Below are 72089 nucleotides of genomic sequence, written 5' to 3' on the forward strand. Positions count from 1 at the left end.
CATTTACATGTACATCAAACTGTACATGCTTATATCTGATTAAGACTGGGGGTTCAATTTTGTTTGCCACCTGTTCAAATATAGTTATTTTGACAGAAATGTTGTCAAGGTACCTTTATAATTAAAGAATAGAAATGACTATAATAATATGTGGTAGCTGACCAAATGAACCTATACATATTCTTTGCTCAAATATAGGAAAAATAGTTTAATCTATAGACTATTAATTGCTTGGCACTTAAAAACAAAACTATCTTCAGAAGATGGAATAAACAATATCGCTTAAATTGATGAAAAATAAAAATACAGAAAACAGATAAAATTCAGCAAAATAGAACAAATGAAGTAATATACCTACAGTGCTCTACATATGTACTTGACGGAAACCATTCAAATTTACATATGCGTTGTACAATAATTCTTGAAATTGTTACCATGTATTTAAACTCATTGTGAATGCAAATATTTTATTATCATAAATAAAGACAAAAACTCCTGTTTTCATCATCTCATGTTTATTGACATTGGAGCAGTTGACCAATATTCAAGCCTTTCAAACTTTTAGGTATGAATAATGTTACTCAAGAAAGCAGTCATTATTTTTTTTCCTTTTGAAGAATCCATTGGTGATCTTTTAATAATTTGCCTTAAGAAATGTAATTCCCAAAGTCATCTGTAGATTGGATGTACAATTTGAGTTAGAGAAAAGTTGAAGATAACGAAGCTGGGATATAACACTCTCCTGAAGAACTGATTATCTAATTGACACCAGGGCTCAGAAATCCATATTCACAGTTTGTTCTATGAAGTGCCACCAGGAACAAAGAGAAAAAGAAAGTAATGTATTTCATTGTGAATTTTAAACTAAAAAACCAGTCCCTTAAGTTTGGTGATTTCTAAATGAAAATATAGTGGGCTAGTAATTAGTAATACATAATGCACTAGACAAATAAATGAGATGAATCGTCATATTCTTAACAAAAATTATGTCTTAATTTACTACTATGCAAAAAGACCCTATTTTAAACTAATATATTGCTGACATTTTCTACTTCCTCTAAAGTAGTGGTAAAATTAAAATATGAAATAAAATAATTATCAGTGGAGAAAACATTTTTTTTTTCTTCATGGAAGTCTTTTGTATATATTATACTATTAGACAAAATTATTACACATTAGAATAGAGTATAAACCAATATATTGTGATCTATTACTTTAATTGAATTGGATTCCATAAGCATACATTTGAATTTAAAATAATAGAGAAGATAGAAAATCAATTTAATACAACATTAAATCCTTACCATGAAGATTTTTGACTAAAATAGGTTTTAATACCCTTTGTCAAAGCATGAAGCAGCATCACCCAGTGAGATTAGAAGCTTCCAAGGAATAGGATATGTTTCCATAATTCATCAGAAGGTTGGAGAAAGGCAGGTAAGACAAAATCTAATTTTTTAAATAATTATTTCAAATAGTGAGTCCTATAGGCTATTTGTCTATGTACCATTGCTAAATTTCTAATATGAGTTTAAGAAAAACAGAATTGTTATCTTCCTCAAAATTTATTTCTCCTGTGACAACCCCATTATTTAAGAAAAGAATGATTTGCTCCTTTTTTCTAAACTTACTTAGAAGTTTTAGCAATATGAAAAATTTCCTGCAAATTACAAAGTTATATGCAAAAACATATATTTCTATGTTTCTTAGAGCATATTTTACTCTTTGATTGTACGTTAATTTCTAGGTAAGATTAACATTTCTCCATTTTTTTCTAATATAGTTATACTGCCTCATAACACTCTTCCTTTTCATGCGAAATGAATCTCTGCTCAACTGGCCGAACTTTTTTACCTGGTCTCTTGAAAGAGATCACTAGGGTTTCAGTAATTGTTTTCGAGCGGTTTCATAAACTTCTGCTAACACGCTAAATCTCTAAGGAATGAGATTTGCTTTAAAAGCGTATCTAAAGCACGATGGGCTTCATGTGTCTAATTTAGAGTAACATCACCATGGTTGCTGAAAATTGAGCTTTCCAGAGTATCAATCCTGTGTTTTGATAAGTAAATTAAAAATAATTTGAATCATTTTAAAGAATCATTCTCAAATACAATATACTCTTTAAAGCAATATTAAACACAGTGTATGAATAAACATTAAACAGTGTTTTAGGTGAGTCAGTAACATCAAAAAGATTGCTTATGATCTTGTGCTAAAATTCTGTCTGCTTTACTGGCTCCAGACTGATCTGGTGGTTTACCACTTGTTAATTCTCTGAATTCCCCCATACTTCAGTTATTATTTCTTTGTGCGGTTGTTTCCCTCATAATCAGTCACTGTTGCTTTTAATTATCAATTTTAATTTAGAGAAATGGCAAGTTGTTAGGGGCCATGTGCTATCCACACTTTACAAATGAGTAATATCCTTCACTTGCTAATTCCTCAGTTCTTTGGAAGAATAAAATTTATGGTCCTTATTACTGTTGTTTTTTCCTTGCTTAGAGACTTCTTTTGCTTCTTTTTTCTGAAACAGCCCTAAATGACTAAAATATGTAATTAAAAATCCATGCACTGAAGTAATCTGTATAAATTAATTGAAGTTATAACCACACTGTGATGTGATGGACTGAAGTTCAAACTTTGAGGGGATATGCAGACCAGTTCCTTAAAAGTTTAATTGTTAAGGAGTGTGAAGAACTTCACTGAAGCATCTTTCATGTTGCTGTGACCTTTCACCCAAGGAAGTCGCATCTGCAAAAATGAATGTTGAAATTATTAAAGCTAACGAGAATTCCACAGATGGGGGAAATCCATCAACTTCATCTGAAAGGAGCTAAAATTCTAATTGCATGATAGTTTCTTATAGCCTTTATTTTTGTGGTTTGTTTTTACTGTGTGGATAATAATGCAAAATAACAATTTCAGAAACAAAATTTTTTAAGGAGAGCATTTTTAATGTATAAGTTAAGTAGGTACCTGTCCTCAAACCACACTTCCTTTCTTTGGGTACCTGTTATATTCTGATTTTATTTTAAATTTGCAATTTTGGTTCTAGGGATGCTGAAATGATTAAGATAAAGAAAAGCTGAGTAGTACTTTGTTCATTATTATGGTAATATTGATAATATATAATATGGTAATAATGATTATAATATTGATAATAAATACAAAAATTTTGGTCATGTTTGGAGCTTCCAATCAAACTGGCATTTAAACAAGCTATTTCTGCTATTTAAGAATTACATTCTGACCAGCAGGTATTTGAATGACTGTGTGTCAATATGTACCTTACCTTATCAAATGTCTTAATACATGTGCAGCAAAAGGTAGCACAATTAATAGTCCTACTTCTATCAGATTTCATGAAGTAGGCTTTCTGATTTCAAAAGCAAAGACCTACTACTTGCTCACGACATCTAGAGAATCTGTGAAACCTTAGACAAAAATGCCTTTCTGAATTTGATAGTTTAGAACTGAGGGTAACACAAACTCAAAACTTTGGCCTAATATGTTAAATACCTGAGGAAGACATGGTGTAAATATCAGATTATATTCCTTTCCAAAACACATATTAGGGAAACACTTTTACTCTGGAAACTAGGTAACACAGGACCAGCTGTATCTAGATTTGACCACAAACCAAGCAAAACTTCCACAATTAGGTACCAGTTTCATTTTTGTTGTGAGGACTTATATTGAAACCCAGAATATAAAAACCCATAAATAAACCTGCTCCAAAAAAGCATCAACTCCTACAGAAGCGAAACAAAGTTTTCATAAAGATTGAGATATTGTTCCTGTTTTTTTTTTTCTTTAAATGTATAGCCAGTGAAATTATCATCCAGCAATGACAAGTTAGTAGCAAAGATACTTTATGGGTCATGAAGAGCATGTGAGTCTAGAAGTTCAGAGACCTGGGTACTACATCTTGGCTCTGAGCGTCTGGAAGATTTAGGGAAAATCAAACTTTCTCGCATAGCACTCATGTCATTTTTTAAGAAACAAAAATACAAAAGGATTGGATTAAATGACATGTTCAGTTCTTGAATCTCTTACAACTTAGCTGCATGACTGTGTGAACATTAATAACTCTTAAATTGTTATCTATAAGATACATGTATAATAATTCCTTTTAAATCCCAAGGTATATTGTGACAATAAGAAATAAGATACCAAAGAATAATTTTGAAAATTTGAATAGAAATATATTTGTAATATATATTAAGCCTTTTATTACCCATAAACTGTAAAACAGGAAACTTCATATGAGGAAGTCAAAAAATATCTGAAAAATATTGGTATACAGTGGCAGGAAATAATGAATAGAAATTATGGTTGAGCAGGTGTCAGTTGGTAATTGACAAAAGGGAAAGAAAAAAATATGACATGAAGTTCTTTTCTAAACCAATTCTTTTGTGATATAATTTTCTTGCCATGTCAATAATAAAGGGAGTGATTGTCATAATTTTAAGCAAAGTCTTTGAGTGAAGGTCATAATAAATTAATTTGGATTTCACCCAACAGTGAGTCAGGAAGCATATATTAATTCAAATTCCTTTTCATGGGTGAGTAGCTATTCACAGTTTTCATGGTCTAAAACCACATATGATGATTTATATGAAAAATGAATTTCATATATTACAGAATTTCATTATTTTAATCTCAATGTTTTAATATTCTTAAGATATCAAGAAGCCAGAGGATTGTGACCCTGATTTCAAGGAGTTACTTGATTTTTAATTTTTAGTTCATACACAAAAATAATGTGATTTTTAGCCACCAGGAAGAGTGACCATACTTTGCATCTTTTTAGATATAAGGAAAGTGAAATCTGACATTTGAAAACGGTGCTGCTCAAAAGACAGTGTTCTTGGCAGTATCCACTAAGTTTCCTATATTTATAAATGCTTGGTAGCTGCAAACTTCATTAATTAGCCACTCCATGCACAACAAAATTCCTTTACTAAGTCACTCTGAGAATGAGAAAGTTGAGGGAAAATACTGACTTCTCATTGTATTTTAGAACATTGGGTTGAGAGGATGACATGATTTAAATTAAAATAGGGTCAAGGCTAATATGTTTCTTCAGCCTTCACATCTGTGGATCGAATTCAACTTGAGAATAATAGAAAACAAAGTTCTCCCTTCTGTAGCCTGAAGTTATCAAGACAGACAATAGTCTTAGGTTATCTTATTTATTTGAGAGAGAGAGAATGTACCCACTGTAAGTCATATTGGGAGAATATATAATGCCTAGATTTTATATTCAACATTTAGTGCTTATGTATGCAGGATTAAATTTTAAAGAAATAAAAACACAGGATTTAAGTTTTCTAGTTTTGAATTCTACCTGCATCATTCACTACCTAGTGCTTTTGTAAATTAACATGCTTAAGCTTTCACTTTGCTGTATAATATTAATCATGATATTGACTATTTAACATACACCAGCCACTATACTAAGTATTTGCTATGTGTCAATTCATTTCATCCTTAGGACAATCCTTTGTGCTAAAAATGATTGTTATCTCATTTTATGGAGGAGAACTTCAGAATTTCAGCAGGGTCTCTAGTTAATAGATAGATGGCCTAGGTTTTGACCCAGGAAGACAGACCTCCCCAGCTCCCCACCTTTACTCCTTATATAATATTGCTTCTCAAGATACTGGAGTAGTAATAGTACCTACTTTATGAAACAGGATGTTTAAATGAAGCAATATATGAAAATCATGAAGTAAGGACCAGCAGAGGAGTACTCAGAACTGTAATACAAGCTATTATTATTTGCATGTATTATGTGTTCAAAACATTCTAGAATTGCAAGCATCTAATTTAATCTTCACAACACCACTATATTATTGCCTAATGTATGAAGAATATAGAGAAAAATAAGATATCTTGATGGAAACAAGATAATGAATGAGTGACAGGACCAGCATTTGGATTAGGTGTCTTTAATTCCACGGCTAATAATTTCTATAGCATTCTCTTTCTATGTTCCATGTTATAATTCTAGTAATGTAATTATTATCAACAAAATGATACTGTGTCACTGTACTGTGTTTTCTTAACAGAGGGATTGTTACACACTTATGTATATTCATCAAGGTGATTTGTTATGTTCATTAGAATTTTAATCCTTACTTGCATATTAATATTCAATCATTACAGTCTGTGAGAGTAACAAAATCACTTTTTGGGGTGAAACAGATCTAGGATACTTCTTGTTTCTTTCATGTCATTTAATTATTTAGCATCAATATACTAGTATAAAAATGTTTGAAAAAGTGAATTTATAAGCTAGAAAATCAAAAGGGGGATTCATAAGATGGATCAACTAGCCTATTATGAAATGTTAGTCAAAAGCCCGCACGTATTATTATTTATTTTTACTTATTCAAATAGTACTCACGATTGGGATCAATTAACCTCTGGAATTTGAAAGTCGGTTTCCACCGATCCGATCAATGGGGATACCAAATCGCCTTTTTGGATGATTTACTACTTTCCTAAAACAAATCAGGAGAACACATGTAAGCTAAGGTTCAAGTTATCATTACTTCTGCTCTTTTATTTCATGTAGATTCGGAGGCTTTGTTTAAGAATTGAATTGAACATGACAGTCATCATTCATTAGCACCCACTACGTATCAGTCACTATTTCTTATTTCAATATCTGTCGGAAGCAGGTATTACTACCTCTATTTTGCATCTGAGGAAACTGAGGTTTAGCAAAATTAACACCTTATTTGAAAACATGCAGCCCAGAAACAAAGCCAAATCTTATTAACACACCGATCTGCTAAATGTTTCTTTTGGGTAAATCCCTTTGCTTCTTCAGAATTTGGTGCATTCCCCTGTTAATTGAGGAAGATTGAACTAGGTCAGTGGTTTTCCCCTATATCTGTCACAGAGTGGTTTTTCTGTGTAAGGGTGGTGGTGAGAGAGAAAGGGTGTTGATGCTGAGATTGAAAGTGAGATAAACCATGTGTTCATATCTTCACTCAAAATTTTTTTTTAAATTTTTTAAAAGATTTATTTATTTATTTATACAAGCTCTGGGTACAGTCAGAAGCGCGGGAGGGCGAGAGAATTCACCAGAGCCAGAGCGGGGAGCAGAGCGGGCAGAAGGACCTAAGTACACTGCTGAGGGGAGCAGCGGGCAGCAGGAGAGGTCTGCGCGCCACGCGGGACACTCCTCAGGTGGCAGGGGAGCAGCCGGGGATCGAACCGGCGCTGCAGAGGCTGCAGAGGCTGCTGGCAGCTTTTCAACCCAGCGCTCAACCGCTACGCCACCGGGGAGGCCCTCTTCACTCAAATTTTAAATAGAGAAGCTTTGTGTGTAATGGACTATGTATCTGTATTCTGTGTCAAGTATTATTTAGGGGAAAAAAGTCAATATGAAATTTAAAAAAAAAATCATACTAGAGGCCTTTCAGTTTGTGTTCTGTAAATTATCCATTAAAAAGAAGAAACATTTTAATTTGACTTCATATGGTCATCACATAGTCCTATCACATCTGTGGGACAAATTGTGGACAAATTACCCCGTAAGACAACTTAATCAATTTTAATGGCTTAAAGAGTTGAAAAAGATTTGTTTCAGAATATTTTCAATAATTTCTTTAGTTCTTTTCTAATTTCTTGCATTATATTGTCAATTCATATTATAAAATTTAAACACTAAAGGTAAATGAGGGGGGAGGGCAAAAAATAAAGGTAAATGAAAGCCACAAAATCTATGAATTTTTCTTTATTATCATTATGTGGCTCTCGGGATTTGTAAGATAGAAATAGCATTTGATTTCAAAAACCTACTCTCAGATTAGCAGTGATTTAATGTAAATATTAGAGAAAAAAATCTCTCATTTTTATCAATGCGTAGTTTTTACCTTAACTGCCTTGTCATATGACTGTTAGGTAAATAATTAAACAATTAATTTAAATTATTAGATAATTTAAATTGTATTAATACAATTAAATTGAAGGTGCTTTATATTTATCTAGTGCTTTCTATGTGTCAGGCACTGTGCTTAGTACTGTGCATACAAGAGTGATAAAAATAGGCATTGGATCTGATAATGGAGTTTACCATCAAATAATACTGTAGGAATAGGGCCACACTTTGTTTTTAACTTTTTTTTTCTTAAAGATTTATTTATTTATGCACACAAGAGCTGGGGTACAGGCCAGAGATGCCTGTAAGAGGATTCACCAGAGACAGAGTGGGGAACAGAACAGGCAGACTGACTGAAATACACTGCTGAGGGGAGCAGTGGGTGAGACAGGAGAGATCCGCCTTGCCATGTGGATTGCTCCCTGGCCAGCCAGGGATCGAACTTGTGCTACAGAGGCTGCGGATTGCTTTGTAGTGCGGTGCTTAACCCCTTGTGCCACCAGGGAGGCCCTGTTTTTAACTTATTACCGTTTTTCCCTCTGGATTCACATCTATTTCCCTTTTTGGTTTGCCCTTAGTTTGCTAGTCACTGCTACATGCTTTGATTATATGTATAAGTGCATTGGTGAAGGAATTTCTATGGGGACTACACCTGAGGGGGGGAGCAAATATTGTTTAAAAATGAACAATGATGTAAAAAAAAGTAAAATAAAATAAAATAATTATTTATTTATGCATATAAGAACTGGGGTACAGGCCAGAGGTGCAGGGGGTGAGAAGATTCACCAGAGACAGAGTGGGGAGCAGAACAGTCAGATTGACTGAAATACAATGCTGAGGGGTGCAGTAGTTGAGAATGGAGAGGTCTGCTGTGCCATGTGGGTAGCTCCCTGGCTGGGGATCGAACTCATGCTGTTGTGGCTGCTGATAGCTTCATAGTGCTGAGAGTTAACCCCTTGTGCCTCCAGAGAGGTCCTACATGTATAATTTTATAAAACTGTCTCTGAAACAATAGTTTGATCACTGAAGAAAAATGTGGTGAAGAAATATTTATTACCTGTCTGTAACCTAGCTATATCTCTACCTCTATTTTTAGATTTCTGAGAAATATGTACTTTAAATTGTTTTCTATTGTTTGTACTTCTGGATTTCTTGATATTCAATTTACTACATATCTTTCAACTTGATAAATGCAAAATTTATTGTAAGTGAAATTGGCATAAAGTTAATGGTTAAAAGTAAGTCATAGGAGAATATGCATATCAACTGTATGCTAGGTCTTCAGATATAATATAAATAATGACTATAAAATAAAAAAAAATTTTTCTTGATATTTTCTGTATTTTTAGTCACATAGTAAATCTATAGATTCTTAATTTAAGTAATTATTTCCCTCATGGTAGTCAGAATAATGGTTGTCCAAGGACATTATATCTGTAATCTACAGACTATGTAATTATGTCACCTTACATAGCATGAGACTGAAGATAAGGTTAAAGTTGAGGACCTTGAGATGAGATTATTGTGGGTTATCTGGGTGAGCACAATCTAGGATTCTTTAGAAGTGATATGAATAAACAAGAGTGGGTCATAGAGCTGCAGTCTGAGGAGGACACAACCCGCCATTATTGGCCTGGAAAATGGAGGAAAGCATCATGGATCAAGGAACATGGTGGAATTTCGAAGTTCTTGAGAGAACATGGTGACTTGGCTCTACAACAAAATGGAACTGAATTTTGTCAACAACCTGAATGAACAGGAAATTAACCCTCCCCTGGAGCCTACACTAAGGAGCACAGCCTGCTAATCTCTTGACTACTTCTAGAGCTAGGCTGCAGATCAGACAAAAGAATAAACACAGCAAAGCATGCAGGAGGAAATTTAGAGGCCTCCTATTGTCTAACAATCAATCACATGACTGCATCTATCTAAAAAGGAGATGAGGGCCTCCCCGGTGGTGCAGCAGTTGATCACTGGGTTGTGAAGCTGCCCACAGCCTCTGCAGCGCCGGTTCGATCCCCGGCTGCTCCCCGGCCACTGGAGGAGGGTCCCACATGGCGCGCAGACCTCTCCTGCTGCCCGCTGCTCCCCTCAGCAGTGTACTTCGGTCCTTCTGCCTGCTCTGCTCCCCGCTCTGGCTCTGGTGAATTCGCTCACCCTCCTGCGCTTCTCACTGTACCCAGTGCTTGTATAAATAAATAAAAATAAATCTTAAAAAAAAAGTATTAAAAAAAATAAAAAGATGAGAAACATTGTCTAAAGTGAAACTGATGAGGAAATATTAGATCTTGGACTCACAAATTATGAGATAATAAATTTTTATTAAGTCCAGAAATTTATGATATTTAACATGGTAACAATAAAACATGAATACATTTGTTTTTAAGATTTGGGGATAATGCATAAATGTAATGTAAATATATTAAAAAAAGATGGAATTTTTATTAATTGAACCCTTAAATTCCTTCACTTACTACCACCACTATAACTCCAGGGAAGGAGGAAGGAGGAAGCCATGTCAGCATGGTGCTCAGGGGAAGTCCCAGGCAGATGGGAAGAGGAAGTGAGAAACCAACCTTTTACAGGTGTACAAAGGACTGGTGAGAAGGGAAGGAAATAACAGCTGGAAGAAAGAGTAGTGTTACACTTGCATTAAACTCCCAGGAAAAATACTTTTACTTTTAAAAAGAGAAGAAAGCAGGTCTTGTGTGTTATTATCAATTAGAACAGAACATTTGGATCAATATCCATACTAACAATTATATTTTCAAAAGTGGAATTTTTTTTTCTCACTACATTTGTTGTATGTTTCTTACTAAATAAAGCAAATGAGAGGTAACTATGGCAGAAAGCAAAATAAACTGTTCCCCCCTCTTCCTACATTCCTCATTCCCTGATGCTTCCTTCCCTTCTTTTCCCCAGATTTGATCCAAAAGTGTTATGAACTAGAAGTTGGAAGAGTTGGATTATTCTGTTTGATTCTTTTACTTACTGATAGTGTAAATGTTTGTCTCTAATGATTCTGAGCTTCTCTTTCATTTTGTATACAATCCAAATGATATCTGCTCAGATTATCTAGTGAGGCTGTTTATTCATTTACTTATTAAGCAACAAATTTGTTAAGCAACTTATTTGTTAAGCAAAATTTGATTATTTTATGCACAACCATATTATGTTTGTTCTCTGAACAGGGGATGAGACAGACATTAATTGTTAGAGCTCATGCTTTACTTGAAAAAATATACAGCATTTTATGCATTTTAATTGATGCTGCTGTTCTTTCCTATCTGTTTAGTTCAGTGATTTTCAAACATTACCTTACTATTTATGAAAATGAAGTTTTATAAAGGTGAGCAATATCTAAAGCATTTTAGTGAAGAATTGTCTTAGCAATGGAGTGCACCTCTTAGTATATGATTGCCACCAAAATATCTTCCTGAAACACTTAGGGTCTTTAGAGCAAAGCTTGGAAACCACTGATAAGGCGGATAAAGTAGGTAATACATATTTTTCTTTTAGCAATATATCTTTAATTACTTTGATTTATCATATCAAATTTGGGATTGGTTGTAAATGCTCACAGGTATCTTGAAATCAAGAGAAATTAACAAAATATATGAAATATTCATTCAGCATTTAAAAAAATTAGCATAATATATAAAGAAACAATAATTTCTATAAAGTAGGTAAACCAAAAATTATAATAAATCAGTAAATTTAAACAAGTCCTCTAGCTCTCTGTTCAGAAAAAATTGGCAAGTAGTACTTATCTTAACATTTTTGCTGATAGGAAATATTTGTGAAACATAAACATTGTATAACATGTACATGGACAAGAATACGTATGGGTGAAGCAAATGCTAACATAAAAAAAATATTAAGACCAAAAGGGAAAACTGTATTTTCTGACTGTATAGTCCCTCTTGTGACAAAATAATGGTATGACATGGCTTATATTATATATCCATTTAAAACTATACTCTTTTTCCATTCTAAAATGTTTTGATAGTAATTTAAGGGTACAAAATAAATGTAAAGAGAATATATTATTTATTTTAAATATAACTTTAAAGTCACAATAAAATATAGACTTCTTATGCAAAATAGACTTATTTTACATTTATATTGTTTTTCTAATAGAGGTTTTCAATTTCTAAAGACATTTTACATTCTAAAACAACAGTTAGAAAAACTGTATTAAAACTTTTTAGAATCACTTTCCACAAAGAAAGTGTCTGATAAACAGACACTTTCCAATGTCTGTTTAATTTAAAGAAAAATTAAACCAGCATCCCTACTGACAGCACTACTGTAAGAAATAGAATATTACCAGTAATTTAGAATTCCAGTGTTTTCACTTTAAAATTATATCTCTCTGATGACTCAGTCCTACTGGCAATCTGTAGACTGATTTTTTTCCCTTACAATCTATACGTATTCTTTAAAACTCTCTAGTTTAGATGGCTCTACAATTTTATTTAAAAGGAATTATGTGTGAATTCTTGGCTTCTTTAGGAAATATTTGTGAACGTTGACCTGTGCAGCTGCAATCCCTCTATTTTCCGTCATGTAATTTTTAATTATAGGCATCTACAAAAACATATTTATATATTCCACTATGGATGTAAATTCATAATTCCTTTTTTGTTTTTATTATATATTGTTAAACTGATTTTTTTTTTACATATTCCACTAGTGCAATTTAAGGATTTCTCTACGTTTATTTTCAGAAGTAGAACTGCCAACTATGCCGGCACTTAATTTTATAATAAAGCGTTAGAATGTTTTCCAAATTTGTTGAACCAATTTACACACCCAAGAGCAGTGTACGACTTGCCTATAGTTTCAGATTTATGCTTGTGGTTGATGATGGGCTTTAAATTTTGGCAGTCCAATTCATTAGTAAGCATATCTCATGGTTTCAATTTGCTTTCTCTGAATATTAATGAAATTTTCACCTTTTCATTTGTTTGGATTTTCTGTTTTTCAAGTGCCTATTCAAGTCTTTTGTCTGTTTTACTTTTGGCTTGTTTTTCTATTAAATATTGATTTATATGAGCATTTCATATAATCAATGTTAGACTTTGTCAGTTATATGCAAATATTATTTCTTATTTTGGTTAATGTTGATTGAAAATAATTTATGTCTTTTATGAAAATATTAAATATTTTAAGGAAATGTTTAATATTGTTTTAAAATTTATCGGAATTTTTAATTTATTAAATCATCTTTATTCTAATGTTGTGAAAATATTCTCCATGGTAATCCTAAATTTTTCGTGTAGTTTTGTCTTTTGCATGTATATTTTTAGTTCTTTTGAAATTATATTTTTATTTATAGGGTGAGAGAGGGTCATGTTTCTCTTTTTAAATATATCCATATGCAGTTATTTATAAACTTTAAATTCAGCTTGTCAAGTTTCAGAAATTTCTTCTGTAGTTTTACCTGGAATTATATCAAATCCAAGGTATAAATCATTTTGGATGTTACTGAAATATTTGTAATACTGAATTTACTAGAATAATTTATTTAGATAATCTTTAAAGCCTTCTCATAATTTTTATAATGTTCTCCATAAAGGCTTATCATAATTTAGTGCATTTTTTTTAGTTATGATATTATTCATATGTGTTGTAGGTTTTTAAAGTAAGTGTCTCTAACTCAATTGAAACAAGTTACCCTTCTTTTTTTTTTTAAGATTTATTTATTTATTTTATACAAGAACCGGGGTATAGGCCAGATGCGCAGGAGGGTGAGAGGATTCACCAGAGACAGAGTGGGGAACAGAACAGGCCGACTGATGAAATACACTGCTGAGGGGAGCAGCGGGAGAGACAGGAGAGGTCTGCGGCGCCAGTGGGACACTTGCCGGCTGGCAGTGCTCAACCACCTGCGCCACCAGGGGAGACCCTATTCCCTTCTATTGTTAGTTTTCTGGTGATTTCAATCATGAGTAGAGGTTTAATTGTATTACATACTTTTTCTGCGTCTATTGAGATGATATGATTTTATTTCTTCAATTTGTTAATTCTAGTATTTAGCTTCTTACTAAAGCAAATTAACCTTATACTATATTTTTTATGATAAACCCAACATAAGATGGTATGCTATATTTTAAATACATTATTTGAATTGCCTTTGTAAATTTTTGTAGTAATTTATATCTAGTCTTTTTCCATATATGACTATGATGTACAGATGCAGCTATTTTTGTAGCTTGTGCTTTCCATTACGGATATCCCTTTGTTATTCACTAAATTAAGGTTTGAGAACATGTTCTGTATAACAAGCAAGACTTAAAAACAACCTAAGGCTTACTTTTAAAGTTGATTTTGTGGACCGTGAATTTCCAGAGTTGTTTTATGTGAGATTAAACTATTTTTTTCCCAATTGCTGGATACAAAAATTTTCCTGGAATCTCTTATGGCTGAGTTCCAAACAAAGAAGCCTTGAAATTAGTGTATGCAACGTGTTACTTAGAACCAACAGAAGCTGAAAGATTGCAAACTCTAGACTCCCTCCATCACTCCCCAAGAAATGTGGAAAGGAGCTCTCAAATCTAAACCATAGCGAAGAATATACACAAAGAACTGAAGAAGAAACAGACTGAACCACAAAATTAAGGGCAAAATGGCAGCAATAGGGGCCTCCCTGATGGTGCAAGGGGTTAAGCACCGCACTATGAAGCAATCCGAAGCCTCTGCAGCCAAGAGTTCAATCCCCAGCTAGCCAGGGAGCAACCCACATGGTGAAGCAGACATCTCCTGTCTCACCCACTGCTCACCTCAGCAGTGTATTTCAGTCTGCCTGTTCTGGTCCCCATTCTGTGTCTTTGGTAAATCTTCTCACCCCCACATCTCTGGCCTATACCCAGCTCTTTTATGCATAAATAAATAAATCTTTTAAAAAATGGCAGCAATAGAGATTTATATATAAATCACTATGAAAATAAATGTAAATAGAGTGAACCCTTTAATTAAAAGGCACAGAGTGACTGGTTGGATTAGGAAACAAAATCCAATATTTTGCTGTTTCCTGGAAATGTGCCTGAGCTTCAAAGATAAATATAGGCTCAGAGAAAGGGTAGAAAAACAACTCTATAATTGAATGAGACTCTAAGGAAAGGAAGGACAGCCATACTTATATCAGTGAAAATAGATTTCTTGCTAAAAAAAGTAATGGGGCAGGGATGGACACTATGTAATGATTAAGGGGACATTACATAACACTCATCAATGTATACTCACCAAGCGATAAGAATCAAAATATATAAAGCTAGTTACTATCATGTGAAAATAGAGATTGGGAATACCCCATTTGTGGCAAGGAATTTAATACATTGCTTTTATCAGTGGACAGATCAGCAAGACAGAAAATAAGGATAACATAGCCTTAAACAAAGAATTAGACCACCGAGGCTTAATAGACTTTTGTAAGTCACTACACTTCCCAAAAGCTGAATAAACATTTTTCTTAAGGATTGACCAAGTGTTGGGTCACAAATTCATGAAGATTGAAATCATACCAAGCTTCATCTCTGACCATTAAGGTATCAAACCAGAAATAAACCACAAAAAAAAAAAGCAGGAAAAACCTCTAATTTGTGGATACTGAATAACACAGTACTGAATGATTATTGGATTAGTGAGGAAATCAAACAAGAAATAATAAACATCTCAAGACAAATGACAATGAGGACACAATCTTCCAGAATTTATGGGGCACAATGAAATCAGTACTAAGAGGAAAGTCTATAGCAATACAGGCACATGCTAAGAAACAAAAGCTCAAATAAATAACTTTATCTCTCACCTCAAGGAACTACAGGAAGAACAAAGCCAAAAGCCAGTAAAAGGGAAAAATCAAAATCATAGCAGAAATAAAATAGAAATTAAAAAAAATAGTTAAAAAGGTTAAGGAAACCAAAACTTGGTTCTTTGAAAAAAGAAAAGATACATTTTTGTAGGGTAATTAAGAAAAAAGGGAGAAAACTCAAATAAATAGGGTCACACATGAAAGAGAAGTTACAACAGACATTACAGAAATTCAGAGGATAATAAGATATTACCATGGACATTTATATGCAATAAGTTCAATGACCTAAAAGAGATGGATAAATTCTTAGAGTGAATAGATAAATCGAAAATCTGCATAGACTAATTAGAAATAAGGAAACAGAAACAGTAATCAAAATTCCCCAAAACCAAAGGTCCAGGTCAGACAGATTTACAGGTTCTATCATAACTTTAAAGATGAGCTCCTACTTACCCTGCTCAAATTCTTTTTTTTTTTTAATATTTATTTTTATATAAGAACCGGGGTACAGGCCAGATGCGTGGGAGGGTGAGAAGATTCACCAGAGACAGAGCGGGGAACAGAACCAGCAGACTGACTGAGATACACTGCTGAGGGGAGCAGCGGGCGAGACAGGAGAGGTCTGGTTCCTCATGTGGGGTTCTCGCAGGCCAACTGGGATCAAACCCACACGCAGTGGCTGTGAACAGTTTCGCAGTGCGGTACTCAACTGCCTGTGCCACTGGGGAGGCCTACCTGCTCAAATTCTATTAAAAAAAAAAAACTGAGAAAGAGGGAATACTTTCAAACATATTTTATGAAGCCAACATCACTCTAATACCAAAGTCAGACAAAGACCACACACAAAAAGAAAACTACAGACCAATTTCCTAATGAACACAGATGTGAAAATCCTGAACAAAATCTTAGTAAATTGAATTGAATTCAACAATGCATCAAATGGATTATACACCATGACCAAGTGGGATTTATAGCAGGGATATAATGGTTCAACATCTGAAAATCAATCGATGTAATTCACCACATTGATGAAAGGGAAGATAAAAAAAACATATAATGATATCAATAGATATCAAGAAAGCATTTGATAAGATTCAACTTCTACTTACAATGAGAATCCTCAAAGAACTGGTGATAAATGGAACATATCTCAACATAATAAAGTCCATTTATGGTCTAATGGCTAACAGGATGCTTTTAAAGAGTTCATTAACTTAGATTAGTAAATTGAAGAATTAAATTATTTTACTATAAAGCTTAGATGAATACAATGACTAATCTCCAAGATGGACCCATATAATTGTACCATTTGCAGTTTCCTTCCACTTTAATTAGGGCTAACCTTTGTAATCAATAGTACATTGTGGAAATGACATGTGTCTTCCAAGATTAAGTGATAAAGACTATTTTAGTTTCTGTCTTGCTTTGTTGGATTTCTCACTCTATGGCAAGTCAACTGCTATTTCCTAAGGACACCCCAACAGTCTGATAGAAAGGTTTATGTGATAATGAACTAAGGCCTCATGCCAACATCTGGTGAGGAGCTAAGACTTCCTGCTGAGGTCTTTTTGGAAGTGGATAGCTGGCCCGTGTATAGTCTTCAGATGACTGTAGTCTTGCCCAACTTCTTCACCTAACCTTGAAGAGACCCTGAGCCAGAAACACCCAGATAAACTTTTTCTGGAATTCTAAGGCAAAGAAACTCTGTGAGAACATAAATATATATTATGATCATAAGGTACTAAATTTGTGGTAATTTTTGCATGCAACAAGTGTGTAATGCAGTGATACTCAAAATGCTCTGGTATGTCCTAAGAGAAGAGATCATGCTCAATTTGAGAGATCCAGGAAGAATATATAGAGCATCTAGAAACAATAAAGTAATTGGTGCTCTTGAATACTGCAATCTCAGTTATCACAATTTAAAGTTATTATAGAATGAAGAAATGGCTATAGAAGGACAGACACTAATACAGGAGCTTGGAAGGACTGATCCACAAGGATATTCTAAAATGAAGGACTCAGCAATGTCCTGTAAAGAATGACAAAGGAAATAATCAGATTCCACTGAGCTATGTTTCCATTTAAAAGAATTAGGCTTTTAAGTTTAAATTCCAGAATGTCAGGCTGATGGACCATATTAAACCTGAGCAATAGTATAGTTTTTAGTAATGAACACATAATCCTCCCCTGCCTACTGAATCTACAATCAGAAATAACAGAGAAGTAGTAATAATTGCATAGTCAATAGGTAGAAATGAAAATGTTATTTTTTTGTTAGTCATCAAGCAGAATGTAGGATAAGGCTTTATGTATGCATTTAAAAGGAATTCCTTACAGTTCCTCCCAGGATTAACCAGATTTACACAAGTAGTCATAGTTACCCAATAAAATCTTGATGGACATGAGATTAAATATACTATCCTTCCCAATAAATGATCACAATAAATGATAAATGATCACTTCTCCCCTGCAAAGGAATGACTAAATGTAGGGCAGGGGGCCATTCTTTTCTTTGCGGAAATTCTTCTACATGGAAATAGGAGGCTGGGGAACATAAGGAGTAATAAATGGGATACATCTAGAATTATTAAAGAAGTGCTGCTTCTCTAAGCAGAAAGTTGACTTACAAGTTTTGGAAATCTATCTCAAAAGTGGTGATTCAGTTTTAAACAGATTCTGTTAAATTATTGATAATGGTGTTGACTAAGCATAATGTCAACTTTTGAGGCATTATTCCCAGGAATGAGCCATATGAACAGGCAGTCAGAAAGAAACCATGAGCTCTGTACTCAAATAATGAGATTTAAGTTACTGTAAGAGTGACCAAAGTATGCTTGATTTATAAACTGCTATAGAACTGAGGGTCATGAAAAGAGGAATATTCATTGCTTGATTCATGAACTTCTTTTGAGGGTCTTATGAAACTCTGGAAATTTCTATCCAGCAAATGTAGTCTCACAAAAATGTCTTCTAGAAATTTCTTTTGGAGAGAGTATTAACACTTTGGGAGAAAGTTTTAAATCTTCACATATGAATTAGGGTGAGGAGAAAAGGCAAAGAAACTGTCTCATTCTGTGGTATGGGATGGAAGAGGCAAGCAATAAAGAGCAGTTATTAGGAAAATGGCTGATGATCACTTTGTTCAAAGCCATTTCCTATTGTACAGTCAGGCTTTCAACCAGAAGAAAGCAAGAATGGAAATAGGGCACTGCACTCCGAGTCATTTTTCTGTGTTTCTCAATCTGAAAAGTGGCCCATTTTGAACTACATCATTTGGACATCACCACATGAGAAGTGTAAAGAAATGGCAAAAATCATTAGATGTCTAGTTTGGTCTAAGTATGTGGTATTGCCTCATAATAAATTAGAAATAAAAATGAATCATTAGGATTTTTCTAATATTCAGGACAGTCATCAAGAAAGTCAATCATGTCTGACAAATTGAAATTGGAACTGTTACTCCCAATTTTCACTTGAAATTTATTTTATATCTGGATTAGGATAGAAACCCATATATAGTTGGTGCAGTTTTTTCCAAACTATTGATTTAATGCATATATTTTAAGGGAACATCACTGTTCTTGATGTTGGGTAAGTGGCTTATTTACATAGAACTTTAATTTCTTGATCAGAAGTACTTATTTAAGTGAAAAGCCTTTGGAGTTGGAGTTAAATGGCCTGAATTTCTAGGTAGGTAATCTAAGAAATTCTTTTGTCCCTGAAAATACACCAAAAAAAAAAAATGGAAATGATAATATCTTATTAGGGTATTAAAGAGATTAAATAAAAACCTTCAAAATGTTAAAATGGAATTCTTTTTTCAAGTCTCAGTTTTGGCTGTTGCTCAAGAAAAGCTTAGAAAAAGAGTTGGGTGGCAAGAATTTCCTTTTGCATTCCAAAGTGATGTGCTAGACAAATGCAGTGTTTTTAATGAAGGTTCCTGATTTTAATCTAATAAAAGCATTGATGTTGAACAGGTAAAGAGGAATTTCTCAAGTACAAGTTATTGGGGAGCAAGCATTTAACCTCCTTTTTCATGTGGAGGAAGAGCTTCAAGTAAACCACACAGAGAGCTTGACCTGTAGCTGTTGAAGAGAGTACAGCTGATAGAACAGTGTCTATGAAACCTAAAGGGCAAGAAGCTGTGAGAACTGGCTCCATGCCAGGGTGAGTAAACAACTGCATAAGGAACAGTTCCTTTCAATGAGCAGTATCAAGGATGCAGGTTTTCTGGGAGCAGATATAGAGTGACCTCAGGGGTAGGGTTGGCCTAGGATAATTATAAAAAGGGCCCTTCCTGAAGTGCTTTCTGCCAGGGGGATGAATGTGGTGGCCTCAGCAGGATGCTCATAATGGTGTCAAATGAAGAAGCTGAGAGGATGAGGAGGAAAACTGATACTCCTAGGAGAAAAGTGTTGTTGAAGACAAAGATTTTTATATGGATGTTCCCAATAGGGGAAATGCAATGACCCCCCAAATAGATCCCATGATAAACAACAGTCAACCTTGAATATTTACTGAGGCCAGAGAGCACTAACGTCAAGTTGTGATAAAATCAGTCAAAGAACACTTTTCTTTCTCTCTCTGTATCCCATTCTAATACTGGACAGACAGAAGGAAGTCCATGGTGGTAGGAGAATGAATGAAGTTAAGCGGACACTATCCCCTTCACACCACAGCATTCCAGCTTGAATGGAGAAGGGGAAACTAATAATATTCAGAATTTGGCCTAAGACATAAAAAGGTTATTTTGATTACAGATATATACTTGTTTTTCCAATAAAAGTGACCAAAGGGATTTTTATCATTTCTGTGACCTGCAGAGCTATAGTAGCTGCCTTTGTTTTTATCCATGAGAGGGGAAACAGCACCTGCTGAATGGGCTCAAAGGCGTGTGGGTGGGGGATAAAATTGTTATTTTGATTTTATCCTATGTGGTTCTCTTTCATTTAAGTGGTTATAACAACATCCTTTGGGAGCAAAGTATTTATTGGCCTGAATTGATGCAATGTATCTATCTGTGCTGGTATCTTCCCTTTGTTCTCCTGATTCACTTTTCACTTTTTCTCACCCAGTTTTCAGTCCAAGAGGCTAAGCTGTCTGGATCACAGAAAGCCACTTTCTGACTTTGGTTTGGAGTAGGCGATGGGCAGACTTGGCAGGAAGAGATCAAGAGAGTGGAAGCCAGGACAGGTAATTCTCCCAACTCTCTCCAAGGAAGGACACTTCACCTTGATCAAAGTTCACTGTTTCTTTCAAGAAATCTGATACCTCAGGACTCTCTCACTTTTGAAAACTTCCTTCTTTTATCTCTTTAGATCAGGCCCTTAGGCTGTTGCACCATCCATCATAGTTCACCTATTATGAGTCTTTTGTAAGCAGTCTTGCCACAAATAAAACCTTAAGTCTATTTTATTTATTTTTTTTTAAAAAAAGATAGAGCTTTTATTTTTAATTTTAGTTCAGTTCTTTCCCAAAATGGAAAATACAGCATCAAATAGAGAATGATGTAAAGAAATTTGGAGTCCTCTATTGCATACCCCACAGATTGGGCAGCTAGTGACCAAATGAACAGTGACATGGTTAAAAACACAGGATACAAAGCCAGGTGGCTTGGGTCAGAATCCAGGTGCAGCTGTCCACTTACTTCCATGCTACATGCCTATGGTTAAGTTACTCTCTACTTCTTTTTTTCTAATTTTTTAAATTAATGTTTAAAACATTTTTTACATCATTTTTCATTTTTAAACAATATTTGCTTTCCCCAACCCCCTCAGGTGTAGTCCCCATAGAGTTTCCTTCACCAATGTACTCATCACCTCAGTCCCCTGTGCTCCTCCCTCCTTCCCTCTGATCCCTCTCCCATCATCTCCCCTGCAGGATGGAACACAGACAGTTTGTTCAATAAATGGTTCTGGGAAAACTGGACCACCACATGCAAAAAAATGAAACTAGACCACTACCTCTCACAGTGCACAAAAATCAACTCAAAATGGATAAGAGAATTGGACATAAGACCTGAAACCATAAAATATATAAAAGAAAATAGGTAAAACACCACAAGACATACATCGCAATAACATCTTCAAAGATTCCTCACCCAAAGCAAAGATAGTCAAGGAAAAGTCTATCTGGGATTACTACCTGGGATTACATCAAACTGAAAAGCTTCTGTACAGCAAAAGAGACATTAACCAAAACAGAGAGACACTGCACTGATTGGGAAAAAAATATTTGCACTTTATTCAACTGACAAGGGACTGATCACAAAGATATATAAAGATCTCACACAACTCAACAAAAACAAAATAAATAATCCAGTCAAGAAATGGGCAGAAGAACTTAAAAGACATTTCTCCAAAGAGGAAATGCATGTGGCCAACAGGCATGTGAAAAAATGTTCAACACCCCTTATCATGAGGGAAATGCAAAACAGAACCACATTGAGATACCACCTTACACCAGTAAGAATGGCACATATCAAAAAAAAAAAAGCAACAACAAATGTTGGCGAGGATGTGATGAAAAAGGAACTCTCCTACATTGCTGGTGGGAGTGCAAACTGGTCCAACCATTATGGAAAGCTGTCTAGAGGTTCCTCAGTCTACTAAAAATGGAGCTACCATACGACCTGGCAATTCCACTCCTAGGGATCTACCCAAAGGACACAAAAACATTGATTCAAAAGACCACTCCTCTGTTTATTGCAGCACTATTTACAATAGATAAAACCTGGAAACAACCCAAATGCTCCAAAATAGATGATTAGATCAAGAAGATGTGGTATACATACACAATGGAATATTATTCAGTAATCAAAAAAGATAAACTCATGTCATTTGCAGCAACGTGGATGGAGCTCAGAGGAATTATATTCAGTGAAATAAGCCAGAAGGAAAAAGAAAAATATCAGATGATTTCACTTATAGCAGGAATATTGGGGAACCAAATAAGATATCAGTATAAAAAAATAACAGTACAAAACACAACAAAGCAAAAACAGACAATTATAAATCTCTCTATTTTAAATATGCTGTGTATTTCCTGTAGAACTTGACTGACAGCAAATATGCTCTGCTGAACTCAAAAGAGTAAGGGGAGAATTAATGTGAAAATGTTTATAGTAATGAAATTGAAATATGGAGAATTATTATTATATTGTTTTTGCAAGGTATTTTTAGTATAGTATAAAGGAGTTGGGGAAACTACCTTTTAGAAAAATTCCCTGTCAAATCATCAATATTTTCTAATATTAAAAGGTGATTCAGATAGTAGAGAGATAAGTTTAGCTGTTTCCTTTTGTTTTTGTAAATGGAATGCTGATTTATCAATTTCAGGTTTTAAACAACTGAACTGAATGAACAAAATGTTTTGGACTTTAAGATTTGGTGAAATTGGGCTTCCCCTGGTGGTGCAGCAGTTGAGCGCTGGATTGCAAAGCTGCCCACAGCCTCTGAAATGCTGGTTCGATCCCTGGCCACTGGCGAGGGTCCCACATAGCGCGCAGACCTCTCCTGCCGCCTGCTGCTCCCCTCAGCAGCGTACTTCGGTCCTTCTGCCTGCTCTGCTCCCTGCTCTGGCTCTGGTGAATTCTCTCACTCTCCCATGCTTCTGACTGTACCCACTGCTTGTATGAACAAATAAATAAATCTTAAAAAAAAATATTTGGTAAAATTGCCCTGGAAAATATCTTGATCTGTTTGTGTTTTTGTTTTTATTGGCATATTGATAAACTGAACACAACTTTTTCATGGTAATTGGGCTGTTTAGTTTCTTTTGGAGTCCATATTCACAAATTATTGATTTCTAAAATTTGTGAAATTTTTCCTGTGTCTCCAATTTATCTATTTAGAGTTCAAAAAATAGTTTCCAATATAAGTTCCTCTATTTTGGTGGGGGCTGGTGAGTGAGGGGTGGCAATAGTGCAAGAAGAGGAAGCTGAATGTGGAAAACTGTTCCAATGCTGCCTTGGACAAGTTTTGTAAATTCCCTTACTTATTACCCTGCCAATCTGGGCAGTCTTTTCACTCTTCTTGCCCTTCCTGCAGGGGGCCAGTTTCAGATTAGACCTGGATAAAGACCGAGGTGCCAAAAGTCCTATTATATTATGCTCTTTTTTATAAAAGAGCATTTTGAATTTTCATTCATCAGGTTATTTTTGTACTAATATTTTTTATACAAAAAGGCTAGTCTTCTCTTTTCAGTTTTTATCTCTTATTCTTTAATAAAAGATTCATTCAGTTTAGTTAGTAGTTTTTCTTCATGTTCCCAAGTAACTATGTGTTGGGATAGGCCATTTTTCCCAGTTAATAAGTATGAAGCAATCAAAAATTCATTCTAAATTTTATATGCTCCCATTATTGTCTCTGATTTGTTTGATACATTATTGTATCCATATTTTTAGACAGTATGATTATAACATATGCATCTTTTTTCTGCACCATTATTTCACTTTATTTCTAATGTTATGCTTAAACCAATTCTTATGATAACTTTCCAGTATTCTGGTTGCCTGAAGAAACTCATTTAGTAACTTCCTTAAGAAATACTCATAGGAACACGTTTCTATTTTTTGTAGGTCCATAATGGTTTATTTGTAGCTTTTTTTGTGTTTATTTTTTACTAATTATTTTCTTACATTGTTGTTAGATAGATTATATCTCCTACTATAGTATCTTTTTGTGATACATCCCAAAGAAATCCTTATGTGAAACCTCATATAGATTACATATGATTCTGATTTAATATATATTTAGCACATATGCTACTACAGCTGTATTTACAAGTATTTACATATAACATTTATATATTGATATTCAAATTATTTTATAGGTTATGTTGCAAGATCCAAGAATGAAAGAAACAATATTTATTAGAAACTTCCACTTTCTTTTCCGGAACTTTATTTATTCCTTAGATTTCCATAGCCTTCTATGAATTGCTCTGAAACATGTATCTTCTTGCTTTGTATTAAAATTCATTATACATATTTTTGTGTTTCTTATTAATATGTCATTTTTCTAAGGGATAGAGTGTATTTCCTCCTCTTTTCCACCAGAGCCCAACACAGTGCTTAAAACATAACTGAAACTAATTTGTATTTCTTTAATTAAAACAGACTCTGAATTTCAAAATACAGGTGTGAGATCATTTTTTAATTACAGGCAGTATGAACATAGTCCTAAAGTGTTGATTTTATTCAGTATTACTCTTAGAATATTTCAGAGCAGTGCACTAGAATATTGCATCCTATTTTCTAAGAATCATGGCATATAGCATAGTCACAGAACTATAAACAATCACAAGTCCTGGAACTCCAAGTAAGTAGGTAACTGGGGCACAGGGTATGACGACAGGCACATATAGAAATGAGGTGCCAGGTTATAAAATCCTTTGTAGGATTTAATAAGGAGTTTGTTTCTCTCTTGTGAGCAATGGAAACATTTCCCAAAGAGAATTTTGGATTAGATGATCTCCAGGTGACAGAATAAATGACACATTGTTGATAAAGAGGTGGTATTGATGATGGAAATGGAGATGAGGAAAGACTGGAGGAAAAATATGAAAAAATTTAGTCTAGAATTAGTAAAGTCTTACAAGGGGAGGATATTCTGGAGATACATAAGATACAAAAAAATAGTGCTTAGAGAATTTAGTGAAAAATTAAATATTTAGCGTAAGCAAAAGGAATCCCAGTGAGCAAACATTCCGAGTAAATTCTCCAAATTCTAGACTTTGAAAAGTGGGGGTTTCTTGTACCATTGTTAATATGAAATGTATAATATGAAGAATAGACATCAGAAAATGAATTAATTTTGCAGTGATTTTTTTAAAATACTGATTGTTAATGATTAAAGGGAAAATGAATACTTTAATTCTGTAATAATAACAAACATCTTAAAAGGTATTCTGATTTTACAGTGGTAAGATACCTGTTTTATAGATACATAGGCTGAGGAATACAGAGGATAAAATTCTCATACATGTCACATGGTTAGTAATGATGAGATATTTGACTTTAATGTGTTCTAACTCTTAGTCCTGAGAGCTCTTCACTACCTCTTTGTAATGTGAGTACACTCATTCACATGTTTTGGAAAACTTTATACCCCAATAAAAATAAAAATGATGTTCTGCTTACCTCTATTATATAGAATATTTATTTGTCTGAAAAATTTATCCCTTACATTTAGCACACACATCCTCCTTCATTTCCCAAATACTCTAATTAATGTCTTACAATAACTTTTATATCCACGGGCAACAGAATCTTAAGTGACATTATGACAACAACATTTATACATACAGTTTCTGTCATTTTTTCCCATAAACAGTTATTTCTAAAATCTTACTATGAACCTCATAAGTTAGCTAACACACTATCAAATCACTCTACCTATAAAGTTTTCATTGTATTTTTTTTTTTATTTGGAAGTCTGTTTCTGGGTCCATATTAGGAGAATTAGAAAATGCAAATGTCACTTACCTCTGTTTACCTTTATGATCTACAGAGCCAGCTGAGAGTCTGTCCAGAGGAGACCCAAAGCCAGAGAAGCTTCTTTTCTTCTTTGTTTCAATCACATCATTTTCCAGTGACCCAAGTTCATCAAGAAGCAAGAGTTTTGCTGCCAGATCAGTGGCTGATTTTTCTTCTCTGAATGCGGGGGGTGACTGCTCACCTATGACTCCAGAATCAAAAGCCTATGGGGCACAAAAGGAGATTTCATTTTTTAAGAAAATTAAATCTCAAATATGCACATCCCTGTGTTTGGCTTTTGCTACCTTTAGCAGACAGGCTTTTCAGCTAAACATGATTTCTCAGGTGATTGTTTACCAGGGAGAAAGACTTTGGGGCTAAAAACACATAGAGTGAAGTATATACAAAAGAAATTAAAGCAAAACAAAACATATGTACTTTTATGTGTACAACACACACACACACACACAGAATAAAGGTCTGCTGCTAAAGCTTTATATATTAACAGATCATTCTTTCAGATTCTCAAAATCCTTATCATTCTCACAGTACTTTCTCCGTGCTTTCATTATTGCACTCACTACTTTTTCTTCCTGTATAATATTGTCTATATTTGTAATGATTGTGAGCTTGTAAGTTGAGGGCAAAGACTGTATCTAATTAGGGTTTCATTTCTTCCAGTCAATATTAGCCCAGTATTTTATTCATTGTCAGTATACAATAAATTTCTGATGAATATTTACTGCAAGAGTTCTAAAATAACTAAACCCTATTCTGTCCCCACTCATTCATTCTTTACTGGATCAAGACATGATCCAGTATGCCAATATGTATCAGGTTCTGCATTAGATACAAAAATATCCAGAATCCAGTTTCTCCTCTCAGGGAACTTGCCATCTCCATTAATATATCATGTGATATATTAATAAATATTAATGAGTGTTTACAGTGAATTGGAGCTATCCCATGACTTCATTATTTCATGTAAAATTTCTTTGCATGTTTGTTTGTGTTATATATATTACTTTCAGTTCGTCCAAGTCATAAAAGTATGGGTTCCAGTTTGTGAAGTCTGTCCTTTCCTAGGCCCAAGGACAGCATTTTAAAAAAAATTACCCTGTTAAGGATTTCTGTTGTTCAGGAGATACTACTTCTTTTCCAAGAGCCTGAGAATGTTTCCTTATGGGAATAAATGTTAGCTCAGGGAGCTCTTCCATTTCCCCACTTAGTTACATTTTCCCACGAGCCAGAGTCTTGGATCATTTTTCTTAACTTCCTGTCTTTCTTCTTACATTATTTCTTCCATTCGCTCCATTTCCTCCAAGAAAATGAGCACCCAGACTTTTTGAATCCTTTTCATCATCAACTAGAACATTTTTTTTTTTTTTGAAATACTTAGTCTGACTCATAAACCTAAAGCTATTGAGCTTTCTTATTCCTAAAGCAATCAACTCCATAGTAAGTCTGGGTAGTTCATTCTGGAAAACTGCTCCTGCTCTTTCTGATTCCCATAAGGAGTGACTTACATTGGATCCTTTTCAATGTTCCATGCACATTTTTAAATGATCTTAAAATTTGCTTCTCTATCTCCTGCCTCCCTTTCTTCTCTATCCAATTCTGAATACTGCCATGAAGTTAATTATCTCCAATACCAATTTTACCATATAAAAAGAAAATTAAAAAGCTTCCATAGCTTTTTATTACTTACAGTGCAAAATCTGCAGCATGGTTCCAAATCCTTAAAATCTCAACTTCTTTCACTTCCCTATATAATCCTGACAACAGAGAATTGTGGGGGAGGGGATGCTAAAATTATGGGAAAAAATTTCTAAAAGCAGGAGAAAAATCTTCAAAAGGCAAAGATCATTTTTAAATGACCTCTCAGAGAATCTTCCCAAATATGTTTTTGGTTTTCAAATTGACACAGATAATAGAGTTTTGCTTCTTTTAAAATACATTTTCAGGGCCTCCCTGGTGGCGTAGCAGTTGAGCGCTGGGTTGCGAAGCTGCCCACAGCCTCAGCAGCGCCGGTTCGACCCCCGGCTGCTCCCCAGCCGCTGGAGGAGGGTCCCACATGGTGCGCAGACCTCTCCTGCCGCCCGCTGCTCCCCTCAGCAGTGTACTTTGTCAGTCTGCCTGTTCTGTTCCCCGCTCTGGCTCTGGTGAATTCTCTCACCCTCCCGTGCTTCTGACTGTACCCAGTGCTTGTATAAATAAATAAATAAATCTTTAAAAAAAAATAAAATATATTTTCGATCCTCAGGGAAAAATTCATATCACTTGTACAAAACTCTTTCTTTGGTAAAGTGCATTTCACAAACTTACTTTGTTATTTTGAGAAGTACAAAGAATAATCTCATAAGATCAAATAAGCCAAATGAATTATTCGGTGGATGGAGATGTCTTCATATTTCTTTTCCTTTGTATTTTATTCATGGCAGCAAGAAAACATTTACAGTTTTGTTGTTACGATGCAACAAAAAATTAGCCAAAGCTGCTCAAATTTTGACATGTAAATTTTACATTTCAATTTGATATAATTGATTTAATTTTTACTTTTACTGAACTAATAATGAATTTTCTCTGCTTTTCTTGTTCAAGGAATGCAAATATTTGCTACTGCTTTCGGCTTTTTTTTTAATAGCATAAATAAAGGACTTTCTCTGATTCCATGGTGAGTACAAGACATTAAAAAATGACTCTTTCTTGATTTTGTGTTATCAAGACATTTCCCTATTTGTCAGCTCCACTTGCTTCTGACACCAGTCAAAAAAAATATGTGATCCCTTAAACTAGTTGTATTTACCTCTGTTGCTATATCCACTGAGAGCACCTTTCCTGAGCTCCACAGCATCAATGTCACAATCAGGATAAAATGTGCACTTGCCAATCTCCAGTCCAGCATCTAAGGGTCATATGCATCAGGGTTAACATTAGTTAGTTAGAAAGAAAACAAATGTTCCTATAAACTTGTTAGAGGCAAGTGACAAACCAAGTTATTCAACTTCAGTATACTGGGGTATGTGTCTGCAAAACTTCAATAATACTTAATAGGACCTGTCAATCTACGAGGATGACTTCTGTCAGGGCTTCATTTCCATGGAAACCCTAGACCGGGGTTGTACAACTATAATCATATTTTAATTCAAAGTAACTATGTCTAGTTTGTATTACTTTATTCTCTGCCTAATCCAGGGATTGCAACCTCAGGAACGTAAAAGGAAATGTGTAAAAGTTGTCAGCTATGTCAGAAAAAGAAGGGGTGGGGGTTTTGATGAAACAGAAAGGATGTGCTGTGTCTCTATGCATTTAAATTCAAAATTTCAAAATGCCACATATGTGTTAGAATAATTTTAAGTCCTTGTGTTATGTAAGGATTTCTTAAGCAAGACTTAAAACGTAGAGGTCTTGTTAAAAAAAAATTACCTAATGTCACTTTGTCAAAATTAAAAATTCTGTATATAAGATAAAAATAAACTACAAATAAATTAAATTTGGTATATAAAAATGGTATATATTTTCAGCATATAAAAATAAATATTTAAGTAACACAGAATAGTAAAATTAAAAACAGACACACAAATAAAAATGGGGAGAATTACCAATGGGAATTTTATAGAAAAGGAAATTACTTAATGGGAAAAAAAACATCCAAATATACATGCAATCTATTTAATACAAATAAAGAGAAATGATAAACCATTCATACAAAACATACTGGCAAAAATTTAAAGTCAATATTGCAAATGTTAGAATGATATTAAGGAACAGAAAAAACACAGCAATGCTGGTTAGGTTAAAAATGGATCCAGTCATTTGGAGAAAACTGGACAATAGTCAGAAAGGTTATATCCCACTCATAATCTAATCATTTTACTTTTGGTATATATCTCAGAAACACTCATTCATAGTCTCATAAGGAGACTATGCATCTGAAAGTTCACAGCCTCATTGTTTATAAGAGTAAAAATTTGAAGCGAACTCAAGTATTCAAGAAGAAATGAATTTATCAGTTGACGCATTAAATATTATAGACACTGAAAATGAATTTAATATATGTGATGTATACTTACTTATATGCACAGATTTGAAAGAAACAATTTTAAGGGATAGCAGGAAGTTATAAAACAACACACATGGCAGGCTACCATTTACTTAAATTGGAAATACACAAAGCAATTCCATGTGTGTTGAAATATATGCTTGTAATTAAAATATAAACAAATGGAAGTTGATTTATGACAGTGATTGCCTCTGGGGAAGAAGGAAGTAAATAAGATTATAGAGGGAACAATAAGAGACTTAGTTTTTAAGAAGCAAATATGTCAAAATATTACATTTGTTAATTTTGTGTAGTAAGGAAAAAGATGTATCATTTATATGTTTATGATTTTTAATATTAAAACACCACTATCTAGCAACTGAAGTTTATCTATGGTGTGAGTTAGGAATTCTGGCTGCCCCTCTGACTGGTGAGGGGGAGGCATTGTCGTATTGAAGGAAGCTTACCGGCTGTGGCAAACAGCAAATAGACTTGACTTTACCACCTGGTTCTTGGCATTGGGAAGTCTCCCAGTTCATCTACTGTGAATGAGAGTTCTCTGAGCTCCTCGATAAATAATCTGGAGAATGACTGACAACAGAATAAGAGGGATGCCAGAATGGCATCTGAAGAACTGAATTTAAATTTCATTTTGCCTCTAATATTAGTGTGATCTTGGAAATGCATTCTTTTACATACTTAAATTTTATTTTCCATATTTGTGAAGTAAAAAGTAATTCTTACCTCAAAAGCATTTTGAGAAGATTGAACTGATTCATGCGTAGTTTCTTGATCTCATAGTGTTTATAACTGTGTGGGAAGGAACATTTGTGATGTATCCCTATTTTCTTATTAACTACATTGAGCTTTGGTTTGACCCAAGATTTTCCTTAGACATATCTTAAACACTGTTACTGTGAAATCTCAATGTAGATTTTAGTAATAAATGTTATTTGCTAGAATACAGGCACATAAATATTTTATGTGGATAGAATAACATCATATTAACCATTTACTATGACTTAAGATAGAGATAAAAATATTTTAGCATTATCTACAACATATATAAAATTTTGATTTTCATGTAACATAACTGAAACTAGCCTTTTGTTACATGGCCAATTAATTTGTTTGAAATCTTGTTGCCTAATGTTTGTTACTAGCGACTTCTTTGTATTCCATTCTTCCTGGAAGGGCAAAGTATATTCTATCTGTGTTCTATTTCTTATACATTAATATTTGAGCTGCATGTTTTGGTAAGTATCAAAAAAATCAACAAATCATGAAGATATCTCTAGGTAAGTTGAGACAGCAGAAAAATAATAAGAATAGAACTATGATCTGTCAAAAGCACCAACCAAAAGATTGCATTATCTATTGTTTAGAAAATCAGCCACTGAATTGTGTTTTTCTGATTTGGCTGATGTCTCTTGGACTTTCCTTAACATAAACTAGGATATATTAAGAAAATAATTGTGTTTTAAAAATGACCTCATATTTCATTTTTAAAAAATAACTTTCTCACTCAATCAAAGATAAACTGCAATTGGGATGTTTTCCCTTCCTCAATTTTATCATTTTATTTTATTTATTTATTTTTTAAAGTGCCTTTTTTTTTTTTAAAGATTTATTTACACAAGCACTGGGTACAGTCAGAAGCGCGGGAGGGTGAGAGAATTCACCAAGGCCAGAGCAGGGAGCAGAGCAGGCAGAAGGACCGAAGTACACTGCTGAAGGGAGCAGCGGGCGGCAGGAGAGGTCTGTGCGCCATGTGGGACCCTCCTCCAGTGGTGGGGGAGCAGCCGGGGATGGAACTGGCGCTGCAGAGGCTGCGGGCAGCTTCGGAACCCAGCGCTCAACCACTGCACCACCGGGGAGGCCCAATTTTATCATTTTAAAAACAGGTTATGAAGTGTGAAATTTCCCAATTTTATAAAACTTTCCATGTGGGCTTTAACTATTTTTATTTTACTGACCAGGTTTTTCTTCATTGCTGCAATCTTATAAATGGCACAGATGATGGGTGTTTATAATATTGATGATTATGTCTGAGGTATATATTTTTGTGCTTGGGTGTATATAGGAAAAAGTCATAATGTATCATCTTACAGATAACCACATCCTGAATATTTGGATGGGGAGATGTAAAAATAAATGCTGAGTTTAAATACACAAGTTTAATGGTTTAAAGCCATGCTTGTAGTCAGCTACCGAAAGGCCAAGTTCCTAAATATGGCATTTGGTTCACTAATGAAAACAAACACCCTAGCACCTGCCACACAAAAGACATTTGATTAACTAGTTGGAACTTGATTGCTATAAAATTAGAAACAGAGGAAATTATAGGGAGGGAAGGAAAAGACTAGGTTCAGTTCCATTTCCCTATTTTGTTGATAGTGGATAAATATAGCCCATGATTTAAAACTCTTCTTGGCCCCATGTCCATTCCAGATCACAGAAAGAACACTCAAAGGATGATCATTGTGTGAATATACCAAAGAGGAGGTGTTTATAATTTTTCAGTATATCGATATTTCTTATTAATTTTTGAACAGTATTTCTTTGGTTAGTAAGAAACTTCTAAGAGACAGAGGACATGAGATCTACCTTATAAGACTAGTAAGTGTGTACCTCATTTTCAGCCAATTGATCTACTATGTGCATGTATTTTCCTGTTGTGAATAATACTGTTGACTAAGTGAACATCTCACATCATGTAACATCTTAACCTTTGTTTCAGACTCTCCAGATACACCCCGAAGTATCTCATTATACCCTGAAGTACCTTACAGTCTTGTACCTTGGGATTGTGACTGGAAAGGTGGTGGAGGGGGCAAGGTGAGGAGTTGTGAAGCACACCATTCAAGTGTGGGAAACAACACATATATATTCCTTTAGAACATTGAGAGAGCTTATCAACATATCACAGGCTCTGAAATTTCATTAGGAAAGAAGCTGGTTTAATTATATTTAAGGATAAGTTAAATGAGAACTCTGTTAAAATGAAGAGAAGTGTGCGTTATAGAGAATCAGTGCTGCAATGAGTATTTGTTGTTATAAAAAAATCTGTTAAGTGGGTTGGGGCAGGAAAAAAGATGAGGATAAAAATGATTGTAAAAAAGATAGAACAAATTGGAATAAAGGGAAGTGTTACAGTAAGGGAAGATGAATCTTAAAAGGGAAATAAAACAATATGAGACTGTTTAGGATCAAATGCACTTTTTAAAATGAATAAAACTTTTAAACTATCTGCCCTTCAGGGCTGGTGCTAAAGAAAAACAAACTATTCTGTTGATTAAGGACATTTCTATTTCACTGAAATATCATTACTCTATGTCTTATATATAGTAGATCTAACCTTTAGAAACTCACATTAGTACTGAGATTGAAGGTAAATCTTGATAATTTCTGGGAACTTTTTGTTTAATCTTAATTTCTTGATTGGGAATATTCAAAATATACACTCTCTCACCCCCATCATCAACAAAAACTTTCTAAAAGGAGTTATTTAAAGATTAAGGACTTACAAACTAATTGAACTTTATGATTTTTTTTTTGCCCTCTCCTCATATTTCACATAACACAGACATGTGAGTAAGCTTTAATAGGATATGTGGTAAAGAATCCCTAGTTCTTTTTTTTTTAAAGCTATATTTCTTATTTATACAATAGCTGGGGTACAGGTCAGAGGCACGGGAGGGTAAGAGAATTCACCAGAGACAGAGTGGGGAACAGAACTGGCAGACACATCGAAGACACTGCTGAGGGGAGCAGCGGGAGAGTCAGGAGAGGTCTGCTATGCCATGTGGGTGGCTCCTTGGCTGGCTGGGAATCGAACCTGTGCTGCAGAGGCTGTGGACAGCTTCACAGTGCTGCGCTCAACCTGCTGCGCCACTGGGGAGGCCCAAGAGTCCCTAGCTCTGACACTATGAGGTGACCATGTGTGTTAGCCCTAACAGTGTCCATAGTCGTCTGTCTCTGAAAACGTGAGTGGCCTTTTGGGTAAGTGATGACTCAGCTTGGCCTCTACATTAACCTGTAAAATAGGGCAAGTGCTTCAGTATGCCTTCCACTTATCTCCCTAAGTTTATAGATGCTTTTTGATAGTAGAGGTCTTTTTGATGATAGAGAGAAGCTGTAGGATTAGTAGATAACAGAGGGTCTAAAGGGATCACTGGCCTGCAGGAATAGAAGACTGGTATGCCAGTCCTGACACCCAGATCCTGTGTTGGCTCTGTGGCTGTTTTACTAGGATTTGGACAAACCCCTTCTCTCTAAACCAAGTGAAATGGACTTGTTCTAACTAATATCTAATGTTGCTTCTAACTTGTGTTAAATCTGTTGGTGAGTCTGCATCTTTCCTAGTGGAAGTACAGAAATGTAGGCAATGATAGTAGCTGATTGCAAGTTCAGCTAGGAAAACCTTTCTGCTTTTCCTCAAATCACCTGAAGTCAATGCATTAGACTGCACCTGGGATTTGACATATATATCCTTCTCTTGAATTTTAAGTATTTCTGGCTGGAAAGGAAGGGTATTCCAATCTTTGATTTTAAGATGTCATAATAATGCCACTATTATTATGTAGTTATTAAAATGTAGTTTTTTAAAGATTTATTTATTTATGCATACAAGAGCCAGGGTATAGGCCAGAGGTGGGGGTGGGGGGGGCAAGAGGATTCACCAGAGACAGAGTGGGGAACAGAACAGGCCGAATGAGTGAAATACACTGCTGAGGGGAGCAGCAGGCGAGGTAGGAGAGGTCTGCCGTGCCATGTGGGTTTCTCCCTGGCCAGCTGGAAATTGAACCTGTGCTGCAGAGGTTGTGGACAGCTTCACAGCCCTGTGCTCAAGCCGCTGCGCCACTGGGGAGGCCCCTAAAATGTATTTTAAGAGAAAAAAAAATCCTACCAGGACCTCCCCAGTGGCACAAGGGGTTAACACTCAATCTATGAAGCTGTCTGCAGCCTCTGCAGCACGAGTTCAATCCCTGGCCAGCCAGGGAGCTACCCACATGGCACAGCAGACCTCTCCTGTCTTGCCTGCTGCTTCCCTCAGCAGCGTACTTCAGTCAATCTGCCTGTTCTGTTCCTCACTCTGTCTCTGGTGAATCCTCTCACCCTCTGCACCTCTGCCCTGTACCGTACCCCAGCTCTTATATGCATAAATAAATAAATATTAAAAAAAACCCTTTTAAAAAAAGAAAAAAATCCTACCAATTTTATTATGCTATCAAGTATTCAAGTCCTTCCCATTTGAGAGGTGTTAAATGTGCATCAGAATGGATGAAACAGAATGGTGTATAAATATAAATATATATATACACACACACACCATATATATGTGTGTATTACATATATATATTTCTTTCTCTATTTTTAAGTGTTTATTTTTTGTCTTTTTTCCCCTTTCTCTTTATTTCATCATGCTTAATTAAATCTATATGCTCAATTCTCCCGCCTTTGCAAAACAGGTATTACTAGAGCTGAAGTCCTTGATGTCATAGCATGCAGTTATAATCCCTGTGTTTGGCTCAGATAAAGAACAGATAGGACAATATTCATATTTGATATTCAATATTTATATCAAATGTAAATTTAAAGGCTTCCATAATCAATATTAAAGATTTTAAATATTTGGCTAACTTTCTATTTTTCTACATTTGGAAGAAACAGTCTATCAAAGTGAAATGACTATTTGGATATCTTTTCAGTAATTACAAATCTTAGTATGTACAAAAATAAAAAATTTTGATAAGAATTTTCATCTATTTGAAACCATTTCTAATACTATGTTCTCATCCCCATATTATGCATAATTTTCATATCATTTCAAAAATTCTTTTAGATGAGTTAATATTTTTTAAATTTTTGAAAAACAGATTTATTTAGAGATAATTCACATGCCATATAGTTCACCTAAAGAAAGTGTACAATTCAATGTTTTTAGTATGTTTGCAGGGATGAACAACATTACCACAATCTAATTTGAGAATATGTTTATCACCTCTGAAAGAAACTCCATTGAGTTAATGAATTAAAAGTAAAATTCTTTCAGTCTATAAATAAGTGTTCAACAACATCAGGAAAATATTTCTGCAATAGTGAATAAAAATCTCAGAATTAGACTTGATGGCCAGGAGTATCCTTTTGGGCTACCTATTAGCTTGATGACTTAGAGAAAGATGTATACATTGTCTAAAAAATCCTAACTTTTGAATTCACAGAATTTTAATTAATAAATTTTACTTAATTCAAAATTATTTGGGTTACAAATAATACAGATCATTATGGAGTGGTTTAGGTTTGCCAAGTAAGAGCTACCAAAGTATGTTTAATTATATGTCTAATATTATTGACTAAAAATGCATATATATATATATATATCTCCATGTAAAATCTCTGCATTCTTCTTATTCTTCTTTTATGATAAGTAAAAATTTTCAAGTGAGCTCTAAGTGTGCATGAAAACATTTTCCAAAATATAAGATAACGTGAAAAGATTAATTACATGATATAAAAGTAATCATTACTGAGCTAGAGGCAGGTCTTTGGAACACAAAGTGTATAACCACCTTTGGAATTATGGGCCATTCATAGAGACAGTCCTCAAAACTTGTATTAATCAATTGGAAACATTTAATTTGACGTTATACAGATAATCTTGATATTTCATTGAGTGACAACATATGAACAGGGAGTTAAAGAAGATTGTCTCCAGTTTCCTTTGGTGAGTTAACAATCAGGTGATAGAGATACTGGTCTGCTGGAAAGTAGAGACTCAGATCAGATGACTTAGGGTGTCTTCCTTATTGCCCCAATAAGTCCACAGCCTATGGTGAATTCAGCTCCTATGTAAGAAAACTGAGTGTGGCTGTGGCACTTAGAACTTTAGACATGGGAATTCGCTTTAGGTCCTCATAAATTTAAATAAGAGATATAAAGTCACCAAAGATTTTCATTCAAGAACAACTCATAGCTTGTCACTAATATGTATAATTCTCACAAAAAAACACCTGATAATTACTCATGGTGCTTAGATACTTTAAAAAAATTATTTTCAGTAAATTGATTGATGGGCATTTTGCTTTATGTTTTTAGTATGGTTTTGAAATGAAGATGTAAATTGAGACTGAGAATTTAACATTTCCCTTTGTGAAAATTCAAATATCAGGAATGTGTTCTTTCCCATTTTTATTTGCTCTTCAATTGGCAGTAGTAGGTTTTCCAAAGTCACAAAGCCAGTTAGAAGAAGAGCCAGAACAACAACTTAATATCTGACTCTCGGTTTCATGCTCCTTCAAGTATAACCTATTTGTGGAAGTATAAAATATTTTTCCACCTCTAAAACAAATTGCTTATAAAGTAAAATGTTTATGGATGAGCTGCTCTTAGTGTGGCAGACACCAGAATTTTAAATGACTTTCCCTGAATGCTACAAATCAAAAATGATAATTATTATTAGTACACATGTATTAACTAATTTTATTTCATTTCGAACTATTTTAATTCTTTTTAAGACACTATTTGCCTTCTAAAAATCTCAAAATTTTGTTGTTAAATGTCTAATGTTTTTTATTTTGAATTTTCAATCATACTATTATTTGTCTTGCAAAAATTTCAGAAGGCAGAAATCTATAATGACATGTTAAAGGAATATCTCATATTAAAAAGTCCAGTTTTATATTTAATGAAGTATTTAGTTGTCACTATCAATTCCTTGAGCACCGGAACTATGTCATATTCACCATTCTATCTATCTGTTCAACAAAATGCCTGTCATGGGGTTTACATTATGTATTGAATTAATGACTAAAGAGTAGCTTTATGTTATAGACAATCAGAATTCAGGGCAAAGATTAATATACCAATTTTACTGATATGGAATCTAAGATTTAGGGAAGGGGAGAGATCTATCCAAATTTTACACCTAAATTGTGATGAAATTCATGCCAGAATTCCTGTATGTCCTTTAACGTTTCACACCACATAATCTTACACTAATGAAAAGAGCATGCATCAATATTTCCTAATAATTGTCCCAGTAGAGTTTATGATTTGTCCTTAATAAGAATTAATTTATAATTTTTACTGACATCCCTGAATTACAAGTTTCTTGATATAAATCTATGTCACTTGCAAATAGAAGAACTCTGTATGTCTGTGGATAACTCTATTAATGGTTTTGTTAAGTCTCTAGCTTAATTATGGGACAAATTTAAAACTGAAAATTTAAAAGTGAAAAAAAAGGGGAAAATTGGTAGATCTGTACATACATATGCTGCTTGACCATTTGATACAGAAAAAAATTTTATCTGGCTTTCACAGATAAATGCAGTTAAATATGGCATATATAAGCCTCAAGATAATGTGGTGTATCACCACCTCCTTCATCCTTTATTTCACTTTGCACTTATATATAATATTTAATAAAAATACTAGCTTATATTTTAATGACATAAACTAGCCAATGTAATCAATCAAAAGAAACCTTTTAAAATATAAATGGACAAAATGAAATTTTATAATATTTAGGTACAGGATTTATTTGTCAGGTAGATGCTGGTATACACAGGGCTGTGAGTTAGACACTACCCCTACCCTTTGGCTGCTCACAGCCTGGTTGAGGTAGAAACCTTAATCATTTTTCCTGCCCAGGGATTTCCACCTCTAAGAGCAGACTCTTCTTGGAACGCTGGCATTTCCAACAAATATAATTTTTGTAAGCAGGCTTTTTCTTAAAAAGAAAAGCAAAGTATCTTATTTTGAAATTAATTTATCCCCTTTCATCCTCACAATAGGCATGTTTGTTTTAAAAGGAAAATATTCCAATTCTATTTAAAAAAAAAAAGATGAACTGAGACAAGCCAAATTACCTTAGAACCCTGGTCTTCTGATGCCTGGTATTGTATGTGGACTTTCAGTGTGGATATTACCCCAGGCTGGGCATGTTACATATCTCTCTTTTAACATACTTATCAGGAAAAGGGGGTAAAGACATACTTAGCAGATTTATTATAAGGATTAGAAATAATGCAGGTAAAGTGATTGGCATAAATTATTTGTTACTTAAAAAACAACTCATACTGATACTGCCTTCTACATGGCAATTTTTCATATTTTTTACAACTTTTTATTTTAACAAAATAACTTTTTTTGATCCTGTTCATTTGGAAGAACAAAATTACTCCTTTGAATCTAGAATTAAGGTAGAATAGTAGAAAATAAAATATAATGATACTGAGTGTGGAAGGAAATTTCATGAAAGAATTATAAGTGCAATTAGTCTCATATTTGATGATACACCATACTACATATTATCATTAATTTCATCCATTAAATTTCTATAGAAATATTTGCACAGAGAACACCATAATGGGAAAAAACAAAGAGCTGACATTTCAGTTATGTTCACAACATAATTATTCTTCAAGCTCTGACTATATTAACCAAAATGAATGTTTCACTGGATTTTAATATATGTTTATATGATATATATTTCTATTTTACAGTTCAGAAAAGATAACTTTATTGCTTCATTAAAAAATCATTTCTTTGTTGGAATCATGATTTTCACATAGTTTTTGTAATATCAACAGTATGGCAGTCTTGGGTCATGAAATGGAGCCTCTGTGAGTGTGATAGGAATTAAGGACCTTTGTTATAGGAACTAGACTTTACACAGCCTGGGAACACCTGGGAAGATGTGGACGCAAAGAAAGAGGAAGTGGGATATCATTTTCCACTCTTCTTATAGCTCTGGCGTGGCTGGGCAAGGCAGAAGTTGCAGGGAGATGCAATGAACAATGTGGGACTATAGGGGAGCCCGTGGAGTGGTCCATGAGGAGCTGTAACTCTGACCTGGTGGATCAATAGCCAAGTTGCTGATGGTGGCTTGGATGATATTTGAAAAGTACATTTCCCACACATTGAGAGACTTATGTGTCATAGGAACATTGGATTTAGAAAGGGAGGAGACACTCACTGAGACACTCACTGGGAGAATGAGACTCAGAGACAATTAACTTGACCAAAGGAAAGGAGGTGAAGGAAAGACAGAAGATGGATAAAAAAGAGGCAGCACAGGAGACATGGCAGAGGAACAATTTCAGGAGGGTGATGGTGGTAAGTTCTAAGACCTGAGATGATCAGGTATCCATAAAAGAGAAGGGTTAAGCTTGGGTAACAGTCAGTTCAAGTCAAACAAGGCACCAGGCAATAATTGGCAGGGGATGCCAGCCACTGCTCAAGAAAGATATGCCAAGAATCATTGGAGAAAGGAGAGGGAGGGCTCAGCTAAAATTACATGTAATCAGAGAGAGATGATCAGGCCATGGACTGGTCTGTTTTCTGAGGGGTAGGAGAGAATCTAAGACTCATCTTTTGGACCCTCCTGATTCTCTGACTCCATTTTTGCTGAGGGGAAAGTGAAGCCCCGAGGAGGCTAAGTGACTTGTCCTGGGTCATAAAGCTATTGAAATCAGGAACAGGTTTAGAAATCTGGCTTCCTGACTCCAAAGTTTGTGTTCCTCAAATTGCACCACTGAATATAATCAGAAGCTGTCTTATGGGTAGGGATAAGAGTAGATGAAAAGTTGGCAAGGAGGTTAGCTTAGATGATGTCTAGAAATCAGCCCTTAGATTCTGAGCATTACTGAATCATTCTGCAATGTAGGAAGAATCGATGGGAGAGCTTTCCTAATCCATTCTAAACCTCAGTATCTGGGCACTCCGGTTCTTTTGTCTTTTTCAACAATAGCATAGTATTATTGAGTCCTACTCTGTCTTAAGTCTTGTCTGATGTTGCACAGCCAGATAGATGTTGACAGAGTTTGGGCAGTGTTTTAGGACTCCTTACTTTGTGTTCTATTCTTTTGAGATAAGATAATAAATTTAATTTTAGCAATCAAATGTTTAAATAATTGAAAATATTTTAACAAGATCTTAAAACACTAGAGATTCTCAAACCTAGTCTACAATTCTCTACTGCTTCTCTATTGCCCACCCATGATTCATTATATGAGTCAGTTATAACCTTAGGAAATAAGAGAAAGAAAATTTGAATCTTAAATAAGTTCCTAAATAAAGTCATAGTGTTATTCATTTACACAGAGGAAAATTGAATTCATATCTACAGAAGATTTTGTTTGGAAAAATTCTAGAAGAGAATTGAAGAGTAATTTCAAAGTAAAGATAAGACACAAAATGTGCCTGGTATTTTGGGGGAGAATATTAAATATAATTATATGAATTTTACAGCCTGTTAAATTTACTTTATTTATAACTCAGAAACAAATAATCACACTCCAAAATCTATTCTTGCAATTCAAAAGAGCAATATCTTGCTTTGCTAGAACTTATTTCACTGAGTGCACATTAATATTTCCACTGATGAAAACTCAAAAGAAGAAATTTAAATATTCCCTTAAACAGAACTCAAATACATTAACTCTCAGTTCATTTAATAGAAAAAAAATCATATACTGCAGGGTTTAAGTCTACTACCAACTATGTTATTAATCATACTTGCATATTTGAGTTTTGAAAGAAGAAAAACAGAGGGTACTTTAGGTTTGAAAAACTCAGGATGTGCTTCATTTCAGGATGTTTCTAGAAATAAAGATAAAACTCTTTCTATCTAGGTTTTTAAAGGAAGGTCACTTTTGTTCATTAAAAAATTTCCTAATGTTGAACAGTTTTTATATAAACAAAGTTAATATTATTAATATACATATAGAATCATTAAGTTTCCTTTCTCTTTGTTTTAAAATGGGGAATTGAAGCAAAAAGCAAGGTAAGAGATATGAAATGTTTGAAAAAACAATTAGTTCCACCCTAAGTTTGCATTACAGAAATAACTTCTTAGATTTTCTACTCATTTTGGAGAGGGAATTATTACCAAAAGCACTTTCTAACAAAATCAAGATATAATCAAAACATTTAAAAAGTATGTGAAAATTAAAAAATAATTAAAAGGAAAAATAAACCTAAATCTTTATCAGCTTTTATAGTTAACTTACCTTGTGAAAAATCAGAAGGTTTTAACTATAAAGTCCTGTCTGTGCAGTTTTCTCCCAAACTCTGTCCTGATGGTGAGTTTTCTCTCTGAGTTTTTATAGTCTCAGTTATACACCCCTCACTCCAATCCCTGCCTTTGCTTTCTCTTACATCATTTCTACAGATTTTCCACTGAACATTTCCCTAAGCCTCTCTTCAATCTCTCTTTTCTTCTCTCTTTTAGTCTCTCCCTCTCTCTCTCTCTCCCTCTCCTCTATCCTGCTCCATATTTATTCCATCTATTATTTTGACCATGACATTTAAGTAGCAGTAGCAACTTGTGCTCTGGAAAATTTAAGTATGCATTTGTATATATTCAACCTTAGACCTATCACCTCTTCCTGAGGTTTTAGTCCGGCTCTAATTATTGCAAATCATATATAGGAAATAAAATGCACTGAGTTTTGTTAAAGAGAAAGTCACAAGGGTATTTCAAAGTAAGATTTAGGGAGCTGATAATCAGACACCCAAAATGATTCACTAGTATATATTTGGACCCTTAAATTAAGTGATCTTCTTTGGAAATGGTGAATAGTTTCAGCTTCAGTCAGGTGCATAACACTGTCAGTAAACTGACAGCGACTTGGTAATTAACATTGCTATCCTGGGAAGGCTGTCACTAACAAATCTATAAATACTGAGATGTGACATGTGGGCTATAAATGCAGAGGTTGTAATCATTTTTATCTTGTTCTTATTTTAATTTCTTTTTAATCAAACTATGTCTTCCTCTGTTATCTTCATTCTCATTTCCTCTTAATCACATTTGCAACTTTACAAATTGTGAAATCTATACATTGTTAAATCCTAAAGGCAATATGTTATGTTGTTAGGTCATTAGCAGCTAATTTGATTACCGGTGTAGCCCCATTTGACAGAAAATGAAACTGAGGCTCAGTTAAATAAAGCGACTTTATCAGATCACACAATTAGGAAATAGTAGCAGAGCCAGATTTCAAATACAGATCGTCTTAATTCCATATCTAGTTCTTTTCCCACAACTTCCTTCTGTCTCACTATTTTAAAAGCTAGAAAAGAGAATCCAAACCAGATTATGCTTTTGCACAAGTAGAAAGAATTTTTTTCTTTTTGGTTTTGCTTTAAGAGCCATTTAAAATACTATTCACTAGTGTAGAAACTATTACATGGTTAATTTGGATCTAGATGGGGAACTGACCAGAGCACTCTGAATTGGTGGGACAGTAAAATGCTTCATTTTTATGAAGGGTTTCCAGGGATAACATATGTCTCAACAAGCTTGAAATTTGAGTAGTTGGCAGCAGTAGTTCACAAGTCAAGATAAAAATACAGCCTAATTGTGGACCCTTGTTTAGACATTACTGCCATAAAACGATTATGTTAGCTTGAATCCACATGATGGAAAACTCTCAATATAGATTTAATGGATGCATCATAATGCTACTAGAAGCCAATATTCTTGACGTACCTTCTACCCTTATTTGAAATGCCTCCCTCAGCATGCTGACAAGTGATATCTGTGGCTGATTTATTCCAGATCTGTCCCTGCTTAGACAGTCCAAAGATTCCACCCTATTTGTGGATTTTGTTGACCTAATTCAAAAGTTTGACTTAACTGTTCTGCAGCAGTAGAAATAGCAACCGTTTATTCCAGGAACATAACCACGGTACATTTAAGCCATTTATACAAGCTTCTGCACATTATATCTTATATGTGCATTGCTTTTAAGTTTACACATGATAGGAAAACTCTGTTCCCTTAAAGGAGAGAATAAGAATGGGATACTGTGAGGAAATAGAAATAAAGAGAATGAATACTCACTAATGTGTGGGCAGAAACTAAGATGAGAAAGGGAGACTTTTTGTAGTTAATTTGTTAATCCTCATAACAGCCTTGCTTGGGAGGCAATATTATTCACATACAACAGATGAGAAAACTAAAATGCAAATAAGTCAAATGAATAGTCCAAGTTCTCACAGCTTAAAAGTGATTGAGTCCAGAAGTTGAACATTACTCTATGAATTAGCCGTGGTTTTGGCAGGAAAGGGATGGCATATTCCAATTGAATAATTGTAAGAGAATTTAATGTGTGCAGTATATAGAGGTACCAGAAAGGATGGTGTAGTACACTGAACCAATAGTTACCAGGCACCACTAATGCTGAAGGGTTAAAGGAGATTACAGAGTGTCAGAGACAGAAGGATCTGGGTAGAGAAAGCTGTCTGGCAGAAGTATCACCTTTCATCAAGGGACACAGCCAGACTCAAGTAGTCACCAGTGGAGGTAGCTTAGGAAATAAACAAATATTTCACTCTACTTTCTTGATAGTCTCCTGTCATGCTGACCTTGGATCCATCCCAAATGGAGAAGGGATAAGGGGAGAGGGGATAAAAGACCCACTATATTGTTTAACCTCAAAATTGTGCTTAAAGAAATATAAATGGTATCCTTTGTAAAGACTGACATGTCTTTACAAATGCCATCATTACTCACATCATTTTCTCATACTTCTTAACAGTTTTGTTTTCAAGTAAGGCTTACAGAGGTATAAATTACATACGTGAAATTCATCTTTTAAAAGTAAAGAGTTTTATGAGTTTTGACAGATGTAGAAAGTATGCATGTAAACTCCATTACTATCAAGATATAGAACATGTCTAGAATCACTAGCTCCCAACCCCCCCCAATTTCCCTCATGCCCCTTCACCTAACCTACCCAAGGTCTGGATGACCACAGATCTGATTTCTGTCCCTATGATTTGCCTTTTTCAGAAGTCATATGAAATTATATCATATGTAGTCTTTGGTGTCTGGCTTCTTTCACTTAAAATATTGCTTCTGAACAATTACACACAACAGAAGAAATAAAAACTTGAACTCAGCGAAAAGAAGATAGTGGGAAAAAAGGGGGTGGGCTGCCTGGTGGCACAGAGGGTTGAGCACCGTGCTGTGAAGCTGTCTGCAACCTCTGCAGTGCAGGTTCGATTCCCAGCCGGCCAGGGAGAAACCCACAAACCCACACGGTGCAGCAGACCTCTTGCCTCACCTGCTGCTCCCCTCAGCAGTGTCTTCAGTCAGTCTGCCTGTTCTGCTCCCTGCTCTGTCTCTGGTGAATTCTCTCACCTTCCCACACCTCTAACTGTACCCCAGTTCTTGTATAAATTAATCTTAAAAAAAAAAACACCAACCAAGAAGATAGTGGTTACTAGAGGGAATAGGGGAAAGGATAGAGGGAAGGGAGGAGGGAGGCAGATAGGATATGTGCATGGGTGTTTTGGTGGAGGGAATCACAAGGAGGTAAGATTATTTTCTGAAGGGATGGAGGGTACACTGCCCTAGTGGTGGTGGAGGGGGTGGGGGGTGTTAAAAATTTTTTTCCCCTAAGATTCTTCCATGTCACTAAATGCATCAGCCCTTTGTTTCTTTTTAATAATCAGAGTGTTTTATTGGATTAATATCCCACAATTTGCTTATTCATTTAGCAGTTGAAAATTTGGGTTGTTTCCAGTTTTTGGTGAATAGGCATAAGCCTATCATAAATATCAATCTAGAGGTCTTTGGATATGTTCTTCTACTTTACCTGGGTAAATACATATACATGGGATTCCTGGGCCATGTAGTTAGTATACGTTTAACTTAAGAAATAGCCAAACTTTATTTCTAAAGTGACTTGACCACTTTGCATTTCCACTAGAAATATTTGAGAGTTCCAGTTGCCCACACCCTTGATAATAATGACCTTCACTGACATTTAAAAAAAAATAGCCATTCCAATAAGTGCATACTGACTTCTCATTATGTTTTTTTTTAAAGATTTATTTATTTATTTATTTGTACAAGATCCAGGGTACAGACCAGATGCGTGGGAGGGTGAGAGGATTCACCAGAGACAGAGTGGGGAACAGATCAGGCACACTGACAAAATACACTGCTGAGGGGAGCAGCGGGCGAGACAGGAGAGGTCTGCCATGGCGAGGGATTCTCGCCTGCAAGCTGGGATCAAATTGACACTGCAGAGGCTGCGGACAGCTTCACAGTGCGGCACTCAACCGCCTGCGGCATGCAACTGCCTGCGCCACCAGGGAGGCCCTCTCATTATGTTTTAATTTGTGTTTCCTTATGATTAATGATGTTGAGAATATTTTCATGTTCTTATTTCCCACACATGCATCTTCTTTGGTGAAGGGATTGTTTAAATCTTCTGCCTAGTATTTCATGATAAATGATTAATATCCAAAATATATGAAAAACTTAACTACTAAACTAGCAAAAAAAAAAAAAGATTAAAAAATGGGCAGAGGATGAGGATCTGAGTAGACATTTTTCTAAAGGAGACACACAGGGTCTCCCTTGGTGGTGCAGTGGTTGAGTGCTGGGCTGCGAGGCTGCCTGTGCCTCTGCAGTGCGGGTTCGATCCCCAGCCACCGGGCGAGGGTCCCACATGGCCCGCAGACCTCTCCTGCCGTGCCCGCTGCTCCCCTCAGCAGTGTATTTCCTCAGTCTGCCTGTTCTGTTCCCCGCTCTGGCTCTGGTGAATTCTCTCACCCTCCTGCACTTCTGAATGTACCCAGTGCTTGTATAAATAAATAATCTTAAAAAAAAAAAAATAAAGGAGACACTCAGATGACCAACCACATGAAAAGATGCTTAGTGCTACTGATCATCAGGGAAATGCAATCAAAATCACAATGAGATATCACTTCATTCATACTTGTTAGGATGGCTATTGTCAAAAAGACAAGAAACAGCAAGTGTTGGAAAGGATGTGGAGAAAAGAGAACACTGGTCCATTATTGGTGGGAATGTAAATTGGTGCAGCCAGTATGGAAAACAGTACTGAGCTTCCTCAAAGAATTGAAAATAGGCTGCCATATGATCCTGCCATCCTGCTTCTGGGTATTTATCTAAAGAAAATGAAAACACTAACTTGAAAAGGTATCTGCACCTCCCACCAATGTTCATTGCAACATTATTCACAATACCACAATATGGAAACAATCTAAGTGCCCATAATGAGTGAATGGATAAGGAAAATGTGATAAATGTGTATGTACAACTGAAATGTTGTTCATGACTAGAAAGAATGAAATCCTGCCATTTGTGAAAGCATGGGTAGATCTGAGGGCATTATGCTATGTGAGATTAAGTCAGAGAAAGACAAATTTAGTATGATATCACTTACTCGTGGACCCTAAAAAAAGCAAGTAAATAAACAAAAACAAACATTCAAGCTTATATATGGAGAACAGATTGGTGATTGCTAGAGATAGGGAGGTAGGAGGTGAGTGAAATGTGTTCAAGTGGTCCAAAGTAGAAACTAATGGTGATAAAATAAATTATGGCGATATGGACAGAATGATGGCTACAGTTAACAATACTGTAGGCTGTATATTTGAAGGTTAGTAAGAGATCTTAAAACTCCTTATAAAAGAAAGTGTAACTACATTTGGGATGGATGTATACTAGGCTTATCGTGATGCTCAATTCACAATATAAATAGGTATTAAATCATTTTGTTTTGCACCTGAAGCTAATATGTCAATTATACTGCAATAAAAATAAGTGAAAGCACATATGATATCTCACTTTTTTCCCCATATGCCCTTGCAAGGTTTTTTAAATAAATCCACCTTTTTTATTCACACACACACACAAAAAAAATAGAAAAACCCTAAACCCTTTCTTTAATAGTCACTTGTGAGAATTTTTTACATGTTCTAAATATAAGATTTTGATAAGATTTGTTTCTCAATTTTCTCCCACCCTAGTTTGTCTCTTCATTATTAAAATATTAGTAGCTTCTTTTACAGAGGAGGCATTTTTAATTTTGATGAAATTAACCATTTTTTTGTGAAATATGTTTTTTGTGCTCTAAGAAATCATTTCCTTACTCAAGTTTGTAAAAATTTTCTCCTATGTTTCCACCTAGAAGTTTATTTGGATTATTTTAGGTCCTTCAGAGTTCCATATAAATTTTAGGATCAGCTTACTGACATATACAAAAAGCTTGCTTAGCCATTATTAGAACATTGAATTTTTAGATGACTTTTGCAGAAAATTAACTTCTTAGTAGTATTGAGTATTCTGATCTATTTACCTAGTATATTTCTCTTTTATTTAGATATTTGATTTCTCTTTAGCATTTTTTTAATTTTCAAAACCATATACATCTTGCACATGTTATATACAATTTATCCCTAGTTATTTCTTGTTTTTAATGCCATTTAAGTGGTAACTTAAAAAATTTCATTTTCAAGTGAATAATCCTAGGACATAAAAATATAATTGATTATTGAATATTGGTCATATTTTCTTTGACCATGGTAAACTTATTTATTAGTACTAATGGCTTTTTTTTTTTTGGTGGCTTACACAGACTTTTTTATGTATATAAAATCATCTATGTATAAAAAATCTCTTGTATTTTTTGTGTTGATCTGCATCTCTTATTTCTTTATCATTGCCTATTGGCTCAGCTAGTTCCACAGTACAATATTGAAAAGAAGTGGAACGTGAACATCCTTGCCTTGCTTCTGATCTTGGGTAAGGAAGCCATTTATTTTCTCACCATTCCATTTAATAACAGAGTTATTATGAGGTTAAGGATGTTCCCTTTTATTAGTTTTCTGAAAGTTTTTCTTTTGCTATGACTTGACATTGAATTTGTCAGTTTTTAAAAATACCTTTCTACTTTTAGTTAGATGATATTGTTTTTAGGTTATTGATATAGTGATTTATATTCTTGCCTTCCTGAGATAGATTCCACTTGACCAAGACAAATTAACTTTGTTTTAATGCTTGATATGAAGTACTGATACCTACTAAGGATCTTTTTTCTTGGGTAATATAAACTGTTTAGCTCTTTAAAATACATTTTTTCAGGTTTTGGTACCAGGGTTATGCCAAGATTTATGTCTCATAAAATGATTGGGAATAATTATACCTTTGTTATTCAGACTGCTATACCAAAAATACCATAGACTGGGTGGTTCAAACAACACATTTTTTCCCTCATGTTCTAGAGGGTGTAAAGTCCAAGATAAAGATACCTGTAGGTTCACTGTCTGCTGGGGGTACACTTGCTGTTTCACAGATAGTGGTCTTTTTATGACAACCAGAGTGAGGGGCTCTTTAGGCTGCTAATTATGTACTTGAGGACGTCACCCTCATGACCTAATCACCTCATAACTATGCTCCCTCCTAATACTACCACATGGGGGTTAGGATTTGAAATTAAAAATTTTTTGGGGGGTATAAAAACATTCGGTCTACAATACCTTCATGTATTTTCTGTAAAAGTTTGTCTGGAATTCATGAAATGATGGTAGAATTTTCCAGCAAAATAATTAGTTATTGTCTTTATGGGAAGGTTTTATCCTTTTGGCATTTGTACCATTTTTGATGAAGTCCTCCATTTCATTCCTAATGCTGGTAGTCTTTTTCTTCAATCTTTTTTTTACCATTATTGATTAAGAATTGTATCAATTTACCTATTCAAATAGTTAACATTTGATGTCTTTGATTTTCTCTATTATTTTCATACTATAGTTCATTGACTTCTGCTTTATGTTATTTCCTTTCCTGTTTTATTTGCTTATTCTTGGATGCATAGATAATTGATTATAGATATTCTTCTTTATAATATAATTAGTTAATGCTATAAATTTTCCTCTAAGTACTGCTTTAAACATCTATATATTTTGATATGTTTTTATTGTCTATTTAAGTAGGAATATTTTCCAACTTCCTTTTTTTAAACCGGATATATATTATACATTTTTTCCAAATACTTGGTGAATTTCCATATATTTTCCTGTTATTGATTTCTAGTTAAAATTGTTTTATATCAGGAAACACTTTTATTTCAATTCTTCTAAACTTCTAAAGATTTGTTTTTATAACCAATCATATATCTTTTTACTTTGGAGAAGTTCACATGGACTTTAACAAGAATGTGCATTCTATTGTTACTGAGTGTTCTGTAAATTTCGATTAAGTTGACTGATAATGTTCAGATGTTCAAATCTATATTTTTAATGATTTTGTCTACTTGTTTTTCCCATTACTAAGGAAGGACTGCTGATGTCTTTAATTATAAATGTAACTATTTCACTTTTCAGTTTGATCAAGTTTTGCATAACAAATGTTTAGCTCTTTATTAGGACATAACTATCATATATTTTACCTTTTGTCACTAATGAAATTCTTTATTTTGAATTTTACTGTCTAATATTAATATGTTCACTATGTCTTTGTTTTGAACATTGTTGGCATCTGTCTTTTTCTTGCATCCTTTTGTCAATACTTTGTCACTCTATCCCATTACATGTAAAGTGGATTCTTATAAGAAACGCATACTTGTTTTTACCCCCAACCTAACAATATCTAAACTTCATTACTATGTTTTGATATTTTCATTTAATGAAATTATTAATATATATTTTTAAAAACTACAAACTTATCTACTGTTTTCTTTTTGTTCCATCTATCTCTGTTCTCTGTGATTTTCATTCTGTTTTAATTTGAAATATTGTTTTTAACTCTGTTATTTCTTAAATTATTGCTATTTGTTTACAGTATGTATTATGTTACCACTATCTTCCTATAAGTCATATTTATATTTCTCTATACTCTTTCAACAATATACTTTCATTTTATCCCTTTCATCATTTATAGTATTATCATACATATATAGTATAGTATATTGTCATTTTAGTTTTACCTGTTATAGACTCCACAATTATTTGTAGATATGAAAACAAATTCAAAATCATTCATATTACAAATAAAATGCAAAGCGTGCCTCTTAGCTAAGTTCTACCTTTTCTACTGTACTTTTCTTCTATATAAATCATCCCTAGAATGAGAGAATTCAGATATATGAAAAAGGTTTTTGCAAGCTTCCTTATATTTTTCCTTGTATTTATCCTGAAGAAAACTCCTGAATGTTACATTTCCATTTGATCCTGATATTTCAGGTTAGAAAACTGATATCCACCTCGGAACACTAAAGGAATTATCATGGTATTTTGGCTTTGTATTTATTTTTGAAGTGTGTTATATTTAGGGCACATTGCACCTATGTAGTTGCTGTGGTCGGAGATTTTTAACAGACCAGAAGACTATAAACTATCTTTGAATCAAAACCAAAGCTTTCATTTTGTTTTGTATGGGTAACCCTTCAATTAGTCTTGCTGGCCTTATTTCAATAACGGCTTGTACAGCCACACCATTTGCTGTGGGAGTTGCCCTTGCCATTTGATACCTTTAAACTTTAAAACCTTCTCCCATTAAGATCACTTCTGCTAATTATATTAACTACACAATTCTACCTGCAAAATAGTTCAAATCACTGATTTGATCAGTTTAAGGCATTACTATTTTGGGGTCACCGGAACCCATACTGGAAAGCCCACTGACATACAGATCCTCAGTTTTCTCTCTCTTTCTCTCTCTCTCTCTCTCTCTCTCTCTCTCTCACACACACACACACACACACACACACACACACACACATTGTGTCTAACAATAATATGATTTAATGAATATAAACACAGAACCCTCTAGGAGAAAATCGTTTTCTTATGAGAGATGCTAATGTAATAATAATAACAACCTATAAACCTATAGCAAAATTTACAAATCTCTAGATTTCTGTTACTTCTGTTAACTGTTCTTTTTGATAAACAAGTTCTCAGATAACAGGCATTTATTGTTAATACCATTATACATATAAAAAACTTAATTCTGTAGTATTATATTTACCTGTCCCATTTGATGTTCAAGGAATTTTGCTAGGTCCTGGTCCTGTTCTAGAAGAAGCTATATTCTACTGGGAAAGGTAAAATTGAAAAGAAAATCATTTCTCAATGGTCTCCATATTATTCTGTGAAGACTTAAACCCTCCTCTTTTTGTTCTTATTTGCATCCTTTTTATAGGGTTTCTTCACACTTTGAAAAGTTTTCCAACAGTCATCATATCAAGTATCTTTTTTCTCATGTTGCTTTAAGTTCTAGCAACTCAAAATGGTGAACACAGGATAATAAAGATAATCATTTACTGATTACCTTCTATAAGGTGTTTTATTATTGAATTAATTTTTATAGCCATTATTATAAGCATGTATTATTGACAACTTACTATATATCAGCATTATTAGTAAAGTCTCATGTCTATGAAATGAAAAAGAAATTCTTATAACCTCATTTTACATAAGAAATCAAACTTTGCTAAAGTCAGTAAACCTATTAGTGGTAAAGCCAAGATTTCATGAAAAATTTTCTGACTTTAAAGCCTATGTTTTCACCTGCACACTATTATCTTTTCATCAACTCCTAGAAAACTTCTTAAAAGGTAGCTGACATTCAAAATTAAATCATAGAAAAAATTAGGTTTATAAGATGTGCAAAGTCATGTAGGTGTAAATGTGAGAGCTGAGGTTTGTGTAGATGGAAGCCTACTCTACACCTTCCTGTCGCCACTTTCCACTGTGCTAATCCAATGACACTGAGAAATCAGTGCTAAGCTCTGGACATTCTGGTGTTCCTGGTATGCTTCTACTTACACCATCAGCTTTCATCCTTGTGAAGAAGTGTCTGTGAATTATCCATCCCTTAAATGCACTGCTATGAATTCACACTGAGAAGGATCGTTGGGTATGAATAAATTTTGCTCAACATGCTTTGGTAAATAAGGTAAGTAAACCGGAACATTTCAAGTGAGTGAGAAAAGCCACTAACAAGATTTTTAAATTCGCTAAGCAGCTAATAAAGCCAGACTTCACACTCAGTAGAAATACATGATGCAAATTAACACTATGCACACTATGATTTGGATTCCCAAAAATATTAAAAAGCTTATCACTGGCATATCTTAAGGATACAGTAGTAGTCCTACTCTATGTTGGTCAGGTTGTATTATACTTTCAAGTTTTAGAACAGGTGGCATATTAATGAATTCATAGTTCAATGTTCAGGAGTTGGAATATAAAAGAAACTATATGTGTATGTATGTGTGTGTGTACATATATTATATATAGTTGAGTGGCATTCCATTGTGTGTGCATACACACACACACATATATATCACATCTTAATACACTCATTTTTTGTCCTTGGTCACTCAGGTTGATTCCATTACTTGGCTATTTTAAATAGTGCTGCAGTGAACATGGGTTGTATCTACCATTTAAATTAGTGTTTTTGCATTCTCCTGATATATTCAAATGAAATTGCTGAATCATATGGTATATCAATTTTTATATTTTGAGGAACTTCTACACTATGTTCCATAGGAAATGGACCAGTCTTCATTCTCATCAATAATGTATGAGGGTACATTCTTTTTCTTTTGTATACTGAAAAACACCCTTTTCCAGAACTTTTTAATATGGGTCATTCTCAATGATATGGTATGGTTTTGATTTATATTTCTCTAATGGTAAGCAGTGATGAGCACTTTTTTCATGTACTTATTGGTCATTTGTATGTCTTCTTTGGAGAGGTGTCTATTTAGGCCATTTGCCCATTTATTTATTTTTATTTTTCTGTTGTTGAGTTGCATGAGATCCTGGTAGATCTTGGATATTAGCCCTTTGCCAGATGTATGATGTGCAAATATTTTGTCCTATTTTTCATTTTATTTCAGCTGCCAGGGTGCTTGAAGATTAGTTGAGAGATCTCACCCTAACATTAAGTATGTGCAGACATGTTTTTTTAATAAGGATGTATCTTACCATCACAGGCCAAGACTAGAGGGGGTATTGAGGTTCACACTATTAAAATCCTAAATGGGCAACAATATATATTTTTTTACATCCAAGGTTCACATCCTCCTTCTGCCTGTATAGATATAAAAAAGTTATAAATCAAAGTCTAGACTCAAAATTTTCTTACCTGCAATTATCACCAGGAACTATTTCCTTGACTAGAAATCACACAAACTTAGACTTGATCCTTTATATTTCTTAGTGTTTAAAACAATATTGTTTGTTTACACTGACACTGAGCCTTTGTCTCATCATTTGTATGGATCTTGCTTATTACCTGAAATAACTCTCACTTATTTTTCTGTCAAGCTACTAAAATTTACTGACCTGCTTGACTAAACTACATAATTCTTGTTAAAATATATGCTTTAATACTAAATCTAATTATAAATGTGTATATGGTAAAATGGAGTTGAATGTGAAGTTTAACTTTGTGCAGAGTTGACAAATGAGTCATGGGTGTCACTAAAGCCAGCCTCTTCTCAATTCTGTCCTACAACATTTCCCATTTTTATCCGTTCCTCTCTGAGTGGCACTGGAGCATTGTCATCATACTATTTTTTTTTAACTTCTGCTTAAAGACTCATATCAAATAACAACAGAAGTGCATTATTGGAAGAAAAAATGTCATTGTTGACATAATACAAAACAAAGTAAAACTCACTCAAAATGATAAATAATGAAGTTCACTGTTAACATATTAATGTATTTAATTGATAACTAAAAATTATAAAATATAGATACAATTAGTCTTTCATTTTTTCAAAATTTTAAAATACCTTTCAAAGACTCTGGGTTTATTAAGCAATAAAATTCCAAATAAAACGTCTCCTTCAATTATTTTATTCATGGATACTTAGGCATAACACTATTAAATAATCATATTTATCAAACGCTGTTACATTGATGAAAAAGATCTATGCAATTATTTATTTGGTTATGATTGTCTGATCTAAATAACTCCATGTGCTTTCATTCTTGTGGAGGATGATATGTAAACAACTAAAGGAAATTAAATCACAGAATGGTTCATTTATTTCCATATTACTTAAACTTGAAGTTTAGTAATAATAATATTAACATTTACTCAGTGCTTCCTTGGAGCCAGTACTCTGCTAACAATGTTAATGCTTCATTATCTTGCTTAATTTTCACAGTAATTCTAAGTGACTTGTATTAGTTTTAGATATGTTTAAACAGAAGTAACTGGCATGAAGTAATTAAATCACTTCTCAAAAGTGACTTAAATGGTAGTAAATGATAGGTGCTAGTAAATGGTAGAGGTGGGATTCTAGTTGGATATGTTCAGAGTTCACATCTCTAACTACAAATTATAGGATTCCTATAAGTTTAAGTAATTTCTACTCACCCTTTCTAATTAAAAAGCTACCTAGAGCAATGAACATATCTACCCTTTCATTCATTCTTTTCTCTTTTTTCCCCTCAAAACCTTCTAAAGTGAAGAAAGTATTGGGGAAAATTCAGAGAAAAGATCTGAAGGATTATATACTATGTATGTGTGTGTGTATGTGTGTGTGTGTAGTTAGTAGATATTCTTACACACATACATTTAGAGGCAGGGGTGGCCAGATTAAGGGGAAAAAAAATTAAAGGTAGGGCTTCAGAATCTGGCCTAGTATCTGATACCTTAGTCCACCAAAGAATTCAGCACTCTATGGAGAAAATTCTTTGCAGTGTGGGGTATTTAGAATACAAGGGTTATTAACATATTGAACTACTCTGAAATAAAAATCTGTTGTAAATGTTTTTCTGTATCTAGTGTTTTAAAATTAAAGTTTTATCCATTGCAAATACAACCAAAAATTAATTTAACTTTTCCAGCTGGTTTAAAATATTATGAATATAAAATTTTAATATCTAATATTGAAAAATATAAACTAAAAATTTGAATTCTTAAATCTAAGAGTGTTGAAAATGAGGCTGAAGAGGAACACAATACAAGTTATTAGTAGCACCTCATCTGATTTGATCAACTTTAAAAAAATAAGCTTTTACTTTCTCAAAAGCTTTGCTTTCTCTTCTCTATCAAGATATCTTTACTGAGGTAAAGAGAAAGCTTTGATTCTATAAATGCTTCTTTTCAGCTAGGTCTGTATCTACAATAAGAAGAGATTTGCTTTGAAGGACCCTGTAAAAGGCCAGGGAGAGTTGAGTTCACACATGGAAACGGAGATTTTAAAGGTGACTTCATTTCTGACATCCATCCACTGTTCATGTCATGTTTTCTTTTCTTCTCAGGTTCTGAACTATAAACCCCTTACCTATTTGGGTTTGGCTTCTGAAACCATTACAGGATCATTTCTAGATCATTTGCTTCTTGTCCATTTTATGGTGTTTTAGCCTTAATTTTTTTTAATTTCTCAAATTATTGGTTGATTTCATGACTGCCTACCATTGATCACTTCATTATTTGATTTGACTATTAGATTTTTTGATTGCCATTGGACCTGAATCTTTGCTGCATGTCTTCTGCGATTGTCTTCTATTTTCAAGGAATTGAGGGAGAAGTTTCCCTCTCTGAGTTCTAAATCATTCCTATGGAACATATCCTAACTGGTATTGACTTTTTCTCATACTCCACCTAGCAAAGTGGTGTAAATTGTTATTTTCCTTAACCAAAATGGAGTAAGATATTTGGAGAAAGTTTTCAGGTGTTCCTTAAAACCCAGTAGAGAATAAGCAGTCTTCTCTATGTATATTAATGAAGGTCTGCTGTCTCAAACATGAGATGGGCAATGCAGAATAATACAACTCTTCAAAAAAAAAAGTTGTAAAAAAAAAGCGAAAGGTTCTAAAACAGCAAACATTCCGCTCTATCTGAAGCATATAAATGTATATATGGTAGGGGAGTGAGGTATTAGGAGAGATAAGATCTGCAAGGCAGTCTCATTTAACAAATCACTATTTTTCTCGACTGTGTTACAGAACTGGGCTAGACAACAGACGCATAAGGAGACAAAGCATGTCACTCCCGTATTTGAAAAATTCATTCTAAGAGGCAGACAATAATCACTTTATTATAACAATGGCTACTATCAATTCAGTGGGAGCATGAAGGAAGTAGATTACCTATGTCTTCCTAGAGAAGTGGAGGAAGGTTTTGGAAAGTAGGAGATCTTTGAGTTAATATTTTAAGGATGTTTGTAAAATACTAAGTAATGAGTAAAAACTGAAGGAATTCATGTATGTTCTAGTTCTATTTTATTGAGGCCAGGATATAAAACAATTGAGGAAATAATCTTCTAATCTTGGGAATGAAAAATAAATAATGTCTTAATAACAAGATGGTTACCTCATATTTCAGAAAAAATAATGCAGTTCTACTATGTCCAAATTTAACATACACTTCAATCATTCTTATTCATAGAACATTTTTATCACAGACCTGGGTTTTCAAGTCAACAAATGAAACAGTTAATCTCAATTTGCTTATTTTCATCAAAAGATATTAAATATACTCCTTCTGAAGTAAGGAGATTAGAGAAGTATGAGCTATATATAGTCAGAAAGACTGCAAACCTCAGTAACTAGAACAGACATTTGCTTATTGGCACAGGTACACTGAAGGATGTCCTCTCCTCACATTACCAACATGTCAGGATTTTTAGCAGATGTTATTAAGATGCCACAGTAATGCAGAGATGTATGTAAACTGAGAGTATAATCACTATGAGGATTGAAGGCTGATGATTTGACTGTGTTGAAATTACTCCAGTGTCCCTCTAATTTGTCACATGACTTAATGCTTAACTCTGTTATATGGTTTTAAAATCTGGGTTCTTGATGATTTCTTTTTCTTTTTCTTTTCACAAAGTGGATGATGATTTGTAAACTGACTCTTCATGTTCCTAAACCACTGAGCATTTTAAAAATTAGTTTCCATGAAATAGAAGTGGTTTCAAAGGAAGTCTTGGCTCAAGTAGCTTCTGTTTGGGGACTTTGACTGCCAGGATATCCATTCAAAGAAAATGGTGATTTCTAAATTATTCTATTTTTACTTTGATATCCTCCTTGTAACTCTACAGTTTTCTCCATATTATTTCCTAGGATCGCTCTCCTGTTTGTCCTCAGGATATGTTACCATTAGCAACTGCTCTTCCTGGCCCTCTTGTTCCATTAAATACCAAATCTTAATGGTGAAAATGGAGAACCTTGCAAATATAATTATTTAAGAAATAATTTATTCGCTTATTACTTGGTATGATATTCAGTATTCTTTTTTAAACATGTTGATAAGTGAGAAAATGACCTTAATTACAAACCAAGCCAAAAAAATGAGTCTTAGTAATATGTACACATTTGATTTTCCCTTTGTTCTTTTTTACTTGTTAATTCACTTCATTCCCAAGCAAATTTGAATAAACAACATTAATTGAATACTTATTTATATTAGGAACCATGTTAAGAGCTTAGAAAATGATTAGAAAAATCAGAACAAAAATTCTGCTTTGTGAATTTCATCAGCTAGAGAGAGGTACACATAAAAAATGATTATTTTTATAAAGGTACTAGAAGAATTCAAATGATACAATGTTAAATACCCTTTTTGGAGGGATAAAAACAAAAGCTTCACTTTTATGTATTAGGTACTCAGTGATTTCAACATAAATAGTCACTAGTTAATTTAGATATGATTAAGACATGTCTGGAGGTTCAACAGTAGGGACTTATCTGGAATTTCTTAACATGAGGAATTAAAGAAACTTATGAGAAAAAACTGAGTAGCTGAATGGGATGAGATGCATTAAAAAACTGGTTAATATCTCATTGGAAGAGGGTATTTTTTTTTTGGTCTTCCTCTTGTAGAAATCCTTGAGTCTTAATGAGAGTAGAAAAGAAAAAGGAAAGATCTACTAAAGACATATGCAGTGTACATATAAGTCACGGTGTCATTGAACATGATAGTCGAAGTGTGCAGCGCCCTCCAGCACAAGGGCCAGAATAAAAGGAGGTGGAGGGAATGTCCTGCTTTGGCAATATATTGGTAGCTCTGACAATAGCATATGTATCATGTCATCTGCACAAGCAATTTTGACCTGGGTACTGGGAGCACTGGTTTCATTGGTAGTTTTTTCTGGCTTATGGTGATTTTAGCATTCTCAGCATTCATATTCTTTCTCCGTTGGCTGGAGCAGAAGGAAAGATGGCAGATAACACATGATAACTGAGATGAATTATTTGGGAGAACAAAGATTAGATTAGTATAGTGTGAAGGGCTCTGAAACTACAAAGACTGGGTAAAAGCAGAACATAGAACATCCTTGATACTGTTATTTTAACTCCATGTAGACCATATTTTTAATATATTTTTCAAGTGGCTTTTCCCTAGAGAAAAATAAACTGTAGTTGAAACTGTATTTATTCTAAACAACATGCTTAAAATTCACTCTTTGGTGCTTTCTAATTACTATCTTATTATCAACTCAGCTTGTAAGAAGAAGCTAGACTATACTTTAAACATTTAACTATCAGCCAGAAAAGTGAATCTAATCTAAAGACTTAAAGAGCCTTACATAAGATAACTATGTGTGTGCTCTGTGAACTTGTTTTTCTACCCATGTGCCAGTTATCCACTTCCTGTTTCTTAGCATCTTTCCTATTTGTTGCCCTGCTTTAGGATTCTGGAGCTGGAGCTTGTAGATGGTTCCAGCTGGTAAATGTAAGCCTTCATCACTAATGGGCATAGAAGTGAAACTGAAAGGAGTTTGGGCAGGAAGACTCTTCTTTGCTGGATCTCTATTTATCTTCCTTTATTATTCTTCAGTGAGTGGTTTTTTAGATGCATCCTCAGATCATACTTCCCTAGGATAGACCACTTCCAAGAAGTCCAGTGTTGAAATAGACCAACTTTGTCCTGTTCAGACCCTCTGCAGTGGCAGTCCATTTCTAGATTGAACTCTGGTAAATTTCTTGGCCAACAGCAGGACTGTGCTTTCCTATAGTCATTTGAATTCCTATGCCCATTTCAGTGACATCAGCATTTCAATCTTGGGGAATGGTCTACTAATTCTTGTCTCAGTTTCTTTTTGATACACTCTCTCGCAGGCTAGAAGTAATTGCATCTCCCCCAGACCCCCAGCCTACCCCCTACCCCAGTTACTCCTGGATCTCATAACTGATCTTTTATTTTTTTTCAGCAGTCAATTACTTTCTAATAGTTAAAAATTCTTTAATTCAATTTTCCCGAAAAAAATGACTGATGTAATTTTTATCTCCTGATAGTATCCTGATTGACATATCATATTTTATATTTATGTTACTCAAAATAACAAGTATCCAAAGGCAAATATGGCATTAGTTCTAAATGATAAATGTTATTTTCCCTTTTATTATAGAATGAAAATCCAGTGTGTCTTCCTTTTTATTTTTGTGTTCAGGAAATTTGAAGTACACAATATATATTATTGGAAAAGATTAGAATCTTCATACTAGGTTAACTATTTCTATAAAGAGGTTGATAGTAAAGAATTTATACTTTGTAGGATACATGGTCTCTATTGCAAGTATTAATATTAGTACAAAAAAAAAGCCCAGTTACTATAAAGGTAAAAGGAATGTGTTACAGTAAAACTTTATTTACAAAAATAGACAACTGGACTAGATTTGACCCTTAGCTTTTGTTTGCTAATTACTACTAGACCATAATCTCATTACATAGACAAGCAGTAATACTAAAACAGAATTCATGAAATGTAGTATTCTTGTTTTAAGGCCACAGAGTTATAGAAAAAAATATGTAGAGTTTAATGAACCTTTAAATCAATCTAAAATGATATTTAAGAATGGTGCAAAGCTTGGTAGACAGAGCCTTAGCTACAGAATCAGACTTTGAATATGAGCTCTCTCATTTCATAACCTGTGTTCCTGTGGGTGATTTATCTCTTTCTAAGCTTTATTTTTCTCTTACTCAACATGGAACATATTTTAGGCATAGACTACAAAAGAAAAAAAAAAAGATGTGAAGTCTGCTTTTGAGGGAACTAACATGGATTTAGGGAATAGAATATGTATGTATGGATATTTTATATAAAGGGCCAACTGAGTAATACAGGTGTATTATGAAGTAGTATTTTAACACTGGTTAAATACTATATTTTTTAGATATTTATTCAATATTAATTTAGTTGAGGTGGTAACCATTGTGTCAGGGGAGGGATCTGGGCCAAAGAAGAGAGGACAGCTGTTGCTATATTCAATCTAACTTCTTAAAATAGACTATTTTTAAAAAGATGAGACTGAAATACCTCTATTTGTCAAGGTCAAAGTGCTGTATGTTATCCATTGCCATACAGACTTGATAGAAATTTGATTTTAATTAAAGAAGGTAGAGGTTTATCATATTCTAATTTCTGATTTTATACAAGTATCAATTTATATATGTGTGTATGTACATATATATGATCATACTGTACAAGACAGATGGAATAGTGTGTAGCGAATACAATTTAATTGAATTTGCACAGAGTACGTACGTAACCATCTCCAAGTTCAAGAAATGTAATATTGACAGTATCCATCCACACTCCATTCTTTCTTCCCTCTGAGCAAACATAATGATATATCGGTTTTGAATAGTACTTTTTATTTTCACCTTTATTATCTCTTAGTGTCTGATTTCATATAAATGGAAACATACAGTGTATGTTATGCTTGATGGAGTCCTTTTGGTCAATATTAGGTAAGTGATAGTCAAATGTGTTATTTTAGCTAGAGCTAATTTTTATTACCACTTAATATTCCAGCATTTAAATGTGCTATCAGTTAAATATCCATTTTTCTGCTGTTTGATTTTTTGCAGTTCTTGCCATGATGAATACTACTATTATAAACACTTTTGTATGTGTTTTGTTACATATACATATGATTAGAAGCATTTATAATACTGAGTAATTGCTCTGTCATGAATAGAGTAGGTTTCTTCAATTTTGCTGGAAAATGCCAAGAGCACATACTCTAAATTATTTTGTTTAGTCACTTATTACAGGAATGTGTACTTTGCAAGTGTTAAGTATAGTCAATGTTCCATATTTTTCAGTTGGGAACAGTTTACAAATCATATTGCTGAAAACTTTTCAATATTAACCAATTCTCTTTTTTCTGTATATTTTATCAGCTAGTGAATAACCTGCATTAAAGTACCCCTCCATTATTCATTTCTGTTATTTTTATTCATTTATCATTTTTGCCTCTTATAATTTGAGACAGTGACATTAAGTGCAAACAAATCTATATTTTGTTCCTCTATTTTACATAATCTTGGAGTATAACCTTTTACAGTTTGTCATTGTTTATAATGGTGATTTTCTGCACCAAAGTTTACTTTGTCTGGTTGTATTGGAAAAACCTAGATTTTTCCTTTCTGTGTAGGGGAAATATTCAGTTCTTCCCTACTGTGCATTTCTTTCTAGTGTCTTCCTTTACTTTCACATAACTTCACATTTGCACTTCAGATCACCAAATGTTACATATACTTGATTTATCCCAGATAAACAATTCTCTGCAACACCAGCTGGGTGTCCTGCACACAAATCCTATTAAAGATCTTGAACAGTGGTTGAGCACTGGGCTGCAAAGCTGTCCACAGCCTTTGCAGAGCCAGTTCAATCCCCAGCTGCCGGCCGAGGGTCCCACATGGCATGACAGACCTCTCCTGCCGTGCCCGCTGCTCCCTTCAGCAATGTGTTTCATTGGTCTGCCTGTTCTGTTCCCTGCTCTGGCTCTGGTGAATTCTCTCACCCTCCTGCGCTTCTGACTATACCCAGTGCTTGTATAAATAAATAAATAAATCTTTAAAAAAAATGATCTTTCATACCAAGAGTATGCTTTGTCTTTATGCAGCCGATGGCAGAACCTCTTTAAAAGTATTCAAATTTGAGGGTTCTTGGTTGACCCTCAGTCTGCACACTAAGGTACTTTCTGGCAAGGAACCATAGGAAAAAGGCAAAAGGGACCAGGCAAGTCTGGAATGAAAGGAACAAAATTAAAGTACAAATCAAGATAAAGGTTGCCATTATCAGCCTCCCCAGGTGTCTTTCACCCACGTCTTTTCCAAATATCTTTATATGTCTTGACTTCATGTGTCTCTTCCAAGTCCCCCAAGTCTCTAGTTCAAGTCCAAAGCTGATAAGCAGGAAAGCCCTTCTACTATGAACAAAACCAATTCTACTTGAAGTGGTTATATGTTACTCAGAAAAATATTTTTGCTTTACTCAGTTTCAAACTCCTTATGCTTAATTGATACAAAATCATTTATATCAACTTATGCTACATATACTTGAAGTAAAGTAAACTAGAAAAAAGAGAATGTCTTGGCTATAACAGAATGCCTTACACTCGGCAGCATACAAAACAACAAAAATTATGTCCACAATTTTGGAGCCTGGAAAAGTCTAAAATCAAGACATTGGTGGATTTAGTGTGTGGTAAGGACCAATTACTTGGTTCATAGACAGCCTTGTCACCATAACCTCATATGGCAGAAGGGATAAGAGGAATCTGTGTTTCTTTGTTAAGAATATTTATACCATTCATGAGGCATTTGCTCTCATGATCTGATCACCTCAGCAACACCTCACCTCCAGTCTGATTATATTGAGGGTTAGGATTTCAACATATGAATTTTAATATTTGAGTAACATGAATTTGGGGTGATACAAGCTTCCCATCTATAACAAAAAGGCTGCATTTAGTGTTTGACCTGGAATATACCATCTTTCTAATCAATTGAAGTGAGTACACTTTTTCACTACTATCTGTTAGTTTTTTCTCATGACTTGTTCATAGAAGATAGTGTGCAAGTACAAAGAAAATCATCCCATATGCCTCTGGGTTCTTCTAGGGCAAAAACTAATCAAACAAGCATCAATCAGACTGATAAAAGTCATAGAAGTTTAAGTTACAGATACACTTCCCTGGTAAGACTAAGTAACTCATTCACGTGGACTTAGGTGCCACCTTAAATAGCTTAGCTTGAAAAAGGAGTTTGGGGAAAGAATGAGGAATTTCAGCTAGGGAGTTTATCAGGTGTTGGGAGCCTGCTACCCTAAAGTGAGCTGGAGTTTTTGGAGAATGCTTGTTTGTTCTGCACATGGAGTTCCAGGAGGTTAGAAGTTCGGCAAACAGAACTTTTTCCCAGAATTGATTCCTGTTCTCTGAGGACATACTGACTGACTTGTGTGCATGTTCCCTACTAACTAGAAAAACTTGTTCCAGCAGCAACTTATTAATTTGTATATATAAATACAATTGCAGAGCTGGCTTTCTCTGAGAGTATCAGGAAAACAAAGGATGAAGTTTCAATTTCTCCATTGGAAAGAGATAAGGAAAGTTCTTACAGAGAGATGTTTACATATAAATATCAAAAGTGACTTTCCTCAAAATTTCAGAGCCCCTCCCAAGTAGTAAACCTATTGCCAAAAAGCTATTTTAGGGTGGCAGATTTTTGTTCCCTTATAATCTTGCCTTTGGAACTTCTCAAAAAGTACCACAATTCAAAAGTTAAGTTGTTCAATTATTTAGTAGAACCAGTTTCTCAGTTCTGAGAACAATTCAATCTAATTAAACCATTGTGTTCAATTTCTGGAGAGCTTTTTGTACGTAGATCTAAAGCTAAGCCTATTTCATGCAAGCAATAAGAAGCATTTCTATGGAATAAAGATAAAAGGTAGTCAAAGATGGAAGAAAACCACAAGTGCAGTCTAGAGACCGGAGGCAAGCCAGTGGAGAAGATTTCTAGATGTCAGATATTGGAGCAACTTCAATGAGGTAAGGGCAGGCCATGGTTTCCATACTTGCAATTCAGTGTCTTATTGGAAATTATATTGAGTCCAATTTCTTTTATAGGCTCTGATTTCTTTTATTCTTAGCTCTATAACAAACCTGTATCTGGAGTATTTAGTAAAGTGCTTGTTCTGTGAATCCATCTCAACATAAGGCAGAGTAAATAGTAACATCCTTAAGTGGCAAAAACTTAAAATGAACATAATCAAGATCTAATTATAATGCAATTGACAAGGAAGTTTGCTTAATTTTGTGATATATAATATTTTAGAATAACCACAATTTATCATTAATAATGTATCATTTGGATTGACATGAGAGCTATTTGAAAAATGAAATGATAGGATGTGGTGATTGATTGGTGTCGTCAATACTATGTCACCCAAACCCACTTTTCAAGCATGTTGTTGCTAAAAAGCCCCAGCTCTAGGTGGGAAGACATCCCTTGCAAAGGGAGATCCTTCTTCAATACCTAAATGGTGTGGAGATACAAATGTTCATTCAAAAATAGTCATAGAATGGCTGAGGATTCCATTGAGACTACATGTCAACCCGACAGTTTCCCTTTACCCAGTCATCCTTTCAGCTCTTCCTTTCCACAGCTATTCTCACCAAGAACACTTCCTAGTGACCTTTTGAGCACTAATTTCTACTTCAGAATTTACTTCTCAAGTGAACTCAATCTAGCAACTTGTTATGGGCAATCTAGCAACTTGTTATGGGTTCGTGATATATAGTAAAGAATGATAATTTCACAGACTTCTAGATTTTTGCCTTGAAAACTGGCAAACAGGTTATTTAATGAACAGGGGATGCCAGAGGGAAGGTATATTTTATAAAGAACCAAGAAGTTGTAGCTGTCAATATGTCATTTAAGCAGAACAATGCAGGCATCTCTTAGCACTTCAGGAATACACACAGGATGTAAGTCACGGAGGTTATAAGTAAAGAGGTAGTAGGTGAGGGAATCTGAGAATTGAATAGAACTTTTGAAATCAAGACTAAGTGGATGAGATATTGCTGCGGACCAGCCCAGCGGCGGCGGGAGATTGAGACAATCTCAGGGTTTGAGTGAGAATGAGCAAAGGGTGGTCGAAGGAATTAGGGCGAGGGACAAGAATGACACACAGACACACTCAAGGGAGAGTGAAAATCTGAGTGCAATTTATTAGGATCAGCCATCTCTTTTTATACATTTTCACAGTGATTACTTCATTATATTTTTCACAGTATGTGGTTAATCATTTATCAGATTGTTCGTAAATGCAGTGAAACATGAACAACATAACATCTAGTTTATTATTTACCAAGAAATCAGGAACAAATCAAGAACATTTCATATATTACCCCCCTCAGTGGAGGTCTGTTCTAGGTCTTGCGATTCACTGTTATGATTATATATACCTATCATAATCTTACTTTTATAGCTCCCATTTCTACTTATTATTCCTATAATTCTACTTGGTTACACGTTTACTGAGAACAATAGAACCAGTTTCCTTGGCCATGATTGCATTCCTTTATTGTGAAACTACTGCCTAGTAATGATTAACAACATGACTTGGTTGTGCCTCAACATCTTCCAGGCCTGTTTTCCTAGTTATTTTACATAAGTGAAAGGTGGGAACCATTAAAATCCCCTTGGGGACTGCGTCTGTCTTAGGTTGTCAGAAACTCCTTTCTGATCTTACCCGTCATTGACTGTCCAGTCCAGCACACAGGGGAAGAGGGACTTATGTACCATAACAGCACAGCCACTCTGTTTTAATGAGAAATTGTGGCAATAGTCACATTGCTCTCAGGAGCCGCCACAAGATATGAGATGCAAAAACACAGTGTAAGTTATAACTCCATGTGAGGTGCTGTATTGGATCATTTTTATGTGAAATCTTGTAAAAATGAAAAGAGTTAAGAAAAGATATCATGACTTACTTTTTTTAACATTAGACCTTAATTTTAATTTATATAAATTTATTAATTTATATACTCTGCCTATCTTGAGACCAGTTGAAATTGTTTCTGCAGAGATTAAATTTAACCAGCTAACAGGGACCAAGAAAGTGTTTCAATTTATTTGACAGAAATCTAACTAAAGAATGTATCCCAAAATAAATGTCTCTGGATAAAGAGACACTAAAGACATTACACTAAAGTTGAAGCTTGAGCCTGTCTTTTAAGGTCAAGAACATATTTTGGCTTTTGTGTGATTCTCAATTCAAAACATCTGTCTTTATTAATGATGTGGTAAAGAGGGTCATGCAAAAATTGGCATCAAAGGATTGACTCCCTACACGCCACCACAAAAGACACTCTTTAGGTGCTTTTTGGATCTGCTTGCAGAGAAATAAATCCATGTTTGCTGCACTGAGATGCCAGATTAGAAAACTGCTGCTGACTACAAATGAATTGCAGTCAGTCATGATTTATTTATTTATCAGAAACTAGATCATATACCCAGTTTTGTAAACCAAGGTAGACCAAATGAGGACTGTGACTAAGATCTCTTTATCTGAATGTATAGAATACAGTTTTCTCATTTTACTTGAGAAGATATTAGATATACAGAAGATAGAAATTATAGTTATGTGTCAAATAAAAGTTCAGGAACAACATGTGGTATTTATTTTAAAAAGTGTTTATCTGCCTGCCATGGGAAAAAATTGACATGGATCATATTTTTGCAGTGTTGGGAAGGAGTCTCTGGTGGATATCTAGTATTTGCTGCTCCAGAACCTCTACTCACCTTGCTGTATCTATATTTTGCTCAGAGAAGATGGCCTTGTAAGTACATTAGCTGGTTCCCTATCTTCTAACATTCAGCTGGTTTGACCTCGCAGAAGTACTTCCAGGAGATTAGATAAGTGGTAGGGAAGTCAAGTCAGATGTTTACTCCCTCATTCAGAGTGTCCAATAGTTTCTATGGACTGGCTCTCTAGAGATAAGATCACAGATCTTGTGAGATGGCCTTTTTCTCTAACTCAAAACTGCTTCCACAATTCATTCCTAGTAGAACAGGAGATGGTAACCTTACTCTCTTGATAGTAAGGTCAGCACAATGAACTATTTCTTGTAGTTTCTCTACACCAGACCCACACATTTGTCAAGAATCTCTTTATGAAACTCTTCTCCAGTTACTCAATTTGAGTGAGCTATTTTTTTTTTTTTCTGCTGAGAATCACAATGGTAATCCTCAGTTAAAGGCTAATACATTATTTTTATTTTTTCTTCAAACCTTCACAAAAGTAGAATTTAATCACTCTTAAATGAGACATGCTATTTTAAAAGTCTTTTGCAATCCTTTGGCTATGCTTCTAAATACAAAAGTTCATAATAAATCAAAGATTTACACTTTTAATACCTTCTATGTACATAGAAAAGAACATGGAGATGAATCAAACATTGCACCAGCTTTCAGGATGCCGACAACAGAGCAGGCAATATGGAGCATATTAAAAATGTGCATGGCAGGCTTTGGAAATTTAGCACGTTCCATATTCTGATTTCTAATTTTACACTTGATTTTGTTTTCAGTGCTTCTTTTGATCTACTTTACTTTGTAGTCACCATTTGCTTTGGTTTTATATGCTTTTGTTTTCATGTTTTTCTGATAATTTGGGTAACTATATTCTGTCTGCAGTTATCTTGTATTTAAACCTGATTCCTAATTTATAAACTTCGCATATTATATATTGTTTCCCTATGTTAAGGGAACAGGAATTTGTGTACATATATCTTCCTGCCTCTTCTGCTTGCTTCTATCATCTCAATTTTTTTTGCCTGTTTTTTTTACCGTGTAAAGATTTATAACTTCCTCTTCAATAATCGTAATTCTCAAAGCTGCTTAATTCATTTATAGTAAAAGAATTCAGTGTTCAAAGATTTTTCTCTTATAGCATACTTCTTCCATTTATTGTAGGTCATTGTTTATTTTGGTGGATTTTGATAGTTATGAATTTTACATACTTTTCTTATATAGTAGAGATATTTTATAATATATGATATTGTGTAAATCTTATGGTAATTTACCTTTGTATTAACTTTTTTAATGACATCTGTCATGGGCATATATATTGACTTTTAATGTAATTAAGTTTATCTAATGCTTACTTTATGATTACATTTAGAAAATTTTAAAATACTTTTATCATTTTAGTTTTTTCAGTTCCTCTGTTTTGTTTTCTTCATATTCCACATATGGGAGAAATCATCCAGTATTTGTTTTTCTTCATGTGGCTTAGTTCACTTAGCATAAATCCCTCTAGTTCCCAAATTGCAAGAGTTCATCTTTTTTTCATAGCTGAAGAATATTCTATCATGTATATGTACCTCATCTTCTTAATCCACTCATCTGTTGCTGAGCATTTAGTTTGTTTCCACAACAAAGCCTAGAAATAATAACGGAAGAACTGAGGCTAAAAAGGGAAGGGAAAAGGATGGGAACAAAAGAGGTAGGGGAGCAAACAGTACATGGTAAAGAAATATGCTGGGTGTGGGTGTGGTGTGGTGAGGTACATCTGGGGAGGTATGAACCTATCCCTCTTGTCTGTAAATCACTGTGACCTCAATATTAACAAAACCCACCTTGCAATATACCTAAAACAACATAATAAATTATTTTATTCGTTTTATAATTCTTATCTTTCATATTCAATTTTTAAAAATGTACCTGGAGTTCTTAGTGTCTATTTTATTTTACCAAATATTTATCAATATCCATAATAATCCACTAAAGGATGTATATTATCCTTTCTGATAATATGTTGACAATAACAAAACTTTATTGAGCATTTCCCCTATGCCCACTAATATTCTAAGTGCTTAAAGAATGTTACTGACACTAAACCAGCACTATATTTTTGTTTATAATAGACATATATTTTAAAATATTGACTATGGGTGTACAGTTGACACATAAAATTGTAAGATTTAAAATGTACATCATGGGGGCCTCCCTGGTGGCACAAGGGGTTAAGTACCACACTATGAAACAATCCGCAGCCTCTGCAGCACAAGTTCGATCCCCAGCTGGCCGGGAAGCAACCCACATGGTGCAGCAGACCTCTCCTGTCTCTCCCACTGCTCCCCTCGCAGTGTATTTCAGTCATTCCTCCTGTTCTGTTTCCCATTCTGTCTCTGGTGAATCCTCTCACCTCCTATACCTCTGGCCTGTACCCCACTTCTTGTATGCATAAATAAATCTTAAAAAAAAGATTAAAAAAATAAAGTGTACATCATGGCAGTTTTATGTATGTATATATTTATGGAAAGTTTCCCATCTAGTTAACACATTCATCACTTCACATATTTAGCTTGAGGACATTATGTTGAGTGAAATAAGTCAAACAAAGACAAATAATCTATGGTATCACATATAAGTGATCTAAGTGGGATATAAAAAAATAAAAGTCAAATTCATAAACAGAGGGCAGAAAAGTGGTTGTCAGGACTGAGGGATGGGGGAAATAAGGAGAAGTTAGTATAAAAGTACAAAATTGCAGGTGTAAGATGGTCAGGTATAAGGTCAAAGAATGTAATGCAAAAAATGGTCACTATAGTTGATAACACTGCATGATATAATTGAAATTTGCTGAGAGAGTAGAACTTAAATGTTCTCATAGGACACGAAAGGACAGGATGGGACAGGACAGGAAAGGGGACTAAAAGAAAAGAGGAAAATGGGGGGGGGGCAAAGGAAGTAGGGGGAAGGAAGATTTTTATTGACTGTTTTGAGAGGAGAAAACCAAGCCCCAGAGAGGTGAATTGCAGGTCCTGCCTGCAGGCCGACGGGGTTCAGGAACACGGCGGAGGGGCTGGGGATGAAAAGACACTTCTGCTCACATGGATGGCTGCAGGAACTCTGTTTATTTTAGGGGAGGGGCTATATCTCGGAAAGCCTGCGCATGCACTTTACGTGGATTTGCAACATCCGGTTACTGTTGCATCAGCCTCCGCTTTGGGCGGAAGTGACTCATCTTTGGGCGGAAGCGACCACCACCCCAGGTCCCCCTGCTGGTGTAAGCCTGGTACTGACATCTCCCCCGTTTTTACTTTATTGATGGGGGGGGACACACACTGGGCCTGTCTTAGGTTGTGGCAGTCGTACTCACGTGCTTACCCGTCATAGCCACCCACTACCAGGATCCTAGGTAAGGTAGTGGAGCTGTCTTAGGTTGCTACGGGTACACCACCATCTTACCCGTCATTGGCCTACAGGTGGTCAAGGGCAGTGTTTATCCACACCCTGGGATTTTCAGTGGGCTGTAATGGAGAATGGCGCACGTTTTGGAGAGCTACTTGCAGATTTTTCGTCTATTCCACTGCACCACGTCTATTCCACTGGCACCACAGGATGTAGAAAATGATTTCCAGGCAGAAGAGGATTGTACCTAGGAGTGATATTGCTTCCCCCAAGGATTTTGTACTGAAGCACGGATGTTGTTAATGGTTAGAATTTGATTAGCCAATTGTGCAGTAAAATTGAGAAAGTTTGGTTCCACGGGCCGCGCAGGTAGGCATTAAGGGTATGAACTTGAAAGGAATAGTTGAAAAGGATGGCAGGTGTAACACACATGAAGGCATTGGTAGGAATACAAGGAACATGAGCAGTTAAAGTCAGTAAGTCAATTTCTTCTTGTATTAAGGAAACTTGTGGATTCAACGGGAGCAGTCCGACTGCGAGATCGTTGTTGATGGAATTTTGTGTGAGAAAGGTGCTGGAGACTCTGGAGTAGTCCGACTGCGAGATGGTTGTTGATATCTGCATTGAGTACGAAGTTGGATAGATCTAGGCCGCTGACCACTGCGGCCACAGCTGCCAGTGTCGAGAAGACGGAGATCAAGGCGCCAACAACCAATGCCGGACCTGCTTATCTATTTTGGATGATTACCTGAGAAGTAGACTCAGACACATTGACAGGCATAATAACGACCTTAGGGAAACGCATGACAACAAAGGAATTGCTGAGGGTTCTGGACCAACAAGAGGAAAGGTGACAGGTACAATTGAGGGAGGATTGATTGTTGAATGATAGATTGAAAGACACTATAGAAGGAAGTCCAGTGGTGGAATTGGTAGACAAGAATGACAGGAGAATACCCCCCTTTCTGGAAACTTGTAGAAGGAAAGGGGGATTATTAACTATTGTCCAATGAATCATGTTGCAAAGGAGGGGGGGGTGCTTGCAGTTGGAGGTGGAAGAGTAGTAGCAGGTGGAGGATCATTTTCAGAAGGTTTGGAAAGCGCCTCTTCATT

At 34.5% G+C, this 72089-nt stretch overlaps 1 protein-coding gene across 1 annotated transcript; it reads right to left on the reverse strand.

Annotated features, from left to right (window-relative positions):
- Nucleotides 1-6424: 6424 nt before the first annotated feature.
- Nucleotides 6425-29098, reverse strand: OSTN (osteocrin; the record flags this gene model as incomplete). Its single annotated transcript, XM_084232280.1, has 3 exons — nt 6425-6509; nt 26203-26417; nt 29000-29098. 3 exons carry the CDS (start codon nt 29096-29098, stop codon nt 6425-6427), a joined length of 399 nt encoding a protein of 132 aa, XP_084088406.1.
- Between the last annotated feature and the right edge of the window lie 42991 nt (nt 29099-72089).

This window comes from Talpa europaea, assembly GCF_964194135.1.
Source record: "Talpa europaea genome assembly, chromosome: 4".
Taxonomy (NCBI): Eukaryota; Metazoa; Chordata; class Mammalia; order Eulipotyphla; family Talpidae; genus Talpa; species Talpa europaea.